Source organism: Ruditapes philippinarum, unplaced genomic scaffold (assembly GCF_026571515.1).
Source record: "Ruditapes philippinarum isolate M1 unplaced genomic scaffold, ASM2657151v2 ctg135_1_1_1_1, whole genome shotgun sequence".
Classification (NCBI taxonomy): Eukaryota; Metazoa; Mollusca; class Bivalvia; order Venerida; family Veneridae; genus Ruditapes; species Ruditapes philippinarum.
Window position 1 is genome coordinate 798,465 of NW_026862663.1, and position 72,089 is coordinate 870,553.

Below are 72,089 nucleotides of genomic sequence, written 5' to 3' on the forward strand. Positions count from 1 at the left end.
TGCTTTTTAAAACCACCATAAAACCATTTATTTGTAGAAGTATCTTGAATACAGTAGATGTGAATAGCTAGTCCTGTCTTCTTAGAATTACATTATACATAAAATTAACATTTCTAGATATGCATCTATATATATTACGGCTGTCAGTTTGTGGTCAGGATACACCTTGTTCTAAGCAGTATGACACATTTTATCATCGGGCGGTGTTAGCGGGGGAGTACAATATACTTGTATTTGCATAATATCTACATTCATTGAAAGTTTATGATAAGACATTTTGATATAGCGATATAAGATATAAAATTTAATAGTGTTTTATAGTTATATTGAGGATGTATTAAGATAATACGGTACTGTAAGTATAATAGTAAAAAATTTCCATACAATTTGTAGTGTTGTTAAATGTATACACCTTTCCTTTTTTGTGTTTGTCCATTTCAATAAATATTTTACAAAAATAAGACTTAAGAAGCTTAAGCCTTATACCAGTAAATCTGATTTCACATTACAATGTATATGTATACTGTTTTGCAAAGTATTTATGCAGTTATGTAAGGTATACATACAATTGCATACGAAAAGTTTTATTTTTATCTCAAGTAAAAGTAACCTAAACACCTGCTGACGTAAATATATCTATCTAACATTTATATATTCTGTAAGCCGTATTTACTTCTGAATCACCTATTATATTTATAAATAATTCGAGTATTGTCATTGTTATTAATTATATTGATCGTACAAGAAGTTAGGAAGTTGTTATAAATTACTGAAAATATTGTTGTGTTTGTTTTTATATCAACAATTTTGATGGCGAAATGGGAATTATTCTTACTAAAAAAAGCAACAAAGACTAGAAAATGTCTCAAGGCAATGACACAAAAACAAGTGATTTATCACCGAGGTGGGCAGACGATACAATGCGTCTGTCTATTCATGTTAATCTCAGTATAAAAACGGATTTTCTGGTCGTTTGTGTTGCTTTAAGAGCGCTCGTATATCTTTTACTTTTGCGTGTGCGCGCGTGTGTGTGTGTGTCTTCTTTTTTTTCCTGAAAATAGTAAATAGATGTGTCGTGACTAGTGAGTCTGTGACATCAACTCCACAAAGACCGATTATAGGGACAGACGTCAGAACTGTTGGACAGAAATCTGAAATTAGAGTGGAAATTGATCAAATTGTCAATAAACTAGACATGGATTAGATCATTACATTATCCCTGGGAAAACCTTTCCAATTTTTGTAATCTGCCTTAATGATCATAGTGAACAATTGATTTTATTTATGAATCTTCTATGAAAAGCTTTCTATGTTATCAACAATTGACTTGTGTGGGATATATCCGAACGTTTTTGATATTTTAACAGTGTCATGTTAATGGACACAGTCAAGTGATATCAAAGAAGTTTCCTACTAATATTATACAGAATAAAGATAGCATCGAGTCAAATCACTGTAAGGACTATGCGTTTGATTAAGTTCTTACAATACAATATAATACGGTAGCTGTTATAATGCTATTACTATTGGAGTATTTATAATGTTATTGTACATTTTGTTCCATTATCTCAGATGCTTGTAGTATTTGTCATCACATCATCAGGGCCCTTATATGAAAAGTTTTGTTAGAAAACCCCGGTTTATGTCATTAAGTTATCGCTCGAAATGAAAAAGAGAACAAGAAAAGTTTGTAATAATGTAAGCTTGTTTTCAAAAGGTCCAACGATTATCGATACACTGGAAAAAAACACAATATTTCTCTTTAGTGGAAACCAACGATATATAGCTATGACTCTCTAGATAGACATCTTGTAAGAGAATTATTAATGTGTAATATTTTAGTTCCAAGGCTGCCATGATGTAAGCTATGCATAATTTTGTTTGTGTTTTTGGAGACATCTGCTGATGTTGCTGAATTCAATTTTGACCATTTCGTTAACTTCCGCTAAAGTCGGTGCTAGGTGGGGTGTGGACGATAGCTTGCACTTCCCACTATCGTTCAGCAACAGGCTCAATCAAACCGAACCTGCAACAAATTGACCATTTTAAACGTTCTTAAGGGATACCATTTTTCTCTATTTACATTCATTTTTCATTTTTGTTAGTTTTCTTAAAAGTTGTCATATCACATCATGTCTCGTAAATATGTAGATCTATATATATTTGAATATCTATAAATATAGTATATGTTGAACACATTTGTTACAAGTAGTACATTTTACACAAAACATATCTGTGGATGATTCTAAATTCAAAATGTTACCATTACTTGTTTAAATGTTGAATACTGCTTTTAAAGCCGGTGCTAAGGGGCTTGGACAGTAGCTTGCACTTTCCAGTACTGTCCATGAACAGTATCAATCAAACCAAGCTTGCAACATTTTCGATTTTGACGTTTTGGACGTCCTTTAGGGATTCTATTTCTCTCTATTATATAATTTCATTAATATTAAATTATCGTTGCAATGTATGTATGTCACTCGTTTTCTTGAATATATGGCGTCCAGGTTAAAACAAATACATTTTTCAATCTGCAGATCTCTAGTGAAATTCCCACATATCTGTAATGTAAGATATTGATACACATTTCATGATTAAAAAATTGCATGGAGTACATAATCTCCACTCATTCAGTCAACAAGAAAACATTGCTACCCTAGCTAACACAGGTCATGGAAAGTCTTGCATTAAGCTGCAAAAGTGTACATTAGAATCAAGTCTGCGACAACTAATACTATTACAATTTTGATCGGATCTCTAAATTCTACCATTTCGTTAAATATCAAATTAAAGCAAATTTCATCCCATGCATTTAATGACAGAGGATTGTGAATAATCCTACTGCAATATGAATGAGCACGGTCTAAAAGTCCAGGAGATTGATTGCAGAAAAGGTATTTGAAGCATTTAAGTGTTTGTGAATCAGAGTAAATATAATCGATTTAGCAACTATTCTATTCAAGAACTAATCATATTGCATTGTAAACCCCAACCAATTAATCCAACCTGCATACAGGAATGATTGTTATAAAGCTTATTAAGTAACATGTTGAATTATACATATTTTTCAAACAGTTTGTATTACGCTTGATGTTGAGATAGATTACAACAGCAAGCTCTGTGTACAGACTTGCACTACTTATACAATGGACTATTAACATATTTTGTATCGTTTTCTCGAACTATACATACATAGCTAGTGTGTAAAATCTGCCTTATTTGTGAGCTTATTATAGTATTGATATAAATAATGATATGATATATATATATTTGAAACGCTAAAAATAGCAAGTGTTAGGATACTGATGTTGCAGACTGTCGTTGATTCTTATCGAATAGAGGAAAATTACCGCTAGCTGTCAGCGATCCTTAAAGAGACGGGGCCCCGGCTAGCGTCCCCATGAGTCATGCCCCTACAATATATGTCCCTCTTGCAGGATATGATCCACGTACAGTCTCGGAATGTAACAGCTGACTTAATATAGCACGGAGTATGATCGATAGTGAAAGTATCTGAATAAAGTGTCTCCTTAACTTGTACACATCTGTTACATGTACGAGACGTTCATAACTATACAAGGTCCTTGCTTTATTATGTTAACGTGTCGAATATGAATTATTAAAATCTAGGATACATATTCTGTTTGTGCATTAACTGGTAATGATTATTGATGGATATAACGAGGTAAATGGCAACTATGTAAGATTTCAGATAATATATTCTTTATTCTATATTAAAATAAACACATAAAACATGTTTTATATGATATATAAATAGCAAACTGTCGCAGTTGCAATATGATAGTATTGCAGTTTTTAATAATTGATGACTTACCGGTATATATAGAATAAAACACTTATTTTTTACCAGAGTACAATGCTGCTTATGATTAATTGATCAACCGTTACTCTACGCTTAACTTAATTTATGCCGTCAAGTTAATGTATTGTTTAAGGGAAATATAATACATATCATTTAACGATAAATGGATATGATTGTACCTAAACGATGCAATAATTTTTAATTTTTGTTTATGTATTCAAATGTTTCAAGGTAAATAAATAAAGGAATTGATGTTATTCAGGCATATTATTTTCGTGTATATTTGAGATTTAAGCTACAATATGGCACGTTTTTTCACGACAACGTGGGATACTATTGTCAGCGCAATATTGTCCTTTCCTATATGAAATATCTATAAAATAATACGAACGAATATTTCAAACATTTCCTTATAATTCATGTATTGTAGATATAAATGTACTTGTCAATACTCGTATATAAGGTAGTAAATTTACTATACAACACTTATTATACATGTAGTCAAGAGTTTGTGGTAACTGCTGCTTTATTAACAATAATACTGAAAAGCTACTAATATTGTTTCTGACTGGTAGGCGATTGAAATAATTATCATCCAAGGACGAGTTAAGTAAACAATCCATAAATGCCAGTTATTAGTTAATTTCCCCTACCATTATGTTACATTACGTTCAAATACCATCATATACAAGATAGACATAGTAAGTCATTACTATGGAATGCGGTGGCGTAAACTAAATACATTTGTATGTGCATTATTTAGTTAACGGAAATCGATTTCACGTAGAAAAACCTTGAAAGTTATCGTCGAAAATGCTTACTTCTGAAAAATTGTAAAATATCATATCGCCTTCGGCCCGCATCATTAGTCGATCTACCTTTTTCAACGTAGATTTAAAGTTTGTATGAAATAACTGTGGTTGAATGAAGCGAGAGAATTTATTTACCTGTGTGCATCATCTAGGCGGTAGGAGACGCCCAGTGTGGGAACATACATACAAGTATCTTTATCAAAACCTTCAAGCTAACATGGATTATAAATTAAGTTAAAATCAATAAAATCTGGACTTGCCCGGTAAGTTTAAGATGCTCGCGATCAGTTTCAATGTTAACACGGAGTTGTTAATGTACTTTTAGCATTTGCTGTGTGTTTTATTCTCATTGTGGATTAACTTTCCTCATGTTTGTTTTTTTTTCTTTTTCTATAGTATCAAGTGTAAAATCAATGCTTATCGTTCTATCCTATTTTACAATAGTTTGTTTTATTTATTCATGTTTTATTGATTACTTACAGATCATTTAGTGGAGAATAGTGTAGGAAATAGAATGTGCTTAAAATTTATATTGGGATTTTTTGATAAATACAATTTGTAAGTTGTTTTTACATTCAGCGAAATTGTATCACAATCAGTTATTTGTAGTTATGGTCAATTAAGGGTTATACGTTTCACTTTCGTTATTTTATATCGTAGCAACATTGTAATAGATATTGCTTTGATGTATTGTAACACATTTTGAATGGAGCACTATTTATGTCGACAAATCGGACGCTTCATTTTTCTAACTTTGTATTTATTTTGATCACGTTAAAGTTATAATAGTCAAGTCAAAGTATTTCTTAGCATAAATATATATACATGTTTTTCGCCACACATAATTGGCGGTTAGATTAACAATAGTAGTATAATATTGAAAAATATGAAAATATATAATTCATGTTTAACAAAAGATGAGCATTATTAAGTACACATAAACACATACAATACAAGTCATGGCATATTATTTAACATATCTATAATAATATACATCATATATATGGCAAATAGTTTAATGAAATACATATTGTTTTCTACAACAACACTCTCATTTCTGTTCTTTAAAGCCAGATAGATAAATTTTGCAAGTTTTACTATAACATATCTTTTGGGTGTTGACATAACCTTATTGAATTTATTCATAATAGGCCATGTGTAATAGTTATTATCTAAAAGAGTTAAACGTAATTCTCTATGAAAAGGACATATTAACAAACTTAAACTGACACGAGTGTAAAACGAAATTATTCGTCCGTAAAGTTTCAGCGTAAGTTTGTAATGCATGATATGTCAATATTGAAATGTTCTTCTACCTTCTGACAACGCCCTACCAATGTAAACTTATTTAATCAGACAGCGTTATCGCATTTTTTTTCATTTAATCAAAATATGCTGTAAAATTATCTAACGTGTCATCGATTACTTATCGTGTCCAGCGAACGATGATCAATCGATGATAAAATACCATATATCACTTTCATTCAATTGATGGGACCTAAATAAAAACGATTATTTTTGATAAAATCTTTACCGATATAATATCTGGTGACCAATTGTTGACTGGATGTCCCATCAATGTACGGAATGTAAACATTGTCGTTTATTGGTTTTTCGCATACTTTTAAGGCAAAGCACGCTTTAAACTAGGTCATGTGGGCGTTCCTTACTATTTATTTCATTAAGCCCAAGGGAACTCGATATTGCATATATTTACTATATTGCAAATAACGAAAACGCATAGCTTAAATTGTTATTGTCGTGTTGACTTTATTTTCTACCTGACTTGCTGTAAAATAGTTATAGAAATGCGAATTTTAGATTTATAATGGAATGTTACTTTTACAAAGGTGAATAAATTATTTTACTTAATTAATATAGGTGTAACATTTTATTACATAACGCACCGACAGTCTTCCTGGTTCTGTTAGTAATCATTTACGTCTACCTAAATAATTGGTAATGTTTGTGTTACTAGGGATAATATTGTGCAGTCGTTGAAATATGTCTAACTGCATTCATTCTTGATGAGCCTGTAATAAAGAATAATCTCAACTTCTTGATGAACTGTCCGTAGTTTTATTTTATTGTAGCACATACACGAAAAATAGCATACACTATTAATATTATCAGGGTTACTTTATGTTGTTGTATTTATAATTAATTCTCCATTAATATTTACATTCGTTGTGTACAAGAGTTTCCATCCAATTGATTGATGTGTATATTGATTTAGTGACATTGTATTTAAATGAGTGATAAAATTGCCGCATGACTCATTACATGTTTGATTTAAACTTGGAATACCATCTGTATTTGCTCAACATTAAAATGTTTTAAAATGACACAAACCTAACAGTCATAAACTAGGAAGAAATAATCATGAATATCAACGTACATGTTTTATTATCAGTTATATATATATGCACTTATTTAACTTTTATTTTCAGGCGTTATATTTTGTATCTTATGATAATGTTGTCTCTTGGCAAATGTACTGTTTTTTCCCTACGAAAACGCAATAATTTCTGAACGTGCTCCTCTTTGGTTCCTTTCACATGACATACTAAATTATACTATTTACGCTGAATCTGAATCATAAATACATCCATTTATTGATTCTAGACTCTGAATAATTTCCCGGACTTGCCTACTGCATGTGTCACATCTTTTAACCATTCAATTATTAGAGAAAGTAATGTAACTGCTGTGTTATAACAGAATCTCTGGTGGAGATAATGTACCAAGGACATGCAATATTGTTATTTGACAATGTCTACACGAGAAAAATACATAAAAATATAAGTTATACCTACTTTACCAGACGTCGGTCACATGCATGCACTTTACTTTTTAAGTATATGTTTTAAGTACACAATAAAAGCGACCATCACTTTCGCAAAATATGAATTGCTTTTTATGTTACTTTGTGTACTGAACCATTTAAATGTTTGGGGAGAGTTGTTTGAAATACCTTTAAAAGATCTAGTTATATGTAAATGAAATAATGTTTTAGTGCATTTGTAGTGGGAGGAGGGGGGCATGTTTATATAGACAAGGTATTGATAGCACGTCTTTGCTTTAATATGTGTTTTACCTTATAAGGCAACGACTGATAGTGGGTCATTTTGTGAGGGGATTTCTGAATTATTTTCCTTCTTACCTCTCTTTTTTGTAAATGAATATGCGATAAGAAAGCCTACGTCATAGGATGTTAAGTTATTTTAAAGAGAAAGGTAAACCCCCCTTGTCCTTAACAATAACTTTATTATCGCCACAGTTGTGTTTAAGTGGTATTTATGCGCGTTTCCTCCGACAAAAACATAACATTGGTTTATTGTATGGCTAAAGGTATAGTTTTACGCTGTTTTCTCACATCAATATCTTTTGATGTTTTATGAACAATAATATATCCTCTACTCTGTGTAACTACTTATACTCAGGGGAAATTACTTCACCAACAATGATATGTAATGTTTTATATTGTGTGATGCTGAACATAATTTGTAAACATCTTATGTTATAATATTCTCTCAGCTATAGTAGGTTTAAGTTTTAATGCATTGAGATGGGTGTAAAAATGTCTGTTTACTGTAACATTATATAATCCGGAATCAAATAATCTGTGTGATATACATCTACTACAGCGATATGTAAAGTTATAGATACACTGAATAATAAATAAGAACAAAAATATGAAAAAATAAAAAAAAGTTTTGTATACTACATTGTATATTGTCATGAAAGCACGATCTATAGGACCAAAAGAAGTTGTACTTGAGCAGAAGAGTAAAATTTGTTAAATGTCATCATTAAAATATACTTTTTTTTCTATTTTAGGTTTATTTAAAGAACAAAAGTAGCTTAAACTTTCAAGATGCCGTCTCACGTTACTATCGGCAACGAGACGGTTGATCTCAATGACTATTTGTGTTCGACTAAAGGACTCTTATTACCATTGGTCAGCGAGTATACATGGAGTACAGGAGGACGTGCGTTTATTTATTTACTTGGATTACTATGGATCTTCATGGCTGTAGCCCTCATAGCAGATGTATTTATGTGTTCCATTGAACGTATCACTAGCAAGACAACAACTGTCAGAATCGCTGATGCGGAATCTGAAGGTGGTTACCGGGAGATGGAAGTGAAAGTATGGAACAATACAGTAGCAAATCTCAGTCTGCTTGCCTTAGGAACCAGCGCACCGGAAATACTCCTCTCAATAATAGAGACTGTAGGAAATGGGTTCAAGGCGGGAGAACTCGGGCCAGGTACCATCGTAGGTTCTGCAGCATTTAACCTACTTGTTATCTCTGGTATTTGCGTGATGTCAATTCCATCGCCAGATACACGACGTGTCAAAGAGATCAAGGTGTTCTTCGTCACTGGGTTCACCTGTATATTTGCGTACGTGTGGATGGCGATTGTACTGATGGTATCATCACCTAACAGAGTAGAAATATGGGAGGGCGTGGTCACACTGGTTTTCTTCCCCCTCCTCATTCTCATCTCATATTTAGCTGACAGGAACTTCTGTTTGGGCAAAAAGGAAGAACATGCAGAAGGCATGGTCGGATTTGCACTCGGTAAGTCAATCGTTCATTAACAAAACTAGCTAACTTACATTTCTCTTGTCTGTCCATTTAATGTACTTAACGAATTTCAAAACGTATTCAGACTATAAAACGCATGCATTATCTTAAGTGTATTGTACAGAAACTTATATATCAAGTCATTAAATATATATATCGTATTCTTTTTAAACTACATTGTATATTTGTTCAGCATTTAAATTTATTACTTTATATATTAAGATATAAATATAAAAAACTGAAACTGCTATGTAATATTTACAAATGTAGTTTGTATGATATATACAGGTGTGAAAGGGGCTCAATGAAAGCTTCTTGCATGCTAACAAAATAGTATATACAAACATGTGGAGGCGACCTATAACTGCTAGTTTATTACGTCACTATAGCACGAGGTTGTATTCTAAGATCATTTGGCGCCCGAGGTTGTCCACCATTGACCTTTTTAGTCTTTAGCAGTAAAATATGACAAACAAGACCAACAAGGAAAGGTGGCGTTCAATGAACGCAAAGCATTTAGCCCTCTACGTTTCTATACTCATTGCTAGTTCAACTGCACAAACAAAACCATGTGTTGTTTTGTGTAATCCAGGTCAAACCAGTGATTATGTTTTATACCAGTGCAGCAATTGGATTGCACAGTCAGCCAGTTTGCATGTAACTATGTACACTAGAAAGGCCTTTTAGTTGATCATCTCATGGGAAATTTGAACTATGAAATGATTAAACAACGAGAACCTTGCAGTCTGTTTATACATTATCTTTATCAGCAAACGGTCACACATTTCGAATTTAATATTCCTTTTGCATTTAGATTTTACCAGGGTAAACTTACTGAAAATGTTGTTTTAAACAACCAGTTCCTTTTAGGTTTGCAAGATACAGTTTTTTAGTCATTGTGGTATTTTTGTTGGACCTAAATCCCCTTGTGGCTGTGGGGTTACCTTTAAAGATTGAGGCATCGGAATTGCAGCTACCGTTTATCCGTGCGTGATTGTAAAAGGAAACTAAATGGATTCGCATTACTGGAGTCTATGCATCACATAGCCCCAGCAGGCTGATGTGGTTTGACCCCTGGTGTTTGTAACACCCGAGGTTTGCCAAAATCATATTTCCTGCTTCGGCGCCATACGACCTAAATTGTGTTTTTGCGCCGTAAAACCAGACCAAACAATATAGAACAAATACTAGACCTAACTGTTCCTTTGTGATAATTGTATTTTTTATTGACAAAAGGAGAAGAATGAAATTTCCTGTTTTGAGAATGAAATTGAGAGCAAAAGATTGCTTGTGATCAATAAACGTATATCATGGTATTATTACTGCGATGGCGATGAGGCTACCTAGTTATATGAGTAAAAAAACCTTCATGCATTCATCAAAAATAAATGACCATGATCTGTTGCAATCGTATGTCTGCAAGCCATCAGAGAATTGTTATATTGTAACAGTATTTTCACTAAAGGTTTTTAGTATATGTTAAATGTAACATATGAATATCTGTACGTGAAATTAAAAAGGTCGAATATAAAAAATTAACTGGGATACCTACAAATTTTTCTCATTATTTTCTGTGTGTCAAGTGGAAAAACCAAGGCCCACACCTCTTCTGTTTACGTATCATAGAGGAAAATGGCACGTCGCCCATTCCATTCCATTTGACTTTATAAATGCATATAGATAAGAGCTGTAAAGTTAACATAAAGACACTTTATAGCAATCTTGTGATTTTTTAAAAACATTTTACAAGTAACCAGGTTGCAGACAGTATATATTCCTTAGTCTGTTAGCGGCAGCTGAATCTACCAATGCGACAACTGCAGACCAAGATAAACCGGCACATTCGCACCGTCTGATCATGGTCTGCATTGTTCGCTGGTCATTCACTACTTTTTTTATTTTTTTCCTACAAATGATAAAATTTTTTGTCAAGATTTAAAGATAGACAAGTCAATTTAAGATATCAAGCGTGATATGGGCTCAATATTGTGTACTTCAATCATATCCGAATCAACTAAGAATATTGAGAGTAGAAGCCTGTGGTTAACCAATATCCTTTTATCTACATTACTTCATACGATGGTTGCATGGCTGGATGGTAAAGGGTATCACTTGAGTCCATGTATCAGAATAAAGTTTGAGTTTTATATTTAAACTTGATGCTCTGAAACGTAATGACGTATACACGTAACCAACTTGTATTTTACATCAATAAATAATAATACGGCAAGGGTAGTGTATTTTTCGATAATGAAATATATTAGCCGGGTTAATGAAAGGTAGGTCTATTAACAACATATATAAATCAGAACTGAATGTCAAGTGTTAATGTTTTATTTCTACAGACAATAAGGGCGGTCGGAAGTACGAAGGTAAATTATGAAAGACAGCCAGAAGATGTTTTGGTTCACTGCTTGCTATATGTGCTCTTGGATTGTTTTAATGTTCTTATGTATCCTATACATGTTTTATATTTTCTATTATGTTTGCGCTATGTTTCATGGAAATACCTAGACACATTTTTGTTGAGTGAAATGAACCATATGACAGCACCATGCCCCTCAGAGCTTATCATCTATCATACAGAGCTTATTATATAAACATTTCCTGCTGCCCGTATCATTATAATTGCACCGCGTAAAAAATATTTACTGAAAAAAAATTGGTACGTGCGATTTAACTTGTTATAGCATAAAATAAATACGAGATATGACACAGTAAATGTTTGGTAGTTTTAATTGTTCCTAGAACGAAGTGAGGGTTATTAACCGGCGAAAAATTCTAATAACGTGGAAATTAATACAAGGATATTATAGTAACGTGTAAAAGGTAATAGTAACGTGTAAAAGCTTGGATTAATTTAAGTATAATGCGTAATAATATCAAATGAAAATAGTTAATTGTGCTAGTGTTACATTTCATTTTATGAACTAAGATTTTTTTCTAACATGATAAAATAAATGTTAAATACTCTATTATGACGATTATCAAAAATACTATATTATTACATTAACGCATAGGTTAAGGCGCTTTGAGACATGTAGCCAAAATGCACAAAACCTGTTGACACTTGCATGTTAATACACTGGCCAAATCGAGTTAAAAATTGTTGTACTGTTACTGGAAATATGAAGTAATAGTGATGGACTTAAGGCAATCCGGGCGTGCAACAACTGGTGACAAGTTTACATTAGATAAAGACACATTTTACCTACATTTTATTACGGTTATATATATTTATATACTTGCATGCTACACAGACATGTAAACTTACGCTTCAAGGGAAGTAAGTGCATGCTTTGACTGACAAAGTCTAGAGGAGTTAATGTTGGGCTGGGACAATGTTTAACCAACTAATAATTTTTGTTCGTAAACCTTTCTTATGTTTAATAATGACTTGCAGAGAAGGCCGAACCATCGTCAGGTTTGTTAAAGAGTGAACTTGGCGGTCAAGGTCGCAAATACAAAACTAGTAAGTGGCCGCACATCCTGGTCAGGTGCTTAAGCCATATAACACCTGGGCCAATAAGCTTAGGTGCCGAGTGTATACTACACATGTAGTAATAAAAGCACACGCATAGGGTTCAGGCATATAGTGTACCACATATCACACTAATTGTATATTCTTAGTAAATAGCAACATTAGATGCGGTACAACAACTTGTTGCCATGTGCGAACAGTTTTCGTTAGTAATAAATGAATCAAAAATACCAGTGCATATGTTAAATCTGTATCAAAACCGTTTCAACTGTCAAAAGCATTAAAACGTCAGTCCTTTTTTTTTAATCGCAGCGTCTTAGTAGAATTTCATTTTTGCTTTTCCTTGATCAAGTATCTTATTTGCGTTTAGTCGCATAGAGAGAATGAATAGTTGTTTATAGATTGCATTTTCATTTTCTGCTTTAAAAAATGCTGATATAGGCAATAGTATGACATCACGTAGAGGCGTTTTCCATTTGTTATAATCCCTTTCAAATAAATTTGCGCACCTTTAGATAATGTAGGCGTTTAAACGATATATTTTTAAATTGAATTTTATATCATCTTGAGAATATATTATGAGATTTAACCACTGGAGTATAGAGTTGTGTAACGTAAACCAGTTTTTAAAGTTATAAATAGATGCCATGTGTATGAATGGAGGATTAAGCTTGCAGCTTTGGTTGAAATAATCTAATAACAACATACTGTTTTAACATACTAGCATCAGAAACTCCTTAATTCGCAATTGCTAATATACATATATATTCTATATTTTAGTATATAATCAAATTGTGTAGTTAGTGATTATTTCGAAAATTTCACACTTAATTCTGATAATTTGATACTCCTGTATTTTGATACTTTACTCCAAAACATTTAATTTTTTACTCCGACTATTTTATTCTTTACTGTGATAATTCGATTATTTGATACTTTACTCCAACATTTTTGCTTCGATAATTTTATACTTCGAGATACTTTACTTCGATAGTTTGATACTAAACTTGCAGCGTTTACTGGCGATATTAGGCTTCACCTGATTTGACATCTCAAAGAACTGATGACCATGTTCTTGTGCTCAGTCCGACTATAATTTGAATTGTTTTTTTTCCTTCTTCTCTATTTCTATTGATATACCATATATACAAATAATATTAAAGAAGCTACAAGAGATTGATGTATTAAGTTAACTTTTTGTTGTTTCAGTGAGCGGTGATGGTGACGAGCCCTTAAAGACAAGGGACGCAGACAGTGACCTGAATAAACTTGCAAGAGTAAGACATTTTAAATAATAATGAAATAACCGATGAATGGTCAATAAGCTGGTGATGTTACTTTAAAGTTCATGCTTTCAAGCATAAATATTTTTTTATAAACTACATACTTTCGTTTAGTTGACTATCAGTTATATTACTTTTATTTTGTTATATGAAATGCATGTTACATATCAAACACCTTGATTCTGGGATTCATATGCTTAAAATTTTTGATATAAGATTATTATCTGAAACATAATGAAACATATCATATGTTTGCAGACTCTAGGTCAGGAGGTCCGTGATGGCGATATACCGGAATCTGAAGCTGCTAAAATCGCAATCGCCAGAATGAATGAGGGACAGTCACATGACAGAGGATGGTACCGGATCAATGCAACGCGCATGCTCACTGGTGGAAGGAAGCTTATTCCAAAAGTGATGTCCAATTTTCAAGAGGTAAGCATTAATTGGAACGAAAAATTTGTAAAATTAATGCATTCAAGATTAAGTGCAACAATGTGAAGAATGGAAAGCTAAATATAGGACCTGCTTGTGTAAGGTTATGATATGTTGTTGACTGCTTTTTCATTAATTCTTTTTAGTGAACAGCTTTTGCATTTACAGCTTTGTCATTTATATTATAAATGAAATTGATTATTGAGGCAAAGTTTAGCGTCATTTGTATAAAGGTATTTGAACATGTTTTCTTTTTTAAATATAAATATTAAGTTATAGATACATTTGTATATTTCTAACATTCAATTTGATTTTTAACATGCCGGTTTGTGTTTCTATGTTAGCAATGTATGCCTTCAAATGTCATTGAAAGATATTGTAGCGTATATAGTAAAATGCATGAGATAACTAATGTTTAACGATATGATATTTCACGCTGGTTGGTTTAGGATAGGGATAGTGATATTGAAGGAAACGTCAATCACGGCATAAAATAAGCTTTATTTGTGCCTGAAGTTTCCAGTTCGCTTGTAACTAATATATGTATATTTATTTGCTGTTTATATATAGAAACAATGACATTGATAGATAATTATGTGTTGCTATGATAGATACACCTGTATAAAGGATGATATTAAACTTGATAAATATGCACATACATTAATGCAATCAAGCTGTAAATCAATGTTTACTGTTAATGTGAAAGGGCAACAAAGTTGTTATAGTACTTATATACATGTATATTTTTATCTTACAAATAAATAATACAAGATTTTATGAGAAATATACAACTTAGTACCTATTTCAGGAAATCTTACCTTCTTTGGTCAATACAAAAACTAAATTTCTTCTAAAATGGAGATAAATCACTGGCGTTAGTATGTATCATTTGTACAAGATACATGAAACATACTATTATATTATTTCCCAGCAAGTACCCGTCATGGAATTTGATTTGTATTAGTGTCATTTCAAGTTCTGAGAGAGATGTTGTTTTAACAAGAAATAATGTATATAACTTGACAACCCATATAGTATGTCAGTCATAAATTATTAATCTTCCTTGTATATTAGCTGATAACATTGTTTTGTTTTATTTTCATCCCCTAAAATAACACAAAACATTTTGTAAGTATCTTACTTTATATAAATACTGTGTTACTTAGTTCAGCTGATTTTGTAGATCTGTAATCTTTTTAAGTTTTTAACATGTGATACTTCTTAAATTGTGCTGTTCCTTTGTGCTGTTTTCTGTTTCTTGCATCTTCCTTTTGTTTGTGTTTCCTCTAACAATGTAAGATTCCTCATCACATGCACCTTGCTCATATGATGCATTTTGAAAAAAAAGCAGTATCATTGTTGCTTTTAACCAAGTATCAACAAGTCTACCCGGGTACTGTTAGTTGATTGTTAAGTTGCGTCACTTCGGTTAAATTTGCATTGAGTAGCAGCAACACATTCGTGTGCATTAACAAAATGTATCTTAGATGGTAAACAGAGCTTTAATCTACAACTTCTTTGAGCCTTCTCCTTCCATCTTCACATTGGCCTCCTACTCCTCCAATCTCAACACTGCCTTCTTTGATTACTAACAAAACATTCACTTTAACACCTTTATTACTATACAATAGAAGGCGAATATCCAAAGTTTAATGAATAAATCAGATAGACCAACAAAGTTTGTCTTCATTAATTGTATGTATGTTATATGCAAAACCTTTACGCTGATTAAAAAAGAGTACAAATTAGATTGTTAGAATACTAAAGAAAAATTCCTTGAAATAATTTCCATCCATTACCTAGAAATTGTTACCAATAAATGAGCAGAAATATTTTAGCAGAAGCTCAATTTAAGTACACTTGTACAAGAATGTTTACAGATTTCTGGTATATTTGTTAACTATAGAAACGAGTATGATGAGTTTGTTGTTTTACTGGCATGAATTATAGCACTTGGTTACCTAAGAATGCTTGCATGATGTAATTTATCATCAGTTGACTGTCCAGCCAGCGCAAGTTTGTTGTTGTAATTGTTGTCGTTGTCGTCTTGCAGACATCCAACGTGTTGCTAGTGTGCTGTGATGCTAATATAGTTGATTAATTAAATGTTAACATTGATGTTGTTAATTTTGCTTTGAAGTACTTTAGCATTCTTATACATCATACAAGTCCGAAGCTATAAAATAAAAGATGTCATTTGATAATTAGTTTAACATACATTTTTTATTATCATTTAATCCAAATACGCTTATTAGATTATATTCAACAGTAGTGGCTGTAAATGTATTAATTAATTATATACGCATGCATAAAATATACAATGTGTTAAAGGCATTGAGCCGTTGAGCTTTTAGACAATAAAATTGAAAGTGCAATAAAATAGCTTAAAGCTATAATTCCATTTCCGATATGACATATATGATTACCTATAAAGTTTCCTTAAAAATAGCTTAAATAATGGACACATATGAATCATCTGTGTATAAAGCACTGCTCATGATTTACATGCATATTAAATATATGCTTTTGTCATTTAAGCTTTACGATAATACAAAGCTAACTGAAGAAGAACGTGCGGATAAGGATATATCAGTTAAGTCTAAGGATCACACTGCAGGAGGTACGAAGGCTGTTGTAGAGTTTACAGCGGCTGCCGTCAGTGTACTGGAGAATGAAGGAAAGGTCAGGCTCGGAATTCGCCGGTATGGCAAGAAAGATATTCCCTGTACCGTCAGGTAAGTCTGAATATCTGAACTTGAACAAAAAAGTGCACTTGATTTAAGTAAATATGTACAGTTTGAAGTTATATGGAGACCATGACAAGCTTTTTTTTAAGTACAAGGCAGTTTTTTCTCAAGATTTGAACCCAGATTATGATTATTATGTCTCGACTTCTAACATTTCACCAGTTTTAATGTCTGTGATTTTACCTGAAGAGTACATTTAATTATATTAATGAATCGTGCGTGTATAAGAACAAACTACAGATTCATTATATACTGCCTATTTCATGGCCTTATAGCATTAAAGTGACCGATCAGTCAGCCCGCAAACATTTATAAGACCGAAGCCGATGACTGAATCTTGTTCAATGTTTTGGGCAAACTGGGTGGCCGCTATAATACTATGAGGTCTGAAGGAATGTGTACTATTTCTTATATTATACCACACTTTACTAGAACAAATAGTGAAATCACAAGAAAATAAATCATACTGTGTAAATTAACCACAACAACAAAAACAACAACAACAACAAAACATTTCAAGTAAATTGTACTGAACACTTTTTTCATTCAGTTTGTATTCTGCGCGTTTTGTAAAACCTCTCTCTCCATAACACACCACTTAATTTTAGCGGTCCGATAAAAACATAATATTGCCCGCTCAGGCGGTCAGGCTGGGACTTTTAATATAGAAAAGGAGGGGTATTTTGTAATGTATAATATTCATTAATAGGGTAGAAACAATCAACGGAACTGCATTGGCTGGCGAAGATTATAAGCATTTTTGCGAGAATGTAACATTTGCCAAGAACGAGGAATTGCGTCAAGTTTTTATTGAGATTGTTGATGATTGTGAATGGGAACCGGATGAGTTTTTCTTCGTCAAACTACATGTTGTAAAACAGGAAGATGGAAGTCACGAGCATATTGCCTTAGGAAACATCTCTATAAACCAGGTCACAATCATAAACGACGACGGTAAATATTATTCTCTACCTTAAAAACAAATGTGTTTCAACAAGGAGTAAATTGACCATTTTAATGATTCTTCATTATCCTTTTTAAAATGCTGTTTTTTTAAATAACTTGATACAAATTCAGTAAATATTTATTAATACATATGTAAGTATTACTTGTACATACTTCATTTCACCACTGAATGAATTGTACCTTTCAGAACCGGGAAAACTGGAATTTGCAAAGCCAAGTTTGGTTGTTAAAGAAAGCTATTATACTGCGCGTGTTCCTGTAAACCGTGTCAATGGATGTGATGGTCATGTGAGTGTTAAGTGGAAGACCACGGACATAACCGCTAAAGAAGGAAAAGATTTTGAAGGAAAAGAGGGAGTTCTGTTGTTTGACAACCAAGAAATTTCCAAAAATATCGATATCCCGCTATTTCCAAGCAATGTAAGTTTTCTTTCGATTTCATTGAAGTAAGTTTTACACTTAAATTGTGAAACTTTGGGCGTTTAAACTGTTTGATTCAACATTTTCTAGTTCAATAAACTTACCTTAATTTGCTAAGCCATCTTTTCTTTATTTTCTTATTTGTATTCACCATTTAAAACTACATTGTTGTAATGAGGTTTGATAGTTTAGCTAGTGCAATGTGTCAGATTAATTTTGTTAGACTTTCCATACTTTATCCCGTCAACAAATGTTCGATATTTCTAGATACGATAAGGCACGACACTAGAAACGATTCCTATTTCTAATAGCACATTTTTTAAGATTTTGATCTTTATAAATGTACCATCGTTTATTTAATTTCTGGTATACAGAAGAAGGAACGCGATGAATGTTTTGCTATTGAACTTGGCGAATGTGACGGCGGTGCTGAGCTAGGAAAGATCAAGAAAACCATTGTTACTATTGTAAACGATGATGGTATGTAACTCCGCAGGATATACATTTTATATATTTTGGATGTTAAAGTTATTTTTTTCACAGAATGATGGTGCTAATTTTTTCATATAGTCTTATTTTTATCATAAGCCTTGGAATTTTCTAAATGTTTTTTTATACGCCCGTTTGAAAAAACGGGACGTATTATGGGAACGCCCCTGGCGGGCGGGCGGTCGGGCGGGCGGGCGGTCGGGCGGGCGGCGTCCAATTTTGTCCGGAGCATATCTCCTACATGTATGGAGGGATTTTAATGAAACTTCATATAAATGTTCACCACTATGAGGAGCAGTGTCGCGCACATGAACCAGGTCTCTAGGTCAAAGGTCAAGGTCACACTTAGAGCTCATTGAAAAATGCTTGTCCGGAGCAAAACTTCCACATGTATAGAGGGATTTCAATATTACTTGGCACAAATGTGCACCATTGTGAGGCGGAGTGTCGCGTGCAAGATTCAGGTCCTTGCGGCCAAGGTCAAGGTCACACATAGAGGTCAAAGTTCAGATAAAAATATGAAGATGTGTATATGGACCATTTAGTCATCATTTATTGAGGGATTGTAACACAAATGGTCATTATCAAGACTATGGCTTTGATACATATAATTTAGGTCAATATATACAAGGTCAAGGTCACTAAAGATGATGAAATATCCAGATTTTGTAAATAGAATTTAATCAAAGGGAGACAACAAAGTTATTACTTTGTTCATAAATGACTTTACACAATTACTCCCCTTGATCTATTTTCACTTTCAATTCTAAAAATAGAATTTAATCAAGGGCATGAAATAATCCTCTTTCTTGGACTTGAGTATGTTCTAAAGAATGTAACATTTATTTACACATGTTTCATTCATTGGTCAAGATTCTTAACTGTGATAACTATGGTGTTCTGTAGACTTGGTATTTGTTCACAAAGATCATACAGTAATTACCTTATCAAATGTAAATACTTTCTCATAGAAATTTAATTATATTTTAATTTTCAAGTAAATATCAGTTCAGCTCATTCAAAGATTAAGAATTGTAATGAAATGTATTTCCCTAGAATAAAATCTAAAATCAGAATTTTTTAGTTATTAAATTACATGTACTTCTTTTTATACGCCCGTTTAAAAAAAGATAAAAATATGAAGATGTGTATAGGGACGATTTAATCATCATTTATTGAGGGATTGTAACACAAATGGTCATTATAATGACTACGGCTGTGCCACATGTTACTTTAGGTCAATATATGCAAGGTCAAGGTCACTAAAGATGGTGAAATATCCAGATTTTGTCTGGAGCATATCTCCTACATGTATGGAAGAATTTTTATAATACTTTATGGAAATGTTCACCACCATGATATGTATTGCTCCATGCATGATCCAGGTCTCCAGGTCAAAGGTCAAGGTCACACTTAGAGCTCATTGAAAAACGCTTGTCCGGAGCAAAACTTCTACATTCATAGGGGGTTTTCAATATAACTTGGCACAAATGTTCACCATTGTGAGGCTGAGTGTCGCATGCAAAATTCAGATCCCTGCGACCAAAGTCAAGGTTACACATAGAGGTCAAAGTTCAGATAAAAATTTGAAGATGGTTATAGGGACCATTTAGTCATCATTTATTGATGGATTGTAGCACAAATGGTAACTATCATGACTACAGGTGTTACACATTTAATTTAGGTTAATATTTGCAAGGTCAAGGTCACTGGAGATGATTAAATATCCAGATGTTGTCCGGAGCATATTTTCTACATGCATGGAGGAATTTTAATGTTACTTTTATAGAATTGTTCACCACCATGAGACGTAGTGCCCTGCACATAAACCAAGTCTCTAGGTCAAAGGTGAAGGTCACAGTTAGAGCTCATAGAAAAACACTTGTCTGGAGCAAAACTTCTACATGCATAGAGGGATTTCAATATAATTTGGCACAAATGTTCATCATTGTGAGGCTGAGTGCCGTGCATAAAATTCAGGTCCCTGCGACCAAGGTCAATGTCACACATTCTGTGCATATCTTCCCTATTGATTTGTTTTAAGGTTCATTTAACAACACAGTGCCAAGAATAAAAACTTGCTTGCTAGATAACACTTATCCATAATGCCCCCATCTCCATCTAAAGCTTTTTCGTAAACGGGCGTATTTTGTGACTATGGCACCCTTGTTACTAGATATTTACAAAAAGATTATAGTTCTTTGCGCATATCCACCTTATTGTTTTTAAACATATTCAACAACATTCTAGTGGAACATGAGATAAATCACTTAAATTGATCGTCCATTGTGAAATATATGTTTTTATATATATTGTGACTGTATACGAGTATATGCTAAACTTTTTAAAGATATTTTAATTCCAAAATATCGAATGTTTTCATTTCAAAGTCGTTTACGATAACTAGCATTCATCAATAACAAACACTTTATGTTTCAGAGTTTGATGGCATTGTAAGTCGTTTACTGAACATGACTAAGGCTAACGTGGGAGCCATGGCGCTTCAGTCTCATAGATGGGTAGATCAATTTAAAGAAGCAATGAATGTGAATGGAGGTGACATTGAAAGTGCAACCTTTCTCGATTATGTTCTACATTTCTTTACATTCGGATGGAAAGTAAGTAAAAAAAATGTGATATAAAAAAGTAGAACCGGCCGTTAAATACATGTACATTTGTCTTTCGATTTGTTTATTGAAAAAGTTCATATGATAAAGGAAAGAGTGCTTAAAGAAACATACATATATATATCTTTTTTATGAATTTCATAATGTCGATATACTAATAAAATTCACTGCTATATTTTCAGTTGATTTTTGCGTTTGTCCCCCCTGCAAAGTATTTGGGTGGCTGGCCATGCTTCTTATTGTCTCTTGGTGTTATCGGACTTCTTACAACAATCATTAACGATTTGGCGGGAACATTTGGATGTTTAATTGGCCTTGAAGATAGTATAACTGCTATCACTTTTGTTGCATTGGGAACGAGTATGCCGGACACATTCGCCAGTAAGACAGCAGCTCTAATGGAGAAGACTGCAGACAGTTCGGTGGGGAATGTTAACGGTAGTAACTCGGTGAATGTATTCCTCGGTCTAGGACTTCCGTGGACAATTGCCAGCATTTACTGGGCAGCAAAGGTTTGTAAAATTCTGTTTCTATAACAATATTTCATTTTCATTTTATCACATATCGTTTGTGCATGTGTAATAATAACTCTTTACTACAAATTTGGAACATTTCAATAAGTAATTTTAAACTTGTGTTTTATTGTTGGGATTGGTGTTTGTGCAACCATAATTTTTTGTAAAATAATTTTTATTTTGTTTTTCAATTATAAAAATTTTGGTTTGGTACATTCCAGGGCCAGGAATTTGCTTATCCGGCAGGGTCACTTGGTTTTAGTGTCGTCATCTACAGTGTATGTGCGTTTATAGCTCTAAGTCTTCTCTTGATTCGACGTTACGTCCCCTTGTTTGGTCGTGCGGAGCTAGGAGGACCACAAGTTCCCAAAATAATTTGCGGAATATTCCTGATATCATTATGGGTTATATACGTCATGTTGTCAGCTCTACAAGTTAAAGGAATAATAAAAGTTAACTTCTAAATAAAATTTAAAAAAACTGCTATAGAACTGCCATAGAATATTATCTTCTTAGATAGGCTGTTAAACGACAGGACGGTTAAAAATAGTTTATCTGTTTTATTGTATGACCAAAACCTTCTCTCGAGGCTTAAAGAGTTGAGGTCATATGCTGGAAAATAAAGATGTAAAGAAGCTTTTAGTCGGAAATCAAAGTTACTTACCTAAAAAGGTTGTAAAATATTTGTCAACACCAAGGTTTTCCGGTTCCGGTCTTATAAAAGATATCAGTTCAGATTCAAGTTATTTTAATAAACATTTTTTTCGATTGATCAAATATTTATGCCCTGTCGATCATTTTTACTAGATTTTGTTTAAAACATATACGATATATATGATACATGTACAAGAATGTGTAAAACGCTTGTTCTGTGGTTATATGCTTCATAGTGAAGTTTTCATATGGACAATGGCGCATGTCCGAAACGGAATTTTATACAATATTTTTCCCCGGTTAACATTTCGATAATTACACTTTATAATGTGGCGCATTTAATCATAAACCTACATTATCTGTTCGCAATGTGTTGTAACTATATATAATATGTATATAAAATGCTTTCCTGCTGTACATGTTTATTATTTTTTACTTATTTTTTATTCTTAATAAAGCAATATACTAATGTAAAGTGTTAGTGGCTTAAATTCTTTTGTTTTTATTTTACCATTTGGGTTTCTTTTTTAAAACTGGTAGATCCGAATATTTTCTATTTCTAAAATATTTTAAAATGTCATATTGGTTATCATACGACTTTTAGTGAGGTATTTTATGAATGGGTGTGAAAAATACCCTAGATACAAGCATCGGACGTGAGACACAGTCATAACTTACTCGTGAGTTCACTGAAGGTCCGTTTGTCTTCTGGTACAATGAGCACGTTAAAAGATCTCGGAACACTGATTCTGAGAATACCTTTAAATAAGACTGAATATTATCGGTCATATTTCATGAAGCTGTGCTGACGAAACTGCATCATGAAAAAGAATTTGGAAACGTACTTTCCTTACTTTACAATCCATATATACATTTGTATTGTAATGTACGTACTATTATTTTGTTGAAATAACATATCATAAAAATAAAAAGTGCTATAGAGTGTAGAAATATATCGACAAAGTCTTGATAAATCCTTATCAAAAATGAACTGCTGTATACTACATCAGACAAGGACTTACTTTTCCGACAAAACTAAATGTAGTGATACATAATAGTTTAAATATTTGGACTTGTTTGTTTCAAAACAAACTGATATGGTGAAATATTACATCGCAAAAAACACTGACAATGAGTTTCGTCCAAAACATACTGGTAAGGAAATGTTGGTATAAATTACACAAGATTGTTTGCTTATAGCAAAAAAAAAATACGTCTTGAGATTTAATTTTAATACATGATACATATTGACAACATGGTTGACATTATTTGGTGAAATCAAATGAATGAAAGGCTGAACTGCAGAAATAAATATATTGTTTTTAGATTCATCAGAGTTATATTTAAGTATCCCTTGATTTAGATATTTGCGCTTGTTAACTATCGCTTTAAATCTGAGCCTCGTCTTAACAAAACATCACCCCATATCAATTTTATTGAAAAGATTGTTGAAATTTGAAAAATGTTATTACATTTTCGTCCATTTTTATTTAAATAAAATCCAAATATTTTCATACTTGTTTATAAGTAAGTTAATTGGTATGTTTTCTTTAACAAAAATTGAAAACGTATTGTTCAATAGTCATTTTATCTAAAATATTGTTCGAGCAATCTCAGGAAAACTGCAATAATGTGTATGATAAATCGGATGTCTGGAGAAAATGCAAATCATTTTTTTCCGTTTTCCGCAAGCACAGACATGCACGTCAGTTATAATGGTTCCCATAGGAAGACTATATCATACTCAAACCCCTTTTTATCAAATATATGTATCCACAAGATTTAAAATGGCGAATATTTAACTGCATCCATCCTTTCTTCCACATAGCACACGTGCATTTATATTGTTAATATAACCATAACTTATATAGGTTGCGTCCATGTCTGTACGTAGTTGATGACTTGTGCTTTACCGAGTTCTTCGTCTCGTTTTCTTTTATCAGCAGGGACCTGATCACATGTTGAATCATCAGATTGCGTTTCACTGTTCTTGTCTTCAATATTCTCACTATTGTTGTTCTCTTCTTTTGATAGAGCTATACCTGAATCATTCTGATCCTTAGCTTCGGAACAACTTTCATTGTCCGCGATATCGTCTGCATTTGTAGTGACTGTAAGTGTATCACATAAACTATGTAGGAGTCGTAACAGTTTTGGCAAATAACATAAGAACGACCCAAACATTTCCTTCTCTAAACCTGTCATCACGTGTGTGTTTGTAACGTTTTCATCTTTTTCAAACAAGTAACCCGGATGAAGCATACCCTCTAGCTGCGCGAGTAAACGATGGAACGTGTCACACGCGTTAGGATCTAGGGTTTCATCAAATGAAATAGGAAGTGCATTTTCACCTATTTCTTGAACAATTATGCGTATGAAATTTACAATAGCCAAATATGTGTAAACAACATTGCTGCGGGAACTTTGAGCGACTACACTTTTGCTGAATTTAAGATGATGGTAGCAGTTCATGATATCCTGTAAACACGTCATTTCCGGCGTCTCCTCTTTCCTGGCAATACGAATAACTAATAACAAATCTTTGATAGAATCTTCAAATTCTGTGATTTTTTCGTCCGCTCTTACAATTTGACTGCGTAGTTTTTGCTGCCATGTTTTCAAATCGAAATTGCACAATTCACCTTTAAAAAATAGAGGACGGCATTCAGCAAGGAAAGGTAAACAATGATTAAATGTATCTAGAAAAAATAAACTTTTCTACTTCTCTAAAAATTCAGACCAAGGTTATATTTGTTTATTAGTTAACACGGTATGTATGAAGAATATTTTGATAATGTCAAAAAAATCCGGACATGCGCCTAGTTAATGATGTTTTTACAATTTTTACAACATTCTTTTACATATTCCAAAGTAATAAAATATTAGATTGTTTTATTATCTTATATTTTCTAGAAAGAAGGAATTTTCTAGAGGAAGGACATACCTAGACTGTTATCATCTTTCATTGACAAGTCCTCATCATCATCACATTGAAAGTATTCTATTGCATCAACAGGGTGCAGAACATTTTCTTCCGCTGGTCCACGAACTATTAAAATATCCCTGTACTTATTTACCATTCCGTCCTCCATATCTATAGACAGTTCGAGCTGTCTCGCCTTTAACTTAACCAAGTGATCACGTGTCACCAACGTACTGTGAACTATCTTTTTTAAGCGTCCAGATATGTAATTTTGATAAAGAATCTCAAAAGCACCCAATGAAGAGCAGAGAATAAAAATGTTAATGTTAAACCCAACTTGGCTGATACTTTGTATAGAAATTTCCTCGAATCCAAATTGTTCTTTTAGCTCGTGAAAATGGGCTTTTCTGTTTTTTATCACTAACTTCACGAAAGTAAAGCAAGTGCTTTTAAAATCATCTTTAGTAGATTTAAAGTCATCACGTGTTTGTTCAAGCTCTTCTTTGTCGATTCGCTGAACACCTTTCACAGTTACCTTCAGTTTCACTTCACCTAAAACATATTTAAGAACGTTTCATTTATCTGCCTGTATCCATTAATTGCAAGTTATTTAAACGGGCAAAGTATTAGACAGGTAAGACAGAATGGACAAAGTTAGGGAGATTAAAATCTTTAGATTGCTGCAAAAATTTGTATTTGGTTCTATTAAAACTTGATATTATTAGGTACAGAGATACAAGGACCCAGATTATATCACGTGATAGGACTAGAAGCACGTGTTACCTTTCAGTTAAGTGACACTTAAAATGACAATAATAATTATGTATAGAAAAAAACGCCGATGGAGGACGTAGTAATAGTTGTAAAACGATATACATACACTTGTCTGTTGGTTTTGACGGAGCCACTTGGACAATGAGCGGATTAACACCTGGCATGACTTGCGTAGTAGTTTTCTTTTTCTGTTTGCTAGAGTCGCTGTCCGATGACCTGTTGGATTTTGGTCTGGATAAACGGTCAGCAAGCGCTGAAGTAACATAAAACATACCAATAATAGCATTATTGCGGATAGTAACATAGATAATGCTGTTGTCGTATGGTAACGGAAACATGATGACATCGTGATACCAGTAGAACATGACATCATAAAAGTGTTATCAAAGTGTCATGTGGTTCCGAGTATCACATCACATAACCACTATATACGACAATAATCGATAGCATAGTAATGTATAGTAACAGAGATGGCATCAACAATACTGTAGTACCATGTACTTAACACAGAAAAAATACTAATACTATAGTGTCACTTAGTAACACAGAACATGATGCCAGTGATACCAGTGTCGTGTTGTAACACAGACCATGATACCAATAATACCATAGTGTTGTGCAGTATAAATATGATACCAGTAATACCTTAGTGTCGTGTACTTAACGCAGACTAACGTTTCAGTGATACCATATTTTCTTGCATATCAGACTGGCGTTTTCGTTAGTTTTACCCATGCCGGAAATTTCATCTGGCATGGGGGGTTCCAGATGAGTCGCGTGCTGTACACTTGCACGATAAAGATGACGTCATTGTACCGTTATGAATGATTTTGTAATTCATACGCTGTTGAATGAAAGTAGTTACGGTAGTAATGATATAAATTTTCATAGAAAATAAAGATAAAGAATTAAAAATATAATGGAATATGGTAGAATATGCATGAAAAAATATCTGACATATGTTTGCAGTTCGGATCGGAATATCCGTCCCGAGGTGATCCGCCCATTGGGCGGTAACGAGGCTTGTAGTAACAAGGAACAGTTATAACAGTATCGTGTAGTAACACAGAATATGACACCACTAATACTATAGTGTCAGTCATATAGTTACATCGGACAGGGTGCTGGTGATACCATAGTGTTGTGTAGTAATACATTACTTGGTGTCAGTAATACCTGAATTAGTGTCGATTACCAATTAAAAACAATCGGATATGGTTTAGCCATAACGTCTCATATAAAAATGCGAGGTAATGTCTATTTGCCTAAACTTTTTTTGTACATTCGGAACATCTTTATTTTACTTGAGCCAACAATATGAATCTCCTTAAAATACACATGCGAAGGTCAAACCATGTTATCTTTAGAGACATTTGCGGCAACCACAGCAAAATGTGTATGTGGCTAGTGTGCATCTTTTCATAACGTTACCTTTTTGTTTAGCTTGTTTGTTGACCGAAACTTCTTGTGTGACGGCAACTGTTACTGGTCGTCCCATATAGGGAACACTTCTTCTTTCAGACAAACGCCGTAGTTGTTCTGAAATTAAAACAGACTTAAACTTGTTAAAATCATAATTCCTTTCTCCGAGTTTTATCAAGACCATTATCTTTGGTCTCTATAAGCATACTCTTTAATTTCACTTAAAGACCTTTTCCTATTTGGTATTACTTTTATTAAAAATATTAAAAGCCAAATCTACCAATTTTTCTGCCATTCATATTTATTACAAATTGGTGTACAACAAACAACAATGTCAATTTATTCCATTATATCTTAAGACTTTTAGTCAACAACTAGGGCTATAAAGCTGTATAACTTAATGTTTGCTAATATTTGAAGTCATTTTGAGAATTAATGAGAATATACTTCACTAACCGCCAGCACGTCTTAGTCCAAACATCTTAATAACATTCTGTAATTTTCCCTGGCATGAGCCACGCCCTATAATATCTGTCCACTTACACAACCCACAGAAGGCTAGGTCAGACATCGGGGAGTTCACGTGTGTAGCCTCGATTTCGTCCAGAATGTCTTCTGCCACACCGAGCTCCTCACAGACGCTCCTCCATTCATGTGTGATATAAGGCGCGATCTGTTTGCACGTGGCGCGAATTTCTGTTTAAAAAAGATGTGTAAAATTTAGTTAAAATTATATCATTGTCGTGTATTTCATTGCTTTTAGGCGGAAATTAACACTTCAGCAATATTATGTTAGTATGTTATACCGAATATTTCAGCAGTTCCGATATGCCAATATTGAATATGTATTGAAAATGCATTATTACTCCACTGATAAACTTGATATTTTGTAACTTTCATATTAAAAAAAACTCCTTAAATTAGATATACATAATCTTAATCTCATGGCACATTGAATGCTACCTTATTAAGCTCTTGGTAATCTTTTTGAAATTTGGAAGTATTATTTTGTTGTTGTTGTTTTTTACTACTATAATTCAAGCAAAATACATAAATTGAATATATATGAAATGGTATAAATATGTAACCATGGTTGTAGTATCATTAGACTATATATTGTTTAATCTATTAATAATAAGTGACTTTATAGTGTGCTATAATTATGTATTCTCAATTTTTTTCTCTAACTCTGTAGTTTGTATGTTCATCCTCGTAATTGCCTTTTTTACGTCCGTCCTTCTGTCACATTGTTCACCTGACAGGCTCTCCGTCCATAGACTGTCAAAACAGTGGAATAAGGGGGTGGGGAAGCATACGTGTCATATGGACATATTTTAGTTACATTCCCCTACTAAGCTAAATATAGGAAGAGCATTGAATTTGTAATCCGGGAGTCGCTAGTTCGTTCCTCGAGCAAGGTGAAATTTCTCCGGCGGGTTATTTGTACATATATTTATCTCTCATTTCTCGGTCACTTGCGTAGACACTGTTTAGTTATCCATTATACCTAGTAGTTGAAAATACCACAGAGGTATGACTAAAAAAGTGTTCATATCGGAGTAAAATAACAAGACTAAATTAAATTAACGAATAAAATTATTCATGTGTCATTTTCATTACAACTACAAGACATAATATAATCGTAACATTCGTGTATAATGATATATAATTTGATAAAAAGACATGTTCCGCACTATACTTAATCCTGAATGAAGGTTTCGCCCAGTCAATCCATTTTGAATTGCTCTTTTCGATTTATTGAATAAACGCTTTGCTTCAATGGTTTAATTCATTTCTAAAACATCGAGGTTTTCTTTATATTGTAATCGTTTTAACATTTTAACATTTGAACTAAGTGTATTTTTCTTTGTGTGAAAGAAAGTTGTAAAACGTATCAAGTTGATCAAAAAAACCTTGATCAAGTGTCATGATGTGAACAACTTTTGTGTTGTACTGTCTGCATGAATAAAAGACGGGTTTTATTTTAGTTTAAAAATAGCCGCTCAATTGTTACTTCTATAATTTATGTTAGTTTTGAGACGTCTTCCCGGGACAAACCTGTCATATGAGGAAACTTGGTTGAGTGGCAGACACTTTAACCACTAGGCCACCGCTCCTTATTTGTTGCATACCTTAAACATATAGTCGTTGGGCATAACAAATCTCAGCAGTGCCTTATCTAGCTATTCCATATGTATTTAACGACTTAATATGTTTTATCATTCACAATTTCCAAAATAGATAAAAAAATCTATAACAAAGAGAAATAAAACTTAAGTATTTCAACGACTCAAACTTGAAGAAAAAAATGTTCGAAATTTAACTTAACAACATTTATGTTCAAATACTAGTATATATATTTACATTTTTGTTGATATGTTAAACCATCGTATTAAACAAAGCCTACAACTTACCTTCAATCACGGCTTTAGACGGTGTTGGCGCACCGGCTGATTTACTTCGGTTCATTATAGTTTATGTAAATTTATGCAACCTCCTAATCCGCAATATTAAACAGGTGTGAATTTTCTTAATCCTCTTTTCTTCCATGAAAAAAATATTTCTTCTTGAATCGCTGCAAAATGGTCAAATACCTTCCGAAAAGTCCAGTGTGTGTAGTAATAATTTAAATCGTAAATTCTTCATGGCAGGTCCTTTTCTCCACTTATTATATTTCACTTTTCACTGAACACAAACAAAATAGCCTAATAGGGTTCAATGAGCTCTATTGATTGTAGATTTTGCACGTAATAGATACGTTCCCGCCGGTTTTATAATGCACGTTTTAAGTCAAGAGCTCGTTTCTTATTTGACAAGCGAATTATTCTTGTTTACCGATCACTTATACTCGCTCGTCAATCCTATCTCTACCACAAAACATAATAATTCCCTAATGTCTTAAAACCAAGTGGTAAATGTTAAGCTCGAATAAAACAGATTGCCATATTGATATTCCGCAGATTTGAATTAATCGAAACAAATTAATGTCCTTAAATGATTTATGGTGCAATATTACATCTATAATGATTTTACGAGTTAATACGCCGTAAAAGTAAAACTTTTCTTCAGTTTTCAATCAAAATGGGATATATCGAAAATCTTTCGTAAAATTGATCTCTCATACTTAAGTTCAATCAAATAAAAATATTTGTATAATAAATAGTGTAATATATAGTAGAACGGCAATTTAATGACAACTCTCTCTACAGTTTACTGATGTATGACTTCATGTTATCAACAAAATAAGGAATTTGATCTAATAATAAATTACAAAAAATCATAAATGAATAAATCGAATTCAGGCAGAACATTTAATTAAATCTAAACATGTTGTTTGTTTCGAATAAATATATTAAAATAATGCAAGAAACCTGTACGGGCAATACTTCGTTGTCTCTATGTGTTCAGCAAAATATGTAACACCTGGTGTAAATAAGATATCACCTTTAAAACATCGGTCTATATAAACAGTAGACCTTAATTGAAATGATAAAGAAAGTTTCTCCTAATATATTGTCTTCTTTTTGGGTATAAAAGCGATGCTCCTGGAGTTATCTGTACTTCTATGTTACCACTTAAAGGCAGTCTATGATCAATCAAGAGTAAATTTTACTGTCGAGACGACAGTTTGGGAGAGTACGGTAATGTTTGAAGAACGGATAATAATATTATTATGGTATTCAAGATGATCAAAGACAGTAGCAGTTCTGTCGTGGATAAAAATAGCTCGACTTGTTTTACTAACTCAGCAATACAATCGCCGACTACTGGTGATACAATGTTGTATGTTGGTTATATTCATAATTGCCTACTGTCACATCAAACTCGGTGAAAAAAATCAACAATTCATTATCAGTAGTTTTAGTAATACGATTTCGACAAATTAACGACAAGTGATACCGATAATGTTGAGATCACATGATTACTTTCCAGTTTTTCCAGGGGATGAATATGATAATTATATAGTAATGGCTTAGAACCATCGACCTCCCGTTAGCTAGCTTAAAAGCTACCTAACATGAGAGTCCCTGACAAAACCAATAGCGGTGGGGACACCGAGGTCTTATGTTATCGACTGTTTTCTGTGTGATTTAAAATATTTTTTTTTCTCCTTTGAACATTCTTATCTTCTAACCATTATACTTTCTATTAATGCACAAATGATAAGCATTTCCACATCACAATTTGCACAACAAAACATGAAGACACAACAACACATGATTGCACCATTTTCATATTTTTTTTATTTGTATCAAATAAGATTTGCCTTAACAACGAATGAATAGCACAATAAAACTAAATAATGTTTGAATCATGAATATGGTAACTATATATGCAGCTAATATGATAATTTACTGACCATTACCTAGTGTTAACATTCTTATATCATATACACACATTTCAGTCTCAGAATCAGATACTTTATTATCTCGGTATTAAATAAAACAAATCGTTAGAAATTAAATCTATATTAAATAACACATGTGTTAAGAAACTACAATTAAAAGCATCACAACAATGAAAGTTTGGTTGGAATATGTTTAATAACAACAACCAGAAGCACTGTTGCATGGGAAATGTTAATGGTATATGTTGTAAACCGAAAGTTCGCATCATTTAATTAGCTATTCATTTATCATATACACTCTAATATCAAATCAATATTTGAAACATAATATTTTATTATCAGGAAAAATTGGGTCACTTTTACAAAGTTTTACAGAATATATTTATAGAAACTTCCACGTTTCAAGGGAGGAGTTAGTATATAATTTCATGGAAGCAACAAGGAGCTAGGGAGTTATGCTGACTAAAGCACCATTAATCACATGACACTGTTCACAATCATCAGACATTTTATCATTAGTATATATGTAAAAATATTGCTACATAAATATACATACAAACATGTGAGTTCAAATTTTGTCTGTCACATTATATTACATATGTCTTAAAACATATAAAGCTTTGAAAAAGTACAAAATATTAACATTGTATTAAAAAAGAGAAACCAACTTTTACTATCTTACATAGGAAAGAAATACAACTAATATAGTAACTAAAATTTACTCTATACATGTACAACAAATTTGTTAACAAAGAATCAAAGTTGACTAATAATCTTGCTTATAAAAAATGTCACAATGTCTCCACATAGATTTGTTGGGAATACATGTATATGGTACAGTTCAATTTCTGTTAAGCAATCTCGTCAACATAAATCACTGTATACTTCTACTATATCTGCTATCACATAAACATTTCATTTTAACTATCCTGTGACTACTCTGAATAAACATTATTCTTAAAATCACACATTTAAATGCTGATAATTCACTGTCAATCAATGCAAACAATCTTAATATTTATGAAATATTTATAACATTGTGTTAAAGAAACTTTTGTTTACTGTATTGGACAGGAAGACAAATCCATTTAAATATACATGCAGTCATCTCACAGCCTTGTTATATGTATTTGACAATATTGTCAAATTATATAATAATCTCAAGAAGACAAATATTTAAATGTTAAATTGCAAGTAAACAGTCCGGTTGGCCTACCACCACTTTACAGTTAGGTTGGCCTATTACAAGTATTCTGTCAGGTCTGGCTGTCACAAGTATATATCTAGGTCAGGTCAGCCTACCACCAGTATACAGTCAGGTGAGCCTGCCACCAGTAAACAGCCAGGTAATGGCCTACCACCACTTTACAGTTAGGTTGGCCTACCACAAGCATTCTGTCACGTCAGCCTGCCACCAGTATAGTTAGGTTGGCTGACCTACCACTTGTAAACATGTCGACAGACCTACCATGTATACAGTCAGGTCAGCCTGTATGTATATTTTAGTACTTCATTGTACTTCAATGTCACAGTCCCTCACATTAAATGTACAATATTCCAAAGCAGGAAAAGACCATGAAATATGGTAAATTAAGAACATGGTTCATTCTATGCTTAAATCATTAGATGACATGGTTTATTTCAAGGATGGTTTATATACTGTCATTTATACAACAAACTTCAACATGATGGAACAATATGCTAGGATGAATATAAAGTAAATTGAATATTACATTACCACATTTAAGGCAGCTTTCAATCAAATTATACCAATAAATTGCAGAATTTTAAAGTGCAAAAATATATCAAGTGACTAGCAACCCAATTACCTTAAAAAATAAATACAACAACCTGGTAACATGCATATTTTCAACTGTAAGGTAGAAAATACGAGGAATAAAAATATAAATGATATGACACTGTAAGGTGCCCTTCCAATAAAATCAGTATGATTTAACATCCCTCTATTGATAGTAGCAGTAAAAAAGATAAATCTTCAGTAAAATAACATTGAAGATGATAAGCATAGGGCATGATTGTGTAACAGAATTATTTTTTTTATTTAGTATTGTTATTTTTTCGAGTTTATTATACTAAGGAACTTTTAAACTGAGGAACTTTCAGGAAATGCAAAATAGCAGAACAGTGTAAAGCATGTTATTGCTAAAGAATATACACCTAGTTTGTAGTACCAGAGACATAAAAATGTGTAACAATACTAACAAACATGTTCAGAAATACAAAGGAAAAGTATTGTATACATATAGACATTTTCAGTGTAGTAGTTATAAGGTTTTAGAATACATTAAGAAATGCAGAACTGTAGATATATCTGGGGGAGTCTCGCACCATGTCCGTTACATGACATAACCATTTACACTTACACATTACCATCCCTATGTTTCCAGTATAGATTGTTCTATATTGAGGTGTCAATCAACTTTATGGGTCATGGGAGGGAATTCATTGTCATCATCCAATCGTAATGCATTCAGTCCTGTCCCAGCTGCTACATCCTGTCCCGTGGCCCCTTGATCAAACTCTTGGAATGGCTGAGAATCTGAAAATATACAAAATAATCTTACAGCTCTACTCAATAAATTATATACAAATATCTGTATATACAAACAGTAAGAACAGGAATATTACAATACCTGGACATTTTTAACCTTTACCGTTATTTCATTTTAATAAAGAAAGCAAAACATCTACCTTAAACATAATGTTATCAGGACTTAATTAAATGTTTTACTTACTGACAAGTAAGTCATTATTAAAAGAAAAATAATAACAATGTGATCTTTGGCAAATTTTTAAAAAAATGAGCATTTCAATATGTTTTATTTAATATGAAATTAAATGCAAATGGAATTAATTAGATAGTTGATATTCATAAAACTAACAGGATTAATTCTATGATTGTGTCAAAATGTCAGTAACAGGTTTAGTCTACAGCTGATCTAACTTTGCTTATGCTGTCTAATAATAAAATACTGAGCAGTACTATATTGCACATGCACAGCTTCTTTTTATAATTCTTTTTTTGAACTCCAAGGACAGATACATGTATATACATAGATTTAAACACCAGTCACCATCTTAAGTGTTCTGAATCATAATGAAAAGGGTTATCAGAGAATGGCTTTCCCATTTGATAACAGCATTTCCATTTTCTCATTAAAACACATAAACATTATGGGGAATTGCATTGGCCAAAAGTTGCTCACCTGAGGACAAAATGGTATTGGTGTGAACATTTTAACAGTGGTGACAAATAACCCCAAAATGTCACTTTGTCAGTAGAGCATGAATTTTATGGTTTTATAAACTATAATGAAGTCAGTTAAACCTTCAAAATTTAGAGGATGTACTGTCCTGCCAATGAAACTCACAATGATTGTTCATGTATCTCAAAGAAAGGTTAGATTTTTCTTATAGTTCTCCCTATGAAAGTCTATGTAACATTGATGACCCCCGGAGTTAGTCTCAAGGATATAATTTTTACAGCCTATGTACTAAACCTCTAGATGATCTACAAACCAAATATAAAAGCTCTCGGCTTGGCAATTTCTAACAAGAGGAGCTATTAAGTAAAAATTCCCTATATAAATTGATGTAAAAATAATGAACCCCATGGCTGGGGTAATTTTGATATAGGTCAACTGGATTGCAGTTTAATGCCATATATCTAAAGCGATAGCCATTAAAGTTTCAGAGAAGTAAATTTAAGAAGGTTTTAATTAACCAATGACAACGGGGGCAAGGTCAACTTTGACTTGGGGACCATGATTTAAACAATCTTGGTAGAGATTCATTTGAACAACTTTGATAGGACACTATCTATCCAAGGATCATCCCTTTGATGTGTAATCAAAATACAGTAATTGGTTGCAGAGGAGATGTTGTTTAAAGAAATTGTTGACAACAACAAACAAAGGAAAGAGGGTGAGCACAAAAACTCACTAAGAGCAAATTGTGCTTGGTGAGCTAAAAAGATCACTTAAAACATAAACATTATATAAATGGCCTATATGGAACATAGGAAGTTCTATATGATCAGTAATATTTTTACATCATTTCACCTGGCAACAATACAAAACACATACAGTATCAGTTTATTTGTAATAAAATAAACCATTTTTATCATGCAAATAAATGAAGTATGCTTGCAAATAATAAAAATTAAACAACTTCTTTTATTAAATAGGTAAGTCATGCATTTCCCTCCCTTTATAATAATGGCACAAACATGCATTTAATGAAACATAAAGACAGGCAAAGCCTTAGATGAATTATTACACTTAATTGTACTTATAACTTAAATCCTTCATAAATGATTAATTGTTAACCTTTAATGAACTGACAGAGATGTAATCTTTGCTCATAAATCAATAAAATGTATTTAATGACTATACTAACTCAGTAAGATTAAAATCTATAACCTGAAGGCAAATAACTAAGAGTAGCTAACTAGAAAGGAATCACTTAGTTTAACAGAATATTAAAAGTAACATTAAATATACATATATATATCATGTTTGTTTGATTGGGTTTTATGTCACACTGACACAGTATAGGTCATATGGCGACATTTCAGCTTTACTGAAGACCTCAGGTGCCCTTCCGTGCATTATTTCAGGCACGAATGGGTACCCGAGTAGAACCCCGACATTCCATGAGCCAGCTGGATAACTTACTCACACAAAAGAATCCAAAGTTCCTGTTGGAATTCGAACCCACAGGAAATGAAAATAGAATAAAAATATACTGGTTCAATATTTAACAAAAATTGCTTTCCCATGCAAAATAAGATACAAATCAAATGTGATAGAAACAAAATATGTACACCTCCAAATTTTTATTTTAGGCTATTGTGAAAGTCATTTGAGCCGTGTCACGACAAAACCAACATAGTGGGTTTGCGACCAGCATGGATCCAGACCAGCCTGCGCATCCGCGCAGTCTGATCAGGATCCATGCTGTTCGCTATCAGTTTCTCTACTTGTAATTGAGTTGGTAAGCGAACAGCATGGATCCTGATCAGACTGCGCGGATGCTCAGGCTGGTCTGGATCCATGCTGGTCGCAAACCCACTATGTTGGTTTTGTCGTGACATGGCTCATTTGTTTCTTTGACATTCAACTTTAATTTCAGGTGAACAAAATATCTCAGACTTGTTGTGGTTAAACGACTTTACAAGAAAATACATTTAGAAATAAAAAATCTAAAAATTCAACATGTATGAGATTGTTTTCAAAAATATTTCCCTCCTGAAAATCTTGAAAAGAAAAGAGAAGAAGCATATATCCCACAATCCTGCTGTGAAAAGTACATATATACACCACTGTGACTGTTAATGCAATATTACCTGTTGACAGACTTTCTGTTGCAATACCATACAAAGTAAGTACTGTTACAGAATCTTTACAATATATTTACAATAGGGTAAGATACTGAGTCAAACTGATGATCATTTAACATATACAACATATACAATACTTTAAAATTTGTTCCAGGAATATACATTGTACTTCTATAACACACAATGTGCCAACAGATTCATAGACAAAAGTTTGCACAAATCTATTTGTTCTCATAGCACTATCCTTATATTGCCTCTAATTTATTATACAAATAATTCATTGCATTAAAACAACATGTTCCACGGCAACATGAACAAAATATCAGCATGAATACATGCTTAATGGAAGAGCACAAAAGTTATCAATTCTGATATAGATTTCTAAATTATAAATTGTTGTTTTTGATTTCACACAAAGAAATTAACAAAATTCTGATTAGATGGTCATGTATATAAATAGTATCTCTTAATATAATTTCATGTTAATTCTTTAAATTGTTGTTACAGTGAGCATAAGTGCAAATTTTCTTTCACAATAGATGTAAATAATTTAATAATGATTTTCCATGCTCAACTGTCACCTAGCTGTTGACCATTTCCATGCCAATTTAACAATTTTATTTAAAGAAAAATTTCTAACAGTTTTAACCATAGAGTTGAAGCATATGTTAATCACTCTCATAAAACTGTTACTACATTTTAAGGTGCAAATGAAGATTAAGTAAAAGTTTGACCATGACAGAAACTAGCTACAGGAATAATAAAATTGTGACAAATTTAAAGGCTGATGGTGTAAAATGCATACATAAATTAATGGTAACTAATGTACAGTGAAATGAACAAATAAAAGTTCTAATGATAAAGTATTAGAAATGAAGATGAATGACAGTAAAATGATAAAACTTTCTCTGTCTAAACTTGTCTTTCTTTTGCACTACTATCTTACAATGATTTCAGTATTCCACAATAATGTCATTTTGTGGTTATACTGATTGTTCTGTGTCAAAGGTCACTGTTTATGTTAGATATCAAGCATGAAAATACATGTACATGTATATTATAATATACAATATATCATTATCATTCCCACTGGTAGCAGAAAATAACAGATATTCAGTTTCCTAAATAACTGATTCAACCAAGCAACTTAATTTACAAATTCACAAAAGTGTGTTCAAAACGGATATATAAAATATCTTCAGGTCTTAGAAAAAAAGTTGTTTAAATGTTATAAACAGGGAATAATGTGAATGGCATATTAACAAGCAGTAAGTTATATGAGGACTAGTTTCACACACAGATTGCCTACATTATTTTTTTATCTGACAGCAGATCCACTATAACTGATGACTGCTATCTCTTTTTTATGTGTTCCCTTATATTAAAATCCAAGTCAACCAAATCTATTGTAAGGAAGTATAACAGGACAGGGTGCTAAACTCAGTTTTGTAACATGTAACCTCCAAACCTCTTAATAAACCTCAAAATTAACTACACTTTATCTTAATCATTATTTTCCAGAAATACTTTACAATACTAGGAAAATACTGGTTTGCAATGGCTAAAATTCTATACAAGAATAGTCTAAGTCATGTTATATGTAAGTTATCTAAGTCATGTAATGTTGAGTCAATGCTTTGTTAATGGTCATAGATATATTTGAGTTAAAGTTTTTATCATAGTCAAGACAATGCTGTTATGGTCATGCTAGCTGTCAAATTAAGGACACTTGTCAAGATGATATGATCAAAGTCATGTTATATGTTAAGGTCTATGATGATGAAAAGGTAACTGAAATGTTCTAACACCATAAGGTACATGCTGAAACAAGTATACTTGGTAATGAGTACATTGTGCATTATTTACAGTTACCTCTTCCATCAAGTATAATATCTATCTCAGATATTTGGTCCTCCCCGACCTCCTGCGGTCCTGACTTGCCCTGTTGCAGGACCGTGGCGTAACTCTCCAGACGGAATGGCGACGTAGAGGGACTGGGGACAGGCTTACCTGCGTTGTGCCGAGGTGGTGTACCATCTCCTGCCGGTTCTGCACGCTTCAGTGAACCTGCATAGCTGACAGGGTTTGATTGCTGGGTTAGTGGTCTATCAGAACTTCCAGTAGGGGGCTCAGAAACATTACCTCCCTCACACAAACGTCCATCCAAACTAACAAACATAAACAAACAACAATTTTATTACGTTTATAATAATGAAATTCATTCAACTTTGTGACAATGTTCTCCTAAGGTTCAAATATCTATCAAAAGTAACATCGTTTATCAAAACTCTACAAAGCTTGAGAGTTTTTACAGACTCCAAAAGAAACCATAATAATAAGTGGGCTTGACTATTCTCAGTGCTTGTCAGTAAAACAAGAGCCTTAATAATGTTAAATTTTCTAGGTTTAAAAAGGGCAATTATTCAGTCAAAATCCATGTCAGCGTTAGTTATGGCCCTTCCACTGTGACCTATTATGCTTTTAAATAAGCGTTTGAAGTTTCAACCCATTCCCTTCAGTTGTTTTGGAGCTATCAACTTGCATGCAAAACTTTAAGTGTGACGCTGGTGCTGATGACTGGGTGAGTATGATAACTCTCCCAATTCTTCGAACAGTAAAGCTAAACATATCTTACAGTAAAGCAAACAAATTCTGTTGCACTTTGGACCTTCACATAATATTTCACAAGTTCAATAATTTTAATTTCATTTAAATTTTAACTGTTAATAAAAATCTTTTTTAAGAAATGTAAATATAGTGAAGATTCAAACTTACAGACATTTTTGTTTTTCACAACTTGAAAAATAACGTAATGTTTGCATTTTGAAAAAAAAACACAATAAAACTGCTTAAAAGAATTTAAGAGAGAAGTGAATTTCAATTTACCCATGTTGTCTAAGAAGAGTACACTCCCCTCCATCATTAGGATCTAGGTTATATATATACAGGTATCCATCTTGGGAAGCTACAAGCAGGCGAGGGATTTTCTGTATACTGAAATAATAATAAATAATGTAAAATGTGCTTGAAATAAAACTACAAAATGTATACATGTATTAATAATGTATGAAATAATAATACTGAAATAATATCTGTAGCTTTGTGTTACAGAAAAAAATTTTTTTTTTAGTTCATACAGATTTTATTTTAGTTTGATTGTGCAGGAAGCTATTATCCTAGACACACTCTTGAATCCATTCCTGAAACCAACCAGTACTGAGCAATGAGTGTAAAGTTTCTTCCTCAAAGAACCAAGGGCTTGATCCTGACAGGGTCTGAACCCATGCTGCTTGTGTTCCTTAAATTACTGATCTGTTACATTAACTACTCGGCCAATCTGCCTATCCTTTTTGTCCAGAAATATATCATCTGATTGGTAGAACTGTCAAAGATCTACTTTTTGATTGACAAATTATCTCTTTATCATTTTAAAAACTTTACAACAAAATGAATATCATTTAAATCAAACCAGTTAATCTTTGGTTATTTCTTGTTGATTTTCTTTTTAAAATAGATTATTAACAACTTTTGTGACATCTCTCAAGATCTAAATCTTAGCATAATCAATATATCATAAATTTCGAGGATCTCTTTAAAGGAATCAAACTAATGGTAATTGGAAGATATGTAATTAAAGACATTGACTTTACTTACTGTGCATAAAAACAATTACATTGAATTTTGGTTTTATTTTAGATTGATAGTTTATATACTTATTTTTTTTTTTTAGTTCAAGAAAATCTTTCTTTTTTTTTTATTATGATAGAAACGAGGGGATATCAAGAATTATTCTTCAATGAGTAAACACAGTTTCAAAAAGATTTAACCCTAAACTTGCTGATTTTGTTTTATGGAACATGTTCTTCAATATTAAAAATGGTCCACTAATAATTTTTAGGGCTGTCACCAAATGAAATAGGAAGTTATTAAGCAGAGAGTATAGAGCCTGGTCAGACTGGAAGGACTGGCCTAGTTAATACTAGGACAAAAGATTTTCAGTTTTGCTTAAAGCATTGTCGAGTTAAAGAATCAATCCTTAAAATACTAAGAAAGCCCAGTGTTCATGCTGATTTCAAAGAAGAGGAGAATATAAACATTATAGCATGCATAGACATGTATTGATGAATCAGAAAGCCTTTATAAAACTTTTATGTGAGAAAAAATCTTAAAAAATAAAGAAATTAAACATCAATTTAAAATAAATAATCATCAAATGGATTAAATCTTGCAACAAAAGTTAGAAAAACAGTGAGGTTGTGATTTTCTTTCACCCATTACAATAAAATTGAAAGAGTAAAGTCTGTTGGACTTTCATCATGTTTTTATATTTTCCAGGAAGATACAAGAAAATATAGCTGACATATCAACTAAATACTTTCTTATTTGATCACAAACAATATGTAGGATTAGCATGTTTATACTGTCACATATACACTAACATAGTACTGATGCTAATTTGTAACTTCTACAGACAGGGAAGTGTGCTTCTGTGTGAGACAGAATTGATCTCTATTTATTCTCATTACAACAACAACAAAAAATCACATGTGACTTTATTGTAATCTAAAACGGAGTAGTGATTACTATCATAACAATAATCATGTTACAGCAAAACATAGCAAAAGCTTCATATAAATAAATGTGCTGTTAGCTGTAACCTAAAATTTGAATCAGTATTTTTAGGAAGATAAAAACCACAAACACAGCTATGTCTCACACAGTGAAGTTTTGATTTGTGAAAATGTCAGTCTTACAATGCTTACACACTAACAATCAAACTGTGAGTTTAACTTATCCCTTCCATACCCACTTCCATCATATTGTTTTCAATCTTAAACCGTAGTCAGTTCAAACAAATAATATTCAGCTAAAGAAATATAATTCTAGCTAGATCATGAAGATAAAAGGTGGCTGTTCCTAACAAGTCTTAGTACCAAGGTTCAAGTTGGGTCAATTTTAGTTTGCGCCACCAAATGCGTCAATCAGAAAAAGTTTGTGCCAATGGCTCCAAAGTTGCTACCAGTTATATATCATTGTGATAACAAACACATATTTATAAAATTTATTACAACTGTCTATTATCTAAAATAGAAATTAATATGTGGATTCCAATGTCATATCAGGAAACATAATAATAACTCCAGTAGCACTCAAACCAACAATCCTGGATTGAGAATCAGATATTTTGCCCACTAGGACAACTCTCCCGTCAAACAATGAAAGATGATTACATTAAACTTAAGTCTTTTTATTTAAATATTCCATTGTTTGGACATATCAAGCTAAAAAAATCTTACAATCATCACTTAACAAAAAGATTTTTTTTCATAGTTTCCACACAAACAACTAGAACAATACATTCCCTTAATAAATTGTATCTACTAATTCTGCTAAATCAAGTGAGAAATGATTGTGAAAAGCAGCTTTAAAGATTAATCTATGCACAGACAGTGTGATGTAAGTTAAAGTATATCTCCTAGTAATGTAATTCTGAGAGGGCTTATACAAAATAATTTATAATTTAAGAAGGTAGAAATAAGTATTGTGCAGTATGTATTGGGTTAAGAAGAAATAATCAATTTAATTAACACCAAATACACCCTTTACGGGGGTTACTTTCAAACTATAGTTACCTCTGTGCTTCCCTTACACTGTAATAATGACTACAAAATTACACATGTGTGCTATTCTGGTGAATTATATAGCTCTAGTTAAATTGTATCTATACAGTTATGGTTTTATTTTTTTTACATAAATCTAAATTTCTAGTATCATCATACTACAAAATTGAGCACTAATACAGTTTTGCTAGGATGTTCAAGTATAACAGATGTCTATAAAACTTGGTTCACATAGAGTCACTGTTGATGTACATGTACTAGTAACTGACAAAGAAGCATTTAGTGTTGTTATTTATTTACATTACACCAAGAGTGTGGTTCCAGGGCAACCTTTTTTAATTACACAAGAAACATAATTGCCAAGATGATGTTCAAATCTAAATACATGTACATAAATATCTGTTTCTTTATTTTTAATTGTTTTTTTGTTTGTTTCTTTTTTAAATCACTGAGAGGTTCAGCTTTGTCAATTTTCTTTCTAAATTTTTATGATAAATATACCTTATTTTGAATAATTCTTATTATCAATCTTAACATTGAAAAGTTCATGAATAAATTTATCATGGCGAGAGTTAAATAATTAGTCAGAGTAGTCACATAAAAACATCTTTCCTGCGAAAAAAAATTTCATTGTAATTTTGATATCTTTTGTTGTCATTAAAAGCTTGAAATGTGTCAGAAGAAAACAGAAGCCCAACATTACATCTACTGATGGACAGACACACAAACAAACAAACAGGGCAAAGCTAATACAACTCCCTTATGTAGAAATGGCATAAAAATGGAGGTGGCAACTTAATCACAGGCTTCATTATCATTAAAGGGCAAAAATTATGTACATACATATATACATACCTAGCTATTGCACACACGTTTTTAAGGCCTTGGTTAGGAAGTTTACAGACAGCAAAAGCTCTGCCTTGATTAAACATATCAGTGACAGGACTAGGTAAATATGTTGTCAGCTGTTTGGTGGCTGTATTCACATAACTCATCCATCCAGACTGGTCTTCTTGTGGCTTACTACAAACAATATCTTATACATTTTTAATATTATACATTAAAGAAGAAAAAAGAAATACAAAAATTGAGCAGTTTCAGTATGATCACTACAAAAAGAACATTTGTGAAATTCTCGAGTATGCAGGTTTTGAATTATTTCAGTTAAGTTACCTCCCCTAGTTAAAGTGGACAAGATTCTATGGGGATTTTTTTAATCATGTACATCACTACATATGTTAACTGAAAACATACTTTTAAGTTATAAATGTTGTCAAATGAGGACATTTTTATTGCTTTATAATATACGGTCAATATTTGAGAAAAATACATGTAAAGTTTCATACAATGACACATTCCTGAATTTAAGTGAATACTTACGTGTCTTTTTGAGTTTCTAATTTAAATATATGAACAGTCTCTGTATTACTGGATGCACATAGGTATATAGAATCTGAACTAAATGCCAATGAGTATATATGTACACATCTGAAATAACATATCAATATACAAATAAAGTGATATTACCAATTACATATACAAAATTTTACCATTCATAAAAAAATGTCATTTCTTTAACACTGTTACTATCACAGTGAATATGATATGTCACTGTAAACAAGATTTATATATTCATCTAAATCTTAAAGTTACAGCATACCTGGGAAATCAATACTTGATCAATAATTCTAAATTTATCAAAAGATGTATTGTATCTGAAACATCATGAAAAGCAACATTATTTTATTAGACAAAATTAAAATAACAATGATAAATAAAGTTGGCAAACTTAACACAACTATATAGTAAATAATACCTTTTCATTCCTCTTCTAAATTCAAATAATTTTGACCCATCAGGAACAGAGAACACTCGTATCACAGTACCCTACAAACACAAGGTCAATACACAGTACTAAACAATACAAAAACTGAGGCAAAGTCAGTAACAAAAAATGTTTGAAATGTAGATCCAACTTCAAGATTATAGTTTTTCTATGCCCTGTCTATAATCTCAGGATTATCTTTGAACAAACTTCTTTATAACCTTGGACCCTGGTCTAATACACAAAACTCCTAGTTTAATACTGAAACAATGTTCTTGCAATTCTGATATAGCAATTTTCTATCTCCTTGAGAGGGGTTGGACAAACAAGTAAGATAGATAGATAGTCAGATAGATAGTCACAATATCTAACATTTATGAAGGCCAAGGTCACTTATGAGTCACGATCAAGTTCAGTCTAGTCAACTTGAAGGTCTCCAAAGGGGTTGTTCTGCCCAAAGTATTGTCCAAAGGGTTGTTATGCCCAAGTATGGAGGCAATCCATTAAGAAATAAATTTATGACCAACGTTTTTGAACAGCATTGAAAACAACAAAATGACTGTCACAATAGTTCTGACTTTTTTCTTATACAGAGTCAAGCTAAAAATGATTGTCTTTGAAAATGATAAAATTGTTGCTAAACATATCTGAGTGACAATATTGTTTTTGAACATATCTGACAATGTTGTTGCTAACATATCTGACAATATTGCAATATTGTTCAGGCTTTTTATGTTGGGTTTTATGTTGCACCAACACAGTATAGGTCATACGGCAATTTCCAGCTTTACTGGTGGAGGAAGGCCTAAGGTGCGCGTGTGCATCAATTCAGGCACAATCTATAAGCTTCTCACATGTAAGAATCCTAAATCCCTGTTGGGATTCGAACCCTCAGTGGTTTGAAGTCAACAACCTTTACCACAAGACCAAAGATGCCCCATATTGTATAGCTATCAATACATTTTAAATTACAAATGCTTGCAACGACATGGACTTTAATACCCTGACACACCAGTCAGCAAATCTCTGCAATCTGACCAGGCTCCGCTACCTGCTCAGATAATAAAATATTATTTTGATATTACAATCCCTCTAACAATCCTATATTCAAAATAAGACAAGTTCATTACACATATTCAGCATAGTATAGAGGTTTATTATCTGCACACAATGTACAGATCATGGAGGTTTTTTTCTCAATTTCTGCCATAAACTTAGTATCTTACTTTTTCTGAAGCAGTTGCTATTTTTGTTCCTTGAGCATTGAAGGTTATGGCAGCTAAGGGGTTATCATGTGCTGGTATCATTGTGACAGCTCGCTGAAATATGAAAATAATTTCTTACATATGATATCATATCAAATTTCCCATATGTGTTGTGCATGGTTCAAATGATTTTCTATTACTTAACAATAGCCTTCTACATAAATTCAAAATATATTTATCCCTCATTCTAACTAATTTGTATCTTAAAGGGCCTCCACTTTGGTTTTTTCATGACCGGTCTGGAAAATATTTTTTGAAATTAATGTTCTATTTGATGTTGGTATAGACCAATTATGTGTGTGCAAAATTTCAGTTCATTCAGTCATTTCGCTTTTCCAGAATAATTACTTTTCACTCAAATCAGGCAAAGAATAGCAAAAAAAAATTAATTGCTTTCATTATAATAAAATAATAATATTTCTTATAATCTTTTGCATATCTTTCAGTTTTAGGTGTCTCACCTGTTCTATGTAAGAAAATCAAATTTTAAGGGTTTTTTGCTTGATTTTGGAACTCAGTGAGGTTCCTTTAATTTTAAAGTAAAAAACTTATACAAAATGTATAGCTTGTGAACAACTTGAAAACTTACCAGATTTATTGTATCAAATATTTGAACTTCTCCAATCTGGTTACTACCGGGGTAAGCTAGGAAACAGTTATCATTGTTAATGGAGAGTGCACATAAACCTTGTGGATTGGGTGGGGTATCACGTATAGTATGTAGAACTTTCATATCTCTTATGTTGTGTATGTATAAACTCTCCTCCAAACATACTATCAGTCTCTGTAACAATTCAAGAAAATTTCATTGAGAAATTCATTCAGACAAATAAAATAGCAAAATAATCTCATTAGTATAAGGTACTTATTGTGACTTTCAAGCTTAACTGGCGGATGAAGACCTAAGGTGCCCCTCCACAAATTATTTCAAGCACAAACGAGCATTTAATCAACATTTTACACAGCAATTGTTTATCATGTAGATGACTTGAATAAAAACAATATAAGTAACAATGCTTTAATGCCTTTATGTATTTATGAGCAATATTCAGACAGAAAAATGCAAATTTGACATTCAACATTTGTCATCTACCAATTCCGCAATTAATTTTAATTCTAATTTCAATGTGTTTCTGGAAAAATAGACTAGACCTTAGAAATACTAGAGTCACTAAATTCTGAACGACAAAATCTCAAGTTTATTTTTTGCTAATCCTTTAATTCTTGATTATATAATTATCAGTAATACTATAAATTACCTGTCTATTTAATTTTACTGCTAATATAGAATTAGAGTAGCTATAGTTGCATATTTCTGTGCCCTTCTTAAAATGACAGACTTTAAGTTTCCTTGGTGATGAAAGACTAACAATGGCAACCAGACTACTGGAGAATAATCTCTCCACAATGCTGATATCTTCACATGCTATAAACAATAAAATAATTCTAATAGAATGAAAACATGTACTATCATAATTAAACATATGAGCCAAATCATGACAAAACCAACGTTAATGCGTTTGCGACCAGCATGGATCCAGACCAGCCTGCGCATCCGCGCAGTCTTATCAGGATCCAAGCTGTTCGCTATCAGTTTCTTTACTTGTTTATGTTATAGGGTCTGAAAGCGAACAGCATGGATCCTGATCAGACTGTGCGGATGCACAGGCTGGTCTGGATCCATGCTGGTGGCAAACCCATTATTTTGGTTTTGTCATGATGCGGCTCATATATATTATGAAAAACAGTTCCACATGAACAAATATAGAATAAATAGCATTATTTGTTTAGATATATACATTTTGTATTTCTACTGTGTAGTCTTATATTTCTACAAAAAGAATTATTTGAATGTGACAAAAATCATTTTCATTCTCAATTTTTTTACCTATAGATTTCAAATAATTATAAAAATGTACTGTTATGAAACATCTTATCAGCTTTTTCCTATGATTCTATTTTGTCCTTATTTATTGAAGAAATAACTTTACCATTACTATCATAAATGTGGTCAAGTTTTTCCACAGAACTTAATGAAAACAATTTGTATCCAGTTTTCTTGCCTACCGCTAAGGATCTGAAATATAACATACACAGAATTATTACCGAATCTGTAAAGAACTTATATATTATTGATCTTAATTTGATGAAATTTTGTTATAACAAGACAAACTTGTTATGTGATTACATGTTTGGTATATTAAAATACCTACATGTATATACACATAATAATATATATTGTATATTTACCATTAATAAATGAAGCTAGAAAATAGAAATAAATAACAACAAAGCTTGGTATGTAACCTTCAAAAAGGAAAAGAGTCAACTCGGCCCTATACCAATTCGGCACGGGTCAACTCGGCCCACTTTACAAAAATATATATAACGTATTAACTTTGCTTTGCATGTTGTTAAGGTAAATGAATAATAAGAAATATCTTATTATTTTATAATTATATATTGTACTTCTGCTGAAATAAAGTATATTTAGAAAAAAATGTTATTTATTTGTCTTGCAGATTCGATAAAATTAATATAGATCTTATAAAAATGTGTTTCCTTAGATGCATTTTGTTTGTAAAGTAATATGAAAAAAATGAAACAAAAACGTGTTCACTTAATAACATACACACACACTGATTGATAATAATAGCCCGTGACAATAGGAGTCCTTTAATGTCTTTTAACAATTTCATTTAATTTGTTTGTAATTGTCAAAAGCTTTATATTAAGATTATCATAAAAAAGAAACAACCCTTTGAATAAATACAGATCGTAAAAAACATAGCAATATAAGATAATATAATATATATAAATATAAATATATATGTTCAAAATATACAATAAAACACTAAATACAAGATGCTTATATTATAAGCATCTTGTATTTAGTGTTTTATTGTATATTTTGAACACATTTCAAATACGTATATACTGCTTGTTTCTGGAATAATTAATTTCTAAACAGAACAGAAGAGTAAACTTTATTTTCAGACTTGTACAAAATACATCGTCATACACAATACAATCAATTAAATATATTTAAGTATAAGTCACATTACATAAGTCAAATGTTTAAACTGAAATACTTGGATTTTTAACACGGATTACTTTTGACGGATTACTTTTAAACTGTGAAAAAATTGTAATGGAAGACTTGTGTATTCAGTGCCGACTTGTAGTCGGAGATGATGATGCTGCAGTAGAATGTGAATGGTGCTTACAATGGCAACACATTCATTGTGATTCAGCAGACATTTTCACAAAAAATCTTACGATTTATCTTAAGTTTTTCACTTACGATAATCGTAAGTTAATTCTTAAGTCATTTTCACAAAGCCACTGGTAAGTTAAAATTTTATCTTAAGATAAAAAATTCACTTACGATAAATCTTACGACAAAATCATCCCTAGCAACGTTCATTTGATAGTGATGTGCATGCTCTATATTTGATTTCGGTTTTAAAATCAAGTAATCAAGAGCTTGAAATATCTATTGAACACAATCAAATTTCAATAAGAACAAAAAAATGATTCAAACTGATATAATTTATATCTTGATTGAAGATAATTGTATATATCTAAAAGATTCAGAAAGGTCTACTATGTTATAAAAAGGTACCACTTGTACATGCTGGCAATGAAATCGAACTCACCAATTGTACAAATTATAAGTTTTCAATAATACTAGTCTACAGTATAGTTCACATTATTTTAAACTATTCATAACCCTCTCCATCGTGACGTCATCAAGTCATGACGTCACAAATGTATATGTTGAAAAATAATTATACCTCAATTTGTGTTATTTATAGCATACTGTTTGCTTAATATTTAGTTGTCCTCTAACTTTTTGTTTGTTTTTATTCAGTTTAGGTAAGAGATACATGATATTTACCCTTAACCCATTACTTCATGAGCATTTTGTGAAAAAATGCCTGTTTTCATTGAAAAGTCTCCCGCTACAAGTTCAAATTGCTATAATACTATAAAAACTGCTTCAATACTTATCAAACTTGGCACAAATGTTGACTGGACCATTGACTTTGAAACAACATGCACAGACTTAAATTATCTGTTACCATGGCAAAGGGGAGCATCTCAAAATTGCCAAAATCACTATTTTGCGTTGATTTTTTTCCATCAAAATTGATTTCAAAGTGCTGCACTTTCAATTGGATTATGCGTAAGATAGAGTCAAATGAGGTTAAACCTATCTAAGTCAGAAATACAGTGAGATACGCAATGGGTTTTATCTTTACTTGCAATTCTACTGAATCAGAAAAGCCTCGCTCTGCTGTAGGTTCGGAAACTGTCAATAGCCGTGTAATATATAATAATTAAATAAATGTGATAACAACAAAACTAAATAGTTAATAATTGAAGAAGTGGGTCTGAGTTGACCGTGGCGGAGTTGGTATAGGGCCGAGCTGACTCGGGGCCGAGTACGTTTTAAGGGCGGCTGAGCCGGATTCTTCAACAAAAAGTGGTAACTTTATGCAGTGGTATTTTCCTGATGGTAGTAACCTCTCAATTATTCTTAGTTTTAATTGACTATATTCTTTCTATTAGTACCTATTTACCCAAAATTATTTTTTGTTTATTGAAGCTACAGATATCATCTATAATTTTTTCAGCTTTCTGATTCGGCCGAGCTGACTCGGGGGCCGAGTACGTTTTAGGGCCGAGCTGACCCGGATTCTTCAAAAATGGTACATTTATGCAGCGGTACATTTCCTCCATGGTACGTAACCTCCAAATTCCTATTTTATTGATATATCTTTCCTGTATACCATTAACCAAAAATTATTTCTTTGTTCTAGTTGAACCTACAGGATATATCACCTGCTTAGAGTGATCGAAAACGATTTTAAAGCAGTATGATGTAGATGTAGATATCATAATTTTTCAGCTTTCTGTTTCAGTTTAATTCCGGTCCTACTAAACACTGCTAAGGACTCCTAAGGACCGCTAAGGACTGCTAAGGAGCCACAAAGGACTACTTCAAAGAGGACAAGGACCTAAAAGATACCTTTCTAGGCATTCTTATATATTACATGGTAATTATTTTTTAGTGAAAAAAAATATAATTTTAAAGAAAAAATATGATTTTGGTGAATAATTTTTTATGAGTTGTTCGGGACGGCTAAGGATCTGCTCAGATAACAAAAGACTGCTAGTGAGGCCAAAGGAACCTTAAAATACCTCCTAGGCGCATTTTATAATACAGGTAGTATGTCTTCGTGAAAAAAATGTATTTATTTTTAGAAAAAATATCATTTTAAGTGATAAAAATTTGATGTTTTTGAGGAGAGTTGTCGGGCCGTAAGGACTGCTAGGTGACTACCAACTGCTAGGGAGGCCAAAGGACCTTCAAATCCTCCTTGAACATTCTTATAATATATGGTTAGTGTTAATAGACAAAATGTATTTCGTAAGAAAAAATGTAATTTTGGGTGATAGAGATTTATGCTTCGATGAGTTGCTAGGACGGCTAAGGATGCTGCAGGTGCTAAAAGGACTGCTAGGCGGGCAAGAACCTCTAATTTTCTAGGGGAGGCACAAAGGATTAAAATAACTATTGGGGGATTCTTATAATTTTCATGGTAGTATGTTTAGTGACAAAAATTGTATATTTTAGGAAAAATATCATTCTAGTGATAAATTCAATGTTTTTGAGAGCAGTTAGTCCGGACGGCTAAGGAATGCTCAGGTGACTAACAACTGGCTAGGGAGGCACAGGACTTCAAGTTTCGCTCTGCTATAAACATTCTTATAATATATAGTAAGTAAGTTATAGACAAAAATGTAATTATTGTTAAGAAAAAATTATAATTTTGGTGATAGAATTTATGCTTTCGATGAGTTGCGGACTGGTAAGGACTGCTCAGGTGAAAATGGACTGCTAGCAGGTCACAAGACGTATAAATATTTCTCCTAGGGAGGACAAAGGACTTAAAATATGTTGGGGCTTCCTTTATAATTCATGGTAGTATGTTTAGTGACAAAAAATGTTATAATTTTTAGAAAAATATCATTTTAGTGATAAAATTTCATGTTTTTGAAGTGAGTTGTCGGACGCTAAGGCTGCTCAGGTGCATAACAAGCTGCTTTAGGTAGGCACAAGGACCTTAAAATCCGTCCTGAACATTCTTTAATATATAGTAGTAAGTTAATAGCAAAAATTGTATTATTGTAAGAAAATTATAATTTTGGTGAATAGAATTTATGCTTTTCGATGAGTTTGCGGGACGGCTAGAGGACTGCTCAGGATGCTTCGAAAGGACTGTAGGGACCTTAAATAGGCATTTTTAAGTGACGGCACAAGGACCATTAAATATTTGCTGTAGGGCAATTCATATAAGATAACTATTGGTAGTAATGTTTAGTGTTAAAAATGTATAATTTTTAGAAAGATATCATTGATAGTTGATATAAAATTCATGTTTTTTGAACGAGTTGTCGGAAGCTAAGGACTGCTCACAGTGTGCCATACAACTGTTGCTAGGGAGGCACAGGGACCTTCAATCCTCTTAATACATGTCTTATAATATAATTAGTGGTTAGTAAGTTATGACAAAAAATGTATTATTTGTAGAATAAAAATATAATTTTGGTGAATAGAATTTATGCTTTGCGATTGAGTTGCAGACGATAAAGACTGCTCAGGTGGACGAAAGGTACTGCTAGGCTAGGCAGAAAGACCGTCGCTAAAAGTACAAGAATTTCACACCAAGGAAGTGAAGTGTGTAATTGATTCTGTATGGAGAACACAGACCTTCTTGGTTCTGTGCGAGGCAGCATCGGCACTTTCCACAACCTTTTTAAGGAAAATGAAAAAACCACTATGACTGAGATCATGATAAATTGTATTTTGTTGAAATATTATTTAGTATATTAACTTATTTATCTGTATATTTATGATATTTGTAATAAGGTAAGACATAGAATCATTGGGTCCTGCTGAGAGTGCACATTGCTGTGCAAGTTAAATGGCAATGTTATTTCGGAACAAACAAACATATAATGCAGGGCTGTTTTTTTTGAAATATACTTGCATTGCAATTACTTCTGTGTTAGGTGTTTTCGCGCCAATCGATTAGTGCCAACACTCTAATTAATACATTAATTGTGACTTAAAGTTTTTTTATAATAGCTATGCTTCAAAATATAGGAAAAGACATTGTATATGCTAAAATTGCCTCTAATTTTTTATGTTATAGGTAGGATGTAATCACTGAAGCTTTCTTTTGATTGGGGTTTTTTGGGGGTTTGGTTTTTTTTTTTTTTGGGTGATAGTGGAGTAACCAGCCAATTTATCTGTTTCGATTTTCTTTACTATTAGTTTTTTAGCATGACATAGAAAATGTAATGATTTCGCGATGAATATATGATCACTTGGTATAGGTACCTTATTATATTTATTTAAACATTTTTACAATAAAATGCATTATGAGGAGGAGAAAATAAAGTGATTGAAAAACTAAAACAATTTCTCACGCACATATATTTAGTTATCCATTGTTGACACATAATGCGGCATTAAGGCATGCAAAACTATGTTACTGGTGCTTTTGATAGTCTCAACAATGTTAAAATTTCATAAATCTGCCCTTTTCTCGGCATATAATATGATAAAGTTTTTTGTCTGTATCATCAGTATTAAATATATATGAGCTTGCGTCACGAAAAATGCAACAATAGTGCGTTTTGTGACGATAACTAGGTAACATGGATCCAGACAGCTGCGGACCCGCGAGTCTGATCAGGAATACATGCTGTTCGCTATCAATTTCTCTACTGTTAATAGGGTTTTGTAAGCGAACAGCGTGGATGCCTGATAGACTGCGCTGTCGCAAAGCTTTATGTTGGTTTGTCATGACGCGGCTGCATATGGTGCCTTACTTAATATCAGCAAAGGGAAGGTTTTTAAACCCTAAATCTGAAAGCAACCGATATTATTTTTTCTAACGAATTTAATTATACATAACTATGATTATATGTTACTGGCTAAGTTTTAGTGGAACAACAATTTATGCAAACATAATATTAAGCTTAAAATATGAAATTTGGACACATTATAGAGGATATTGTGAATAGAGTGTAGTTTTAATACTATTTATTGAAAGAGTTTGAATAAATCATATTATGCGAGGCCCTCTGGCGAGCATAATACTGTTTTATTCAATGAGTTTTCATAATTATAGAATTGAATCTACACATAACTAATATTTTTTATACACATATAAAAATAGAGAAAGCATGAACTGTTAAAATGAGTATTCTACAATGAGCGTAAATGGCATAGTGTAAGCGCTATGTTTATATATAGTCGCAATGACGCGTCACGTAAAGTCGTTATTAAGGCTAGTGGTAATATGCGTTTTTATAATGGCTTTATAAGCATGTCACGGCAGCGGGGTTTATGTGTAAAAAATAATATATATATAGGTAAGTTTTTTTTTAAGGACTGAAGTGGACAGATGAAAGAAAAAAAAAAAAAAAAAAAAAAAAAAAAAAAAAAAAAAAAAATAAAAAAAAAAAAAAAAAAAAAAACAAAAAAAAATACGAAATGAAGCAAATGACTTCTTTTTTACAATAACAACTTAGACTTTTCTGTTCGAGATGGAAAAGTAGTTTAGCTTTGCAACTGTACTAGAATATTTTCACACCTAAAATTTAAATCAGATATCATAACAGAATAATGCTTATCAAGGCTATATATTCAACAGAAAACTATTAAAGTAGGATATATAGGAATGTTTGAAGTGAATTGTGGTTAAAATTAATCAATGGTTAATATTTATTTTAAGATCTATTCTTTTTACTTCTAATAAAAACAAATATCTATCGCCAGCCTCATAAAACAGTGGGATATGATGCTACTATATTACATAAGATGGGACTTGGAGCAAGCTTATTTGGAAGTTAACAAGCTGTTATTTGGGAGTGTGTATTGTATTATTGGGGACATGTGTGGAATATGGATTCAAACCTAAGGTGGGGTGCAATATAGGGTGATATATATAAACAGTGGGAGGGACTTTACTGTAGAGAATGTATTAAGGTAGGCGCTGTAAGATCAATTAAAAGTCTACACAAAGGATCTATTGAAATGCATTTTTTTTTGGCCAAATTTAGTTCAATGAGAAAAAAACAACCAGAAAACAATATATTTACCAACCCTGAGTAAAAGTATTTGTCTCATATTCCAGCACATTGTCATATACTTGACAATATAATTATTATGAAGAAATTGAAGGAAGTATCATAAAGAAAAAGGATTTTAATATATGGTTATGACCCAGTTAATGAAAAAGTGATATATAGATTACAATTGTTTGTAAACAAAGTCTTAAACAAATATTTTGACTATAAATTTTAATGAATGATTCAGATTGTCATTATATGAAACATTACATAGAGAACTATGGCAATACTGGCGAATAATGGAACTTATAAATAAAGCTGAATATAATACATCTAATATAGGTATACTGTTTGTAGACATTTCACAGAATAAAATAAATATTTGCATCAATTGGGTAGTAATAATTCTAACATTTTTAAAATGCAGATCTTAAATTTTTATGAAAATTTTTATTTGGTATGGTATTTAGGCTATGTTTTAGTAAATAGAATTCAGCAGCTTATATGAAATTGATAATTTATTTTTAAGCTGTATATATCTATTAAAACATAATCTGATTATAGGTATATACTATTGTCTTGTAAATAAATATATTATAGGAGTTACTGTCTTGTATGATAATTTTGCTTACCCATGGTTAATGACATTATTGGAAATAAAGAATTTCTTTTCATTATCTATGTTTCTTCATTTAATTCAGACAGTTCATTCAATGTCTATGCAACTTTTTTCATTTTGAAATACAAAAAGAAAGGAACTCCTTGATGCAAGGAGGATTGATTCTTGTATTTTTGCTGAAATTTGTTCTATTTGTTTACATAATTGAACATTATGTATTATTTGAGCAAATAAAGAGCTATTATCATTATATTAAAACCTAAAATCGGGACTTTTGAGAATTTGAACATGCTTAGTGTACATTTCCCCAAAATGTAACAAACAGCCCTGCGCGGCGTTGTAATTTTGGGTTTTCTAGAACAAAAAATGATTAGAAAGTCATAGATTTTTTGATGTTTTTTTTAGGAATTGTGTTGCATATTTTGATTTAAGAATGATTTGGTGTTTTGTATCTTTTTTAAGAATTGACATTTTGCAGAATACATTCATCAATAGTTATCTTTTCTGTGATATTATTATAACTTTATATTTGACATAGATAGTCTATTTACTGTTGGCGAAGGACTTAATTTGTTAAGCAATAACACATTTTCAAATACATGTATATGAAAAATGCGATTGATTCATAATTGATATGTGTTTTGTATATATATTCTTTTTTATATGTGCTTGTAGCCATTTATATGTACAGTCGGATGTGTTCATGTATATAGATTGTTTGATATGTGTTTAAGACTGGCTTATTATTGATATGTTGTTGTTATATAAATTGTACTACTGCAATTTTTGTCAGGGTATGTTTTGTTATATAGATGTTCTGATGTGTGTTAGAGACGGCTTTCATATGTGATATTGCTTAAACATAAAATATGTATACTTTGCTTTTGTTTGTAGGGTAGTCTTTGTTTATAGTGTTATGATGTGTGTTAGAGACCGGCTCATATGTGATATATGCTTTAAAACATAACATATCAAGTCCTTTTCGCAGCCTGAGCTAGTCCTTAGCGGTCCGCTGAACTGCATGAAAAGCAATTATATTCTTCACAAATTATATTTTTTTTAATAATTACATTTTTGTCTATTAATTCTACTATATATTAATAAGAATGTTCTAGGGGGATTTGAAGGTCTTTGTGCCTCACTAGCAGTTGTTTTCGTGCACTGAGCAGTCCTTAGCGGTCCGACAACATCTTAAACATGCAATTTTAATCACTATAATGATTATTTTTCCTTAAAATTATACATTTTTATCACTAAACATACTACATGTATTATAAGATGCCTTACTGTTTTTAAAGGTCCTTTGGTTGCTCTTAGCGAAATATTTTAGGTCGTAGGCATGTCTTTTTGCACCCTGAGCAGTCTCTTAGCGGTGCGGCGTTCTGCATGCGATAAGCTAATTTATACAAAACATTATATTTTTTTCTTAGCAATAATACATTTTGTCTATTAATTACTCCTATATTATAAAGAATGTTTACGGAGGGATTTTGAAGGTCTTTGTGCCTCCGCTAGTCAAGTTGTTTAGTGCACTTAGCAGTCCTTTATATAGGCGGTCGAGCAACTCTTCAAACACATGAATTTTATCACTATAATGATATTTTTCTTAAAAATTATACATTTTTTGTCAGCTAAACTACTACCATGAATTATAAGAATGCCCAACCAGTTATTTTTTAAGTCCTTTGGTGCCTTCCTAGGGAATTTTATAGGTCTTTGTGCTGCCTGCAATCGCTTTCGCACCTGAGCAGTGCTTTGCGTCCGGAACTATCTGAAAGCATAAATTCTAATAAAATTATAATTTTTTTTTCTTACAATATAGCATTTTTGTCTATTAAAGCTTACTACATATATTATAGAATGTTCTAGGTGAGGGATTTGAAGGGGTCCTTTTGTGCCTCCTAGCAGTTGTTTAAAAGTGCACCTGAGGCAGTCCTTAGCGGTGCGACAACTCTCAAAAACATGAATTTATTATCATAATAATGATATTTTTCGTTAAAATCATACATTTTTTTCACTAAAGCATACTACAGATGTTTATAAGAATGCCTTCAGGTCTATTTTAAGGTAGCTTTGTGGCGTCCGTTCAGCGAATTTTTAAGGTCGCCTAAGCGTCTTTTTTCGGCACGCTGAGCAGTCTCTTAGCGTCCGGCAACATCTATCGAAAGTCATAAATTCTATCACAAAATGTATATTTTTTTTTCTTACCAATAATAACATTTTTTGTCTATTAACGTTACTACATATATTTAAAAGAATTGTTCTAGGAAGGGATTTGAAGGTCTTTGTGCCTCCTAGCAGTTGTTAGTGGCACCTAGAGCAGTCCTTTAGCGGTCCGACAGTCTTTTTAAAACATGATTTTATCACTATAATGGATATTTTTTCTTACATTATAACATTTTTTGTCACTAACTGATTAGGCTACATGAATATATAAGAATGCCAACGTTTATTAGGTCATTTGTGCTCCCTAAGGAAATAATTTATATTTCTCTCGTGATCAAATTGGCGACCGACGGATCTAGGTATTATAGTTGGTAGTGTCATTATAATCCATACATTTGAGCATGCTATTCAATCTTCAGTTTGACGTGTTAATTACGCCATGAATTTATGTACTGAAGAAGCGGTTCTTCGATTGATATCCGTGGAGTCCCCGTATCTAGTTGTGCGTATGGATCTGAATGGGTTGTTAATTCCAACCCTGTTTGCTTTCGTCGAAAGTTTTCAGTTTTAGGCGTTCGGGTGATTGTGAGTAGTGTACTCGACTACGGTGAGCGCTGTATGACAATTTGTTTGGAAGTAAATTATTAGGTCTTTGTGGCTGCTAGCGTCCTTTTCGCACTGAGCAGTCCTGAACTGCGCATCGAAAGCATAAATTCTATCACCTTAAAATTTATATTTTTTCTTAAATAATACATTTTTGTCGTTAACTTACTACTCAGTATACTTTATAAGAATGTTATATGGAGGGATTTGAAGGTCCTTTGTGCTGCCCTATGCGTTGTTAGTGCACTGAGCAGTCCTTTAGGGGTCTCGGCAGACTCTTCAAACTGAAAAATTATTTATCAATAAAATAGACTTTTTTCTTTTAAATAATATCATTTTTGTGTATAACATACTGTACCTTGTATTATAGAGGATGCCTAGGGTTTTTAGTCCTTTGTGCTCCCTAGCCAGTTCTTTCGTGTATTCTTGAGACACGTCCTTAGCGGCGACTTATACTGCATAAAATCTTTCATAGCCAAAATCATATTTTTTCTTAAAATTATATTTTTTTTGGCACTTAAATATACGGGGAAGTACAAGGCGGGTTCCGCGAGCGGACCGGGCTTTGGCTTGCGCCGTCTATAGACTACGTGTCATTTAAAGAAAATCAAATAAACAATGACATTAATAAATTCAATAGAATTCTATACCTATGCATGAAATTTTCAGTTGTCAGTTCAGTCGGGCGGCGCCATTTTTAATGTAATTCAATGAGTAATAGGCGGGATATTCCGATAACGTTGACAATCGCCACTTTTCGGATAAATATAATAGTCGAGTATTCGAGTGAAAAGCGAAGCGTGATATAATACCGAATGAGCACTCTATTAACACGGTAAAAAAATATTTATTTGTTTTTAATCGTCTTCCCCGTTCATAGGCTTTACCTAATTTCCATATTACGATGTATATATAGAATGGCTAGGAGGTATTTTAAGGTTCCTTTGCTGCCTCTTTAGTATCCTTTGTGGCTCTTAGCAGTCCTTAGCGTGCCTTAGGAGTCCTTAGCAGTGTTTAGTGGACCCGTTTGAATTGCAACGGAAAATAATAAAAAACTAAATTTAACTTACTTATTAATCAGTAATATTCATATATTTTGCTAAAGCAAGGGATTGCTTTAATACGATTACTTTATTAAACCATCGTTATTAAATTAACGCAGAATAGAACTGCAGTTTTTATTCATTATTAGATTACTCGGCCAATTAGATTATACTTCATCCTTTTTTCAACAGTACTGGATAAAATCTTACGTGCGTAAAGGATCGGACGTGTTCGTCCTGCGTTGAACCTAAGTCATGAGTCCAGTGCAGACTTTAGATACGCAGTATAATAAAGTATCGTGATTGTAAGAATCTTATTCCGTTCATTTTTTATCTATTGTTCAGGTTCTGTTTACTACTTCTGACATTTTGTGCAATAACCTAATTTGCTGTAATTTGATTGGTTACAAGTTTCAATATCTCGGACAGAGAAATGAAGCTAAAGTTACACAAGTTGCTTAAAGAGTCATTGAAATTTTCATAAACCTTGATTTATTTTTACAACATGCAAATAATAAGTATACTGTGCCGCTATGATAATGTGAGAGTGACGTTGCATTTTTTGTGTACACAAAAGTTTACAATCTTTGTCTGAATAGGTAAAACAGGGTATTTAGAAGTGAATATGATTCAAAATCAGAAATAAAATTTGAAAAGTCTCGATGGCAAAGTTGGTTAAGTCACTAGGATGCCATAGAAATTAAATTGTATCATGAGTTCGAGCCACACAAGTTGTCAAACCTTTTTTTCCTTTTTCTTTCCCTATTTTTATTTTTACATGAGATGCAAATTAATTGGAATATAAAGGCAGTTTTGTTATAATTTCGAATAATTTACTCGTATATATACCGGAAATAATAATTTTTATTCTGTGTAGTGTGCAATATATATTAGTAGTACTTTTGCAGTGCATAAGTTTTTCGTGCCAACTTAACTATAGTTGAAACAATTTATGTACATGTATGGATTCCGTATCAGGTTGTACCAACTTGCTAGATATAGCAACATTTAAAAACAAAAGTGAAATGAGAAGTTAATAGAAAATAACACAGCGCTAATAATCTTTACAAGAAAAAAAGAAATTCTTAATCGATTAATAATTATACAAAAAAATTTGGGTCTTGCATTGATATGTAACTAAAAATTTACCACACAACTTTACCTACTGCGTTACGCCGACAGTTGATAAATTTGTCGTTTTTTAAATTTATATGTCAAGCCTGCTTGACTTAAGATATTAAATACAATATGATAACTGTTTTACACCGTTAAAGTGGACTTGACCACCGCGTCACTAAATAATTATCCTAAACGCACAGTAATGTTGTATCATTAGTCTCCTAAAAAATTTGTTATTGAAGCATAAATTTCGGTTATTATTGAGAATCTAGTCATGTCTTTTTTTATTTTATGGGTACAAAATCATTATTGTCAATCATTCTCCTGCAGATGTCTTTAAATATAAAATTTTCCATTACATGTTATAATGTTGAATACTGTTTAAGCCAGTAAAACTGAGCCTGCAACATTTTCAATTTTGCCGTTTTGAACTTTCTTTAGGGATTCTATTTTTCTAAACTTTGATTTGAAAATGAAATCTTTGTGACAAACCTTATCGAAAGCTTTGCAGATCTATATCAAAGAAAACTGTCTGATTTCTAACCCATCATCTACAGCTGAATGTCAGACGTTTCACTCCCAAGACGTTTCACTATTGAGACATTTCACTCCCATTTAGTCAATTGTATGGACGTTTCACTCCCAATTTTTAGAGATGAAAGTTAACAAATTTTGATTTCTTTAATATCAAACAGTGTAAAAAGGAAATTCAATTTAATGTTTCATTTTGTTGATTTCAATGGTATTGTTAATACGAATTATTAGAAGATTACTCATTTAATTATGGGTTGAGTGATAAGAGGTGTAAGTGAAAGACAAATTTCTGAAATATCACGTTTATTATAAGTGTAACAACATGAGAAATTTTTATTTATAGTAAATTTAAAAAAATAGAATAACATATAAAGAACATCAAAGATATATTATAAGTATCAGTTTAAATATTGAAATCACTACCAGTGAGTCCATGTTTACAAAAGACCAAATAGTTAGTTATATTAAAGTGTTATTTTAATCAAAAATATTTTATATTTAAGTGAAATAATGTGATAATTGCACATATGGATCAAAGAATAGAAAAACACCTTATTTCAAAACAACAATAAAGAAGATAAGATAACTAAAATGATAGAACTTAAAGTACTGAGTTTTAAGTCATTGACAAAAAGTGAAATCCCCCTTTATTTTTATTAAATTTAAGGTCTATTTTAGTTCAATTCAATTCAATATTTTAGGTCTATTTTAGTATATCATGAGTATCAAAATGATTTTGGTATAAAAAGGGAGTGAAACGTCTTCAAGACGTTTCACTCCCATTTTGGAGTGAAAACGTCTTGTGTGAACCGTCTTGGTGTGAACCGTCTCAATAGTGAAACGTCTGTCTACCTCTACAGCTTTACAAAAAAGTAACATAAAGGACGTAAGGTGCTTGACAGATGAGTCACATGATGTGAAACCGCCTGTAAAGTGGACAGAAAGTTGTTATCCCAAAAGAAATATTACAAATGTTTGAATACAACACGTTCAAAAACCCTTTCATGATAGCATAGTAGGGATATTGGACGATTGTTATTTGGCATAGAAGGGTCGCCTTTCTTGAACACGCCAATGAATTGTTCAAGAATGTTTAACTCTCATTTGAGAGTGATTTATAATTCTGAGAATTATTTATATCACATGTAAAATACAAAAAAATATTGTGATATATTTTTATCCTAGTGTGTGTGTGTGTGTGTGTGGGGGGGGGGTATTTTCGGTCTAAATAAATAATGTGATAATTGCACATATGGATCAAAGAATAGAAAAACACCTTATTTCAAAACAACAATAAAGAAGATAAGATAACTAAAATGATAGAACTTAAAGTACTGAGTTTTAAGTCATTGACAAAAAGTGAAATCCCCCTTTATTTTTATTAAATTTAAGGTCTATTTTAGTTCAATTCAATTCAATATTTTAGGTCTATTTTAGTATATCATGAGTATCAAAATGATTTTGGTATAAAAAGGGAGTGAAACGTCTTCAAGACGTTTCACTCCCATTTTGGAGTGAAACGTCTTGGTGTGAACCGTCTTGGTGTGAACCGTCTCAATAGTGAAACGTCTGTCTACCTCTACAGCTTTACAAAAAGTAACATAAAGGGACGTAAGGTGCTTGACAGATGAGTCACATGATGTGAAACCGCCTGTAAAGTGGACAGAAAGTTGTTATCCCAAAAGAAAATATACAAATGTTTGAATACAACACGTTCAAAAACCCTTTCATGATAGCATAGTAGGGATATTGGACGATTGTTATTTGGCATAGAAGGGTCGCCTTTCTTGAACACGCCAATGAATTGTTCAAGAATGTTTAACTCTCATTTGAGAGTGATTTATAATTCTGAGAATTATTTATATCACATGTAAAATACAAAAAAATATTGTGATATATTTTTATCCTAGTGTGTGTGTGTGTGTGTGTGGGGGGGGGGGTATTTTCGGTCTAAATAAATAATGTGATAATTGCACATATGGATCAAAGAATAGAAAAACACCTTATTTCAAAACAACAATAAAGAAGATAAGATAACTAAAATGATAGAACTTAAAGTACTGAGTTTTAAGTCATTGACAAAAAGTGAAATCCCCCTTTATTTTTATTAAATTTAAGGTCTATTTTAGTTCAATTCAATTCAATATTTTAGGTCTATCTAAAATCTAAAACAGAATCTGTCTACCTTCATATCTCTTATAGTGTCTGAGTTATGTCTCGGACAAAGTTCAAAATGTAAATATAAACAAAGGGCAATAACTACAAAATTAGGCAAGTCAGAATTACAGTTCTTCTGCACTGCACATCTACCCAATGAGATCTACCTACCTACAAAGTGGCTTGTTTATATCTATCATACTTTCAGAACTATGTCCTGGACAATGTTCAAAGGTAAAAACGGACAAAGGGCAGTAACCCTAAAATTAGGCAAGACACAGTTATGGTTCTTTTACACTGCACTTCTACCCAATGAGATCTATCTACCTACAAAGTTTTATGCTGATATCTCTTCTAGTTTCAGAGTTATGTCCTGCACAAAGTTCAAAGTGTTAAATTGAACAAAGGGCATTTTCTCCAAAATTAGGCAAGACAGAGTTATGGTTCTTTTGCACTGTACATTAACCCAATGAGATCTATCTACCTACAAAGTGCCATGTTTATATCTCTTATAATTTTAGAGTTATGTCCCGGACAAAGTTCAAAGTGCTAAATTAAACAAAGGGTAATTCCTCCAAAATTAGGCAAGGCAGAGTTACGGTTCTTGTACATTGCACATCTTCCTAATGAGATCAATCTACCTACAAATTTTCATGTTGATATCTCTTATAATTTTAGAGTTATGTCCCGGACAAAGTTCAAAGAATAGAAATGAACAAAGGACAATAACCTCAAAATTAGGCAATGCAGAGTTACAGTTCTTGTGCACTGCACATTTAACCTAATGAGATCTATCTACCTATAAAGTTTCATGTTGATATCTCTTATAATTTTAGAGTTATGTCCCGGACAAAGTTTAAAGTGCTTAATTAAACAAAGGATAATTACTCCAAAATTAGGCAAGGCAGAGTTACGGTTCTTGTGCACTGCACATCTACCTAATGAGATCTATTAACCTGTGCAGTTTCATGTTGATAACTCTTATAATTTTAGAGTTATGTCCCGGACAAAGTTCAAAGTGTTAAATTGAACAAAGGGTAATTCCTCCAAAATTAGGCAAGGCAGAGTAATGGTTTTTGTGCACTGCACATCTATCCAATGAGATCTATCTACCTATGAAGTTTCATGTTGATACCTCTTGTTGTTACAGAGTTATATCCCGGACAAAAAAAGCGGACGGACGGACGGACAAAGCGGCGATTATATGTTCATCCTTCCTTCGGGGAGCATAACAAAACTATGTTAAAACAATAAATATTTTAATCACCACATCTCACATGTTTCACTGTCATTAGTGTAAAAAAAAAAAACAAAAAAAAAAAACAACACTCAAAATCAGAAAAAAAGATGGGTGAAGTGTCTGCAAAACACAAATGGCTTGAAGATGAAGGTCTGTACTTTGAATTATCATTAAATCTAGAAAACCTGAAAGGGACAGTAAATAAGAACTCAATATAGTGATACAAATATAGATAATAATAATAATAATATTTAAATATAAGTTGATACTAAAATGTGATAAAATTGTATTATATGTGTGACATTTCTCTATGACATACCCTAGTATACCAGAAAATGTTTGAGCTTATAACAAACCCTGTTTATATAAACATTCTGTTAAAAGCCATTTTGCTTCATACTGGACTGCTAAACATAAAGATGATCTTCTTTGCTATTGATTTGTTGCATTTATTTGTGATATTATTCTTTTTTTAAAGTCTCTGACAATTATTAAAGCGCATAACTGTGTGCCTCTCATTTTTATTCAGTATTAATTCATCGGAAGTGACATGCATGCATGTATTTAGATACGTGAAGATGCATTGCATTTAATTCTTATTCATATGTCAACATTGTTAAAATCTGAAATATCCGTCACATGACCACACACGACCAACTGACTTCCGAGGATTTATTTCAAAAAGAAGAAAATGCATTGGACGGATTTAGAGGTGTGAAGTCGGCACGGGGCTCCCTAAATAATAATAAATATGATATGAAATAAGGTAGATTTCTGTTATAAATCCTATTGCAGACAATGTTTTTTCAAATCGGAGATAGCGCCGCACATTTGAATCCCACTATTTATAACAAAACCCTGACAAAGCCTAGATCTATCATACAGATTTAGTATAACACTTTCTAAAAATTTATACAAAGCCCATATTCTGCATTGATAAAAAGTGTACTTTTTTATATAAAATCATGACAACTTTACGATGAACTGAGAATCGTTTGAGACATTACATGTATCAACCATTAAAATTCAGTTTGAATTTTGTTATAATTCTTTCAATTTTATTCTTTACTTCGCATGAGCGATAAATAACTCGAAATCACATGGCCCAAGTTGTTTTCTGTAAATATCTATCGGAATTTACTGGTACATGTACATGTAACTTTCAATTTAAGAGTGGGGCAGTCTTTTTGGGCAGATTAAAAATTTTCTCCTTGACATTTTCCAATATCAGCTGTTACTCAATCAACTTTGGAAATAAAGTCAATTCAGCTTATCTTGACAATTAAAGATATGAGATAATTAAGATGCGAATATTTATCAGATATTCTCTGTGAATTAGCAAATAAATATTATCATATACATATAATAATAATCTCTTCCACATTTCATTTGTTCTTTAATGGACAGTACTTTGATAGATTATGTTGAAAGTCAAATAAACATTTTTGTCAGCAATAATAAAGCTTTTTATTAGCTTGTTTATATTACTATGTTATCTTTAGATTGTCTTTAAAAAATTCGTGTTATTTTTTTAATATTTATCTTTTGTTAACTCTGGGATTTACGATAACATTTTAAGTCCCAGGTAAACCTTTTTGTCTTTCATATTATGTTTAAATGAAATGTTTTATGAAATCAAAAGTTGTGTAGAGTTATATCCATTTTGTTATGGCTTAAATTCTATATGATTTCATAGACGAAACTTTTAGGTCCTTCAACATTCTATTATAACCTGGGACATACAATCATTTTATGTCCCAAATAAAATCTTAACTTTATATTGTAAATGATTAAAAAAGAAATAGTTTTCTTTGAATTTAGTTGGCATAATACGACAGTGTTTCCTCATCATTTAAGAATATATTTTTTCAACTCTTTTAACCTATTCTTTTTGAGTAATGAGAATTCCTTGCGTTCTTTACGAAATTTTAAAGGTATTCCGAATATGACCTTCAAACCCAATATGGCTGCGCCCATTGTTGTTTAGTAATATTTTATATAAGTTTGAAATTAAATAAAAATGTAGCCCAAACTGACATTCTCTTTCATTAGCTATGGGGTTTCCACTAGGGGTTTTGAAATGTCACCAAAACTTACCTCTGATAACACTACGGTGGTACAGCAGAACTGTCGCCAAACCGTCGTGGAAACCTAAAGTTAAACATGTTTGGCGAGTGCATTCTGTTAGTAACATTGTTTTCATTATATCTATGATTGTAAATCAAGCATATATGTGTTAAATAAGCAAATTATCAGTAATTTTAAATTTTCATGAAATAATGTCGGGCGAAATCTGGAACATGTTATTGATAACGATTCGTTCCATTGACGATTCGCCCCATAACGACTCGCCCCACTTTTTGTTACTATTCCGAGTATTCGCTCCAAATAGTAACGATTCACACCACTTCAAAATTATCATTTAAAAAGTTTGTTAAATAAAATGTCATCTGTATCTATCTTCAAGAACAGGATTTAATCATTTTAACTGTTGGTTTGTCAATAATATTAATAAGACAGTAGCCGTAGGCAAAGTTCAGAAAGTTGAATAGCTCTTTGATATTTTGATTTTGAACTTTTGAAAAATTAATTAATAAAATATGAACTTATTCAAAGTAGAGCTGATTTAGTGTCGTTCTGGGACGAACCAGGATATTTTATGGCGCTGAAATAAAATCGAGAAATCCATTAAGGAAATTTTATAAAACTTTAACTGATGATTGCCTTATTACAATTTGCCCCAAGATGAGATGACCTTTTGCCCTCATCTTAAAATAATCATATGAAGATAAATAAAATAAACAATATATTCAATTGTTATTAAAGGAATTTTTCGTATATTTATTATTAAAGGAATTTTTCGGTATTACTAGACTGTACTAGTATATGTGTTAATAAAAAATAAAATGCAGGGCTCAAGCTAGGTTCAAAATTTAGGGAGAAGTCACTTCTCCCTCCAGCTGCTTTAGGGAGAAGTGGGGAGACTTTAGGGAGAAGTGAGGAGATTCATTTATCGATGTTTTTTGTATGTTATTGAAATTATGTTGACTCACTGTACATATCTTATTAAATGAATTGGATTTGTGTTACAACAGAATATTCAATTTTAATTTAAAAGTAGTTTGAAACAAGTAATAATAAGAATGAGTATCATGTAATGCAACCATTGCATTAAATGAAGAGAAAAAAAGCCATAGTTGATTCCTATCATGGATCATATCATGGGTGGATTAACAGTTATTCCCTTCTGATTTACTATTAAAAAGCTTGTGCCAGACATTATATTCATATTCACTTATGTTGTAAAGAAAATGAAAGTAGATAACGAAAGAAACGATCTTTAATTTAACTACATTTGTAATAAATACAGTGTAATACGCCGTCAATTTTATCAAATTTAACTCGTCGACAAAATAGGCTATCATAACTTTCATTTAAAATTACCGTTCCAGTTATATGTCTAGCGGTCCTCTTAATTCTTACAATCATTCGATAGTGAAAATTTAATTGACGTTTGATCCGTCCATCATAAATAATTGTTACTGGTAGTTGTATGTTAGCGATTTAATGATTGGTTTAATAATGTCGCCTCGATTGAAACATGAATTACGATTGGTTTCTCGCACGTATCGGTAATCTCGCCGTGGGCGGAGTCTAATTGTTCCTCGAGTGTCTGTTAATTAGACTTTTATGACATGTTGGTAAACAAACGGATTAATGACATACGCGTTGATTGAGATGCATGACAGTCCCTTTTTCTAGATGCCCTTTTCCGGCGGCGAGGGTAAACAAAGCAAACACACACAACATGTTATTCACAGTTATTGTTGGTAATTTTCAATAATGGATCAATAAAATCGGGCGACTTCATCTTCGCTTTCATGTAGGATGTCGGCGAAGTCAGACGGAATTCGGCGACTATTTCGCCCGAATCGCCCAGTAGCTCGAGCCCTGAAATGACATCTGGTTTATTTGTAAGAAAATGGTCATATTTGTGTAATTTTGTAAATTTATATAGGCCAGACCAACCGCTAGATTTGCAGAAGACATTGTGAATTTTATTTACAGGACAGTAGTTCCTGTTAACTGACTTGATGACAGTGTATTTAACTTTCAGCATTGTACACAAATATACCACTTTGTCCTCGGGTGAATGCTTTGGGGCCAGTAGCCTTTGTTAAATTTATGCTTGACCTATTTTCTTTTTGTTTTCAGTATTCAACAAAACCAAAGGTTGCAGCAACAGTTTGTGAAACAAACATTGAACAAAAACCAAGGAAACCAGTTCAATCTGAGACAAAAGTTATCCAAATTAAAGTGCCAACAGATCTATCTAAGTACCTAGATAATGACAAACTACATTTACTCCAGAAAAAGGCAGCTGTTAAAAATCAATCTACCTCAGATGAGACTGAAGGGAAACATGATTTTACTACTGAAAGTGACGACCTTACTCTTTTTATTAAAAACAGTAGAGTTCAGTTGAATGTCAACAATGCAAGACAAATGAAAGAAGTTGAGGTAAAGCTCCCAGAACAAAACAAGTCATTACAAATTAACTTTGATTATGATGATGGTATGAAAATAGATGACACCAATCCATCTCAGAAAATAGAGTCAATGACAGAGTATACATGGAAGGAAGTTAAACTGGATTACTCTAAGCTACCTGAGTACTACATGAAGCTTTCCAAAATAAGATTGACAGGTACAATGTAATAATGGTCATTTTTGTTACATACTGACTGTAACATCAGAGACATATAAATACAATGTATTTTAATGTATCTGGTAACATTATTCTTTTTTTTTTTTATTTTGTTTTTTTTTTACTTTTCTTCTATATGTAAATGTGATCCTGTAATTGCTGAAAAAGTTTACATTTGATCCCATTTTGTAAGAATTGCCATTTTCAATATTTAAAATTGTACAAGCATGATTTCTTCCAAGTTATTTGTGAACTCTTAAAAAATCTTAGACAAATTCTTAAAAGGTCAATTCCTTTAATTATATGAGTTATGGTAGGTAACCGTAATCAAACATTACATAAGTAAGGGACTGCAGCATTGTCTGTGACAAGCTCTTGTTTGTTAAAAGTGCATATTGTACCTAATACAGTACATCAATTTTCTTGCTTGAAAATATTTTTAGGATCTTCTCTGCAGTATTATGCAGTAGTAGAAGCTTCAGTAAACAGTCAATGCAGTCAATAATATTTCATAAACTTCACTTGTAGGCTTGGTAGTAATTACAACAATGGCAGGGTATGCTGTAGCTCCAGACCCATTCATCCTGAGTACATTTCTTCTATGTACTGTTGGTACAGCCCTTACTTCATGTTCCGCTAATGCAATGAATCAGGTAAACAATTCTATACATATCTTAATCAATGCAGAATATGGGATTTGTAGATTTTTTTTAGAAAATGTAATACTTAATATGTTGGATAGTTCTGGGCTTTGTCTTTTTATTTAAACCTTTAATAAATAGTTTAGTATTCTTGCTGAACTTCTTTATTTTGCTCTCATTACTATATTTTAAAGAGCATAACAACACATTTTGTGGTCATTTAATAACCATTAAAAAGCAAAATCAAAATGATTAATCCATGTAGTATATGGAACTTCTTAACACAACTTTAGATCATTACATACTGTGGCAAATTTTTCGAGGGTTTTAAGACATGATGTGAAAAAATTTTAAATATGTTTTAAACATATTATTGTTTTACAAATTTTTATAATGTAATGTCTGTGTTTTTGAAATACATGTAGCAAGGTTTGCAACCTATCATTTACCTTGTGACCAGTCTTCAAACTTGTATTGTAATTTATTACTAAATGTTTGCATTATTAATTTCAGTACTTTGAAATTCCATTTGACTCCCAGATGAATAGAACAAAGAACCGGGTTTTAGTCCGAGGACACCTGAGGTAAATAAAGTTTATTCCTAGAATCAATTTTCTTGAAGGGCCTGTCTGTCTTTCTTCCTTGGCAAGACTTTTCTTTATTTCAAATGTTTCATTTAAACATCAAATGTAATTTAATTCATTTCAAAATTACTTGAATGTGCTTGTCTATCAATGTTTTAAACAAACATCTTTCCCAAATTTTAAAAAATCACCATTGAGTTGAGATGTAAGAAATTTGTAATGGACACAAGTCATTATGTTTGCTTTTGACGTGACAATGTAAAGTATTTGAATCGAGTAATCATGTTAAATATCGAATTAACTACATGTCATATAATACATGTATTGAAAAATTATTTTTAAAAGTTAATCAAATAAACGTTTTGCTAAATCTCTATCCTTTAATAGAATCTATATTGATTTATACATGGTATTTCTATAAAATTCATGCTTAACATTACCATAATATAATCTTTATTGATTTATATACATAATATTTCTATAAAATTCATGTTTAACATTACTATTATGCTTATTGTATTACAGTTCATTGCATGCAGTAACATTTGCTGTGATAACTGGGTCTACAGGACTTGCAATTCTGTCCCTAGGTGTAAATCCTCTCACTGCCACCCTGGGAGCTTTTAACCTTGGATTGTACACATTAGTTTATACACCAATGAAAAGATACAGCATATTAAACACATGGGTTGGTTCCATTGTTGGTGCTATACCTCCTATGATGGGATGGACAGCCTGTACAGGAATGCTGGAACCAGGTACATATAAAATCAGTATAGATTCTAAATAACCATTGAGATATATTGTAAATATTCAGAATATCTGTAGTGGTGGGGTTTGTGGTAGAACAACATTCAGTGATGTTTTCTATATTTTAACCAGGTACTAGAAGAACCTATATGATAAAAAAACAGAAATAAAACAAATGACAAAGAGAAATAATTTTTTTATTGAATATGAAATGTGCAGCCTAACTCATACAGTGACTTGAACCCTGAACCCCCAGGTTACCTTTTCACAATCCTACAAAGTAGGACAGATTTTTATTTTAAAACATATTTTGTTTTGGAAAATATATTTGCTGATGTATAGCTGCTAGATATTCAATAAGTATATTTTAGTAGCTGTAATGTCT

The 72,089-nt window shown here is 32.0% G+C and overlaps 4 protein-coding genes across 15 annotated transcripts in view; 2 read left to right on the forward strand and 2 right to left on the reverse strand.

Annotated features, from left to right (window-relative positions):
- Positions 1-205: 205 nt before the first annotated feature.
- LOC132719797 (sodium/calcium exchanger 3-like) lies at positions 206-23,322 on the forward strand. Of its 11 annotated transcripts, none has more exons than XM_060703706.1 (12): positions 206-355; positions 8,476-9,224; positions 12,634-12,702; positions 13,921-13,988; positions 14,253-14,429; positions 16,968-17,164; positions 17,886-18,130; positions 18,330-18,562; positions 18,937-19,042; positions 21,491-21,669; positions 21,861-22,190; positions 22,415-23,322. In XM_060703706.1, the coding sequence occupies exons 2-12, from the start codon at positions 8,513-8,515 to the stop codon at positions 22,655-22,657; spliced, it is 2,559 nt and encodes an 852-aa protein (XP_060559689.1). In that variant the 5' UTR covers positions 206-355; positions 8,476-8,512; the 3' UTR covers positions 22,658-23,322. The 11 variants fall into 11 exon arrangements, with proteins under 11 accessions (XP_060559689.1, XP_060559688.1, XP_060559690.1 ...); XM_060703705.1 differs by lacking the exon at positions 206-355 and adding an exon at positions 3,534-3,685; XM_060703707.1 differs by lacking the exon at positions 206-355 and adding an exon at positions 3,552-3,700.
- Positions 23,323-24,122: 800 nt separating this feature from the next.
- LOC132719799 (uncharacterized) lies at positions 24,123-30,989 on the reverse strand. The gene is made up of 6 exons (XM_060703715.1): positions 30,381-30,989; positions 28,423-28,662; positions 27,976-28,083; positions 26,651-26,797; positions 25,792-26,322; positions 24,123-25,489 (listed from the first exon to the last, which is right to left on the reverse strand). The coding sequence occupies exons 1-6, from the start codon at positions 30,433-30,435 to the stop codon at positions 24,711-24,713; spliced, it is 1,860 nt and encodes a 619-aa protein (XP_060559698.1). The 5' UTR covers positions 30,436-30,989; the 3' UTR covers positions 24,123-24,710.
- Positions 30,990-32,187: 1,198 nt separating this feature from the next.
- LOC132719800 (WD repeat domain phosphoinositide-interacting protein 2-like) lies at positions 32,188-48,533 on the reverse strand. Of its 2 annotated transcripts, XM_060703716.1 has the most exons (11): positions 48,379-48,533; positions 47,647-47,813; positions 46,977-47,171; positions 46,349-46,441; positions 45,114-45,184; positions 44,678-44,785; positions 44,153-44,320; positions 43,310-43,327; positions 40,563-40,670; positions 39,687-39,844; positions 32,188-34,874 (listed from the first exon to the last, which is right to left on the reverse strand). In XM_060703716.1, exons 1-11 carry the CDS (start codon positions 48,476-48,478, stop codon positions 34,747-34,749), a joined length of 1,314 nt encoding a protein of 437 aa, XP_060559699.1. In that variant the 5' UTR covers positions 48,479-48,533; the 3' UTR covers positions 32,188-34,746. The 2 variants fall into 2 exon arrangements, with proteins under 2 accessions (XP_060559699.1, XP_060559700.1); XM_060703717.1 differs by lacking the exon at positions 43,310-43,327.
- An 18,421-nt stretch (positions 48,534-66,954) lies between these two features.
- The window catches only part of LOC132719803 (protoheme IX farnesyltransferase, mitochondrial-like), a 6,284-nt gene continuing 1,149 nt past the window's right edge, over positions 66,955-72,089 (forward strand). The window contains exons 1-5 of the mRNA XM_060703719.1: positions 66,955-67,204; positions 69,237-69,729; positions 70,258-70,382; positions 70,884-70,954; positions 71,480-71,712. Coding sequence (XP_060559702.1) covers positions 67,076-67,204; positions 69,237-69,729; positions 70,258-70,382; positions 70,884-70,954; positions 71,480-71,712 — 1,051 coding nt within the window. The 5' untranslated portion in view covers positions 66,955-67,075. The remainder of the gene's footprint in view (positions 67,205-69,236; positions 69,730-70,257; positions 70,383-70,883; positions 70,955-71,479; positions 71,713-72,089) is intronic.

Coding starts and splice junctions, on each gene's coding strand:
- LOC132719797 (XM_060703706.1), top strand. CDS start 8,513: ATGCCGTCTCACGTTACTATCGGCAACGAGACGGTTGATCTCAATGAC. Junction 13,989..14,252: donor ACCTGAATAAACTTGCAAGA/GTAAGACATTTT, acceptor ATATGTTTGCAG/ACTCTAGGTCAGGAGGTCCG. Junction 22,191..22,414: donor GCATTTACTGGGCAGCAAAG/GTTTGTAAAATT, acceptor GGTACATTCCAG/GGCCAGGAATTTGCTTATCC.
- LOC132719799 (XM_060703715.1), bottom strand. CDS start 30,435: ATGAACCGAAGTAAATCAGCCGGTGCGCCAACACCGTCTAAAGCCGTG. Junction 28,663..30,380: donor GTCTAAAGCCGTGATTGAAG/GTAAGTTGTAGG, acceptor TTTTTTAAACAG/AAATTCGCGCCACGTGCAAA. Junction 26,323..26,650: donor GTCAAAACCAACAGACAAGT/GTATGTATATCG, acceptor AATATGTTTTAG/GTGAAGTGAAACTGAAGGTA.
- LOC132719800 (XM_060703716.1), bottom strand. CDS start 48,478: ATGTTATATTTCAGATCCTTAGCGGTAGGCAAGAAAACTGGATACAAA. Junction 46,442..46,976: donor TATTTGATACAATAAATCTG/GTAAGTTTTCAA, acceptor TTCATATTTCAG/CGAGCTGTCACAATGATACC. Junction 44,786..45,113: donor TTTAGAAGAGGAATGAAAAG/GTATTATTTACT, acceptor ATGTTATTTCAG/ATGTGTACATATATACTCAT.